This window comes from Oncorhynchus mykiss, chromosome 23 (genome assembly GCF_013265735.2).
Source record: "Oncorhynchus mykiss isolate Arlee chromosome 23, USDA_OmykA_1.1, whole genome shotgun sequence".
NCBI lineage: Eukaryota > Metazoa > Chordata > Actinopteri > Salmoniformes > Salmonidae > Oncorhynchus > Oncorhynchus mykiss.
The window spans coordinates 3785953-3856877 of record NC_048587.1 but is presented as its reverse complement, the minus strand read 5'-3'; the positions used below and the strand labels follow the sequence as shown (position 1 = coordinate 3856877).

The 70925-nt window shown below is 42.9% G+C and overlaps 2 protein-coding genes across 7 annotated transcripts; both read left to right on the top strand.

Annotated features, from left to right (window-relative positions):
• The first annotated feature begins 26660 nt into the window (after positions 1-26660).
• On the top strand, positions 26661-35589 carry LOC118936586 (peroxisomal membrane protein PEX13-like). 2 transcript variants are annotated; one of them, XM_036959995.1, is made up of 4 exons: positions 26661-26803; positions 27616-28379; positions 28657-28779; positions 33895-35589. In XM_036959995.1, the coding sequence occupies exons 2-4, from the start codon at positions 27692-27694 to the stop codon at positions 34299-34301; spliced, it is 1218 nt and encodes a 405-aa protein (XP_036815890.1). In that variant the 5' UTR covers positions 26661-26803; positions 27616-27691; the 3' UTR covers positions 34302-35589. The 2 variants fall into 2 exon arrangements, with proteins under 2 accessions (XP_036815890.1, XP_036815889.1); XM_036959994.1 differs by lacking the exon at positions 26661-26803 and adding an exon at positions 26941-27112.
• Positions 35590-36175: 586 nt separating this feature from the next.
• LOC118943842 (uncharacterized protein KIAA1841-like) lies at positions 36176-65839 on the top strand. Of its 5 annotated transcripts, none has more exons than XM_036959955.1 (21): positions 36176-36708; positions 37616-37767; positions 40010-40187; positions 43888-43978; positions 44622-44863; positions 45105-45163; positions 47296-47456; positions 47534-47620; positions 47818-47928; positions 56374-56497; positions 56597-56749; positions 57486-57640; positions 58903-59011; positions 59678-59710; positions 59978-60077; positions 63493-63581; positions 63663-63691; positions 63768-63841; positions 64024-64112; positions 64737-64828; positions 65000-65839. In XM_036959955.1, exons 2-21 carry the CDS (start codon positions 37618-37620, stop codon positions 65034-65036), a joined length of 2163 nt encoding a protein of 720 aa, XP_036815850.1. In that variant the 5' UTR covers positions 36176-36708; positions 37616-37617; the 3' UTR covers positions 65037-65839. The 5 variants fall into 5 exon arrangements, with proteins under 5 accessions (XP_036815850.1, XP_036815851.1, XP_036815848.1 ...); XM_036959953.1 differs by having other exon boundaries at positions 36183-36483; positions 55663-56497; XM_036959952.1 differs by having other exon boundaries at positions 36183-36708; positions 55663-56497.
• The last annotated feature ends 5086 nt before the right edge of the window (positions 65840-70925 follow it).

The window sequence follows — 70925 nt, the reverse complement described above, 5'->3', positions numbered from 1 at the left end:
AATGACATGGATAGGGGAGCATTATGTAATCAGTCATCAAAAGTAGTGTAATGACATGGATAGGGGAGCATTATGTAATCAGTCATCAAAAGTAGTGTAATGATGTGGATAGGTCAGCATTATGTAATCAGTCATCAAAAGTAGTGTAATGACATGGATAGGGGAGCATTATGTAATCAGTCATCAAAAGTAGTGTAATGACATGGATAGGGGAGCATTATGTAATCAGTCATCAAAAGTAGTGTAATGATGTGGATAGGTCAGCATTATGTTATCAGTCATCAAAAGTAGTGTAATGACATGGATAGGGCAGCATTATGTCATCAGTCATCAACAGTAGTGTAATGACATGGATAGGGGAGCATTATGTAATCAGTCATCAAAAGTAGTGTAATGATGTGGATAGGTCAGCATTATGTTATCAGTCATCAAAAGTAGTGTAATGACATGGATAGGTCAGCATTATGTTATCAGTCATCCAAAGTAGTGTAATGATGTGGATAGGTCAGACATACTGTATATGGCTGACACGGTACAACGTACTGCATTCACGTTACAATATGATGTCATCGGCAGCAGGAAGTTGTACTACAACATGAAAGAATCCTTCTAGTGCGTTCCGTCTGTGATCTCCTTACAGAGAAGGTCAGGGTGTACACAGGGAAACGTTATGAACGTGAGGCATGAATTGTAGCGTCACAATTCTGATGCAAATATTTCACCGTTTATTATGTAACTATGTCATTGGGCCCAGCCCACTCATAGGTGTGTAGGTGTGTGTGTAGGTGTGTTGGTAGGTGCGTTGTTTGTATGTGTGTGTGTGTGTGTGTGTGTGTGTTTGTATGCATGTGCGCGCGCTTTCTTGTGTGTGTGTACGTGTATGCATGCTTGTGTGTGTTTGCCTGTTCGTGTGTTCGTGTGCGTGTGTGTGTGTGTGTGTGAGAGAGAGAGAGAGTGAGTGTCTTCCCCATTTCCTGGAACACAGCCAGAGGGGATGTGATATACCTGACTGACCTGCTCCGCCACCTATTTCCAGTAACACTCCTCCTTTTCTGCTTTCTCTCCTCCCTCTTCCTGTCTTCCTTTTCTCCCCCCCCCCCCCCCCCCCCCCCCCCCAACACATCCCAATCACGTAAGATCAGGAAGTTAACTCTAGCATCTCTCCTGACTGAACATTATAACAGAAGCAGGGCAAAGACTTGTATGATTCGAGCTCTAGTGTCTCTCCAACACAAGTCTCTAGACAATCGGTCCCATTTTCAGGTGGATTTGGAGGTGTTTTCCTCCACTAAACCAGCGCATATGGAAAGCACTTTATCCAGAAAAGTTATTGATTTTCATATATTTGCATGAAACATTTTTTGAAGTACTTATGACTTGAAAACAAGCCAAAATATTCCAATATCAACAAGAATACAGATTTATTTTCAACGAGCACTGCCTGGAAAATATGACAAGAACAAAATAAAAATGAATTTGAAATGGAAAGTGATTATTATACCTTCCTCCCCTAATGTGTGTGTTCCTGCCCTTTCCAGTCTTCTTACAGTACATTTTAAGTATACCTCACGTAACAAGTATCTTTCAGAGCATGGGGGAAATCCCATTCATGTGGCACCAGGTACAGTGTGTAAGTTCCCAATGGAACCCTATTCCCTGTATAGTGCACTACTTTAGACCAAAGCCCTTTAGCATAGGGATCATAGGAGCATCGGGCCCTGGTCAAATCTAGTGCACTATATAGGGAATAGGGTGTCATTTGGGACACGATTTATAACCGTTATGATCTTCTAGATGCTTGTGAGGCCAGGACTGGAGACAGTGGCAAGGGAACAGTTATTGTAGTATGTAGTTTAATGTGTGTAGTTTAATGTGTGTAGTTTACCAGAAACTTTTCTCCCATTGTTTATCGGTCTGACCTGATATAACTTTACTGGTACATTAGCTGGTACATTAGTTATAACATCATAAGAATGCATTGTATTAGAAAACATAGATAAACTAAAAATATATATATTTTTAAATCTATTTAATTCATAATGACAGTTCTGTTTGATTAACACACCCAGACGATCAGAATAATAATTAGTCAGAGAACTGGCCCTTGGTGTGATTTTCCATTGAGAGTTATTATGTGATTTGCAATGCAGTCAAACATTTCACTTCCTCTTCTGATGGGCAGGCATTCAGGTCCATGTCAACAACACGCCTTGAGTCACACACATACGCGTGCTCACACACACACAAACAAACACACATAGCTCTCTCTCTCTCACACACACACACACACACACACACACACACACACACACACAAAAACCACACTCTCTCTAACTCGCACACGTTGAGGGACTGAGATGGAAAGTACCCATAGAAGCCTCAAGCCGCTCAGATGTGCTGCCCGGCAAATAAGTGACGCAACGTCACAGGAACACAATAATTTCTCTGGGCAGGAACTGTATAGGAACTGAGTCCCGTACAACGTTTGAAAAAGGGAGAAATATCTCCTGGATGCAGGAACACTTCCTTTACATTTAAATTGCGTGTTAGTGCAGATCCTCCGCACTCCATTTTGAATCTAGGCCTTCACTGTCATTGAGCAATGGCCACACGGGGACAGAGATGGTCACACGGGGACAGAGATGGCCACACGGGGACAGAGATGGCCACACGGGGACAGAGATGGTCACACGGGGACAGAGATGGTCACACGGGGACAGAGATGGCCACACGGGGACAGAGATGGTCACACGGGGACAGAGATGGTCACACGGGGACAGAGATGGTCACACGGGGACAGAGATGGCCACACGGGGACAGAGATGGTCACACGGGGACAGAGATGGTCACACGGGGACAGAGATGGCCACACGGGGACAGAGATGGCCACACGGGGACAGAGATGGCCACACCGGGACAGAGATGGCCACACCGGGACAGAGATGGTCACACGGGGACAGAGATGGTCACACGGGGACAGAGATGGCCACACAGAGACAGAGATGGTGAATAGAAGGCGAATGTCTAAACTTTCTCTGTCTTCTCAATTTGTCTCAGGTGCCGCTCACGCTTGAAACACTAAGATTATATTTCCTGCTTGTCCCCATTGTTTGGTGTAGCAGTAATGTTAGGATCCCCATTGTTTGGTGTAGCAGTAATGTTAGGATCCCCATTGTTTGGTCTAGCAGTAATGTTAGGATCCCCATTGTTTGGTGTAGCAGTAATATCAGAATCCCCATTGTTTGGTGTAGCAGTAATGTTAGGATCCCCATTGTTTGGTGTCGCAGTAATGTTAGAATCCCCATTGTTTGGTGTAGCAGTAATATTAGGATCCCCATTGTTTGCTGTAGCAGTAATATTAGGATCCCCATTGTTTGGTGTAGCAGTAATATTAGGATCCCCATTGTTTGGTGTAGCAGTAATATTAGGATCCCCATTGTTTGCTGTAGCAGTAATATTAGAATCCCCATTGTTTGGTGTAGCAGTAATATCAGAATCCCCATTGTTTGCTGTAGCAGTAATATTAGGATCCCCATTGTTTGGTGTAGCAGTAATATCAGAATCCCCATTGTTTGGTGTAGCAGTAATATTAGAATCCCCATTGTTTGGTGTAGCAGTAATATTAGGATCCCCATTGTTTGGTATTGCAGTAATGTTAGGATCCCCATTGTTTGCTGTAGCAGTAATGTTAGGATCCCCATTGTTTGGTGTAGCAGTAATGTTAAGATCCCCATTGTTTGGTGTAACAGTAATATCAGGATCCCCATTGTTTGCTGTAGCAGTAATGTTAGGATCCCCATTGTTTGCTGTAGCAGTAATGTTAGGCTTTGTCTTCACCTGCTGAAACTGTGTGGACAAAAGTCTTTAAATTGTATTTGATTTATTTGATCCTTTAAAAACACAATCCCACCACACATGTAGATACAACGTATTTTAAATCATCAAGGATAACCGTTATTCTTTTCTATTTCCATTGTGGTCCTCTTGTTTTGCCCGGTAGCCAGGGACTTTGAACCACTTTGCAGAATGTGAATGTGCAGCTATACCTCTTGGCTGTGGGTGAGAGGAGGAGGGGGAGAGGAGGAAGTGGAGAGGAGGAGGTGGAAAGGGGTGGTGACAAGCCAACAGAGCCCAAAGGTCACATTTCGAACCAAACCCCGAACACCACGACCACCACCAGTATTCTCATACACCCCCACACAGTGACATCACAGTCTAGAATCCTGCCTTACATTTGGGATCCCAATAAGACCGAAATGCATGGCCAGCAGTTACAGTCTGCACCATAGAGGATACAGTCCTGTTAAACCCAGGGACATCACCCAGAACACATCACCAACACACACACCTACCTATCTAACCTCTCTCTCTCTCTCTCTCTCTCTCTCTCTCTCCCTCCCCGTCCCTTTCACACACATATACAGAAACAGTGACATCAGAAATCATTTTCAAGATTCACACCTTTTATCAAATACTCAACAACCCAAAAAAATGGTGAAGGTAGACAACCACACTTACATTATGCTGACCCTCAACACAGGGGCCCCACAAGGGTGTGTGCTCAGCCCCTCCTGTACTCCCTGTTCACCGATGACTACGTGGCTTCGCACGCCTCCAACTCAATCATCAAGTTTGCAGACAACACAACAGTAGTAGGCCTGATTACCAACAACGACGAGACAGTCTACAGGAAGGAGGTGAGGGCACCGGCGGAGTGGTGACAGGAAAATAACCTCTTCCTCAACGTCAACACAATGAAGGAACTGATCTTGGTGGAAAGAGAAGGTGGAAAGTTTCAAGTTCCTCAGGGGACACATCACAGACAACCTGAAATGGTCCATCCACACAGACAATGTGGTGAAGAAGGAGCAACAGCTCCTCTTCAAACTCAGGAGGCTAAAGAAATTTGGATTGGCCCCTAAGACAGATGCACCATTGAGAGCATCCTATCGGGCTGTATCACCGCCTGGTACGGCAATTGCACCATCTACAACCGCAGGGCTCTCCAGAGGGTGGTGTGGTCAGCCCAACACATCACCGGGGTCACACTGCCTGTCCTCCAGGACACCTACAGCACTCGGTGTCACAGGAAGGCCAAGAATATCATCAATGACCTCTGCCACCCGAGCCACGGCCTGTTCACCCCACTACCATCTAGAAGGCAGAGACAGTACAGGTGCATCAAATCTGGGACTGAAAGACTGAGAAACAGCTTCTATCTCCAGGCCATCAGACTGTTAAACAGCCACCACCACTAGCCGGCCTCCACCCAGCACCCTGCCCTGAACTTAGTCAGGTAGCCGGGTGTGCACGACTGGACTTTGGCCAGGATTTAGCGGTCCCAGACAAGTTTTTGAGCTCAGACAAAATCCCCCATGCCGTTGCCTACTCGGGGCGCGCGGCTGTCACTGATGATGTGAGCGGGTCAAAGACACAATCTGAGGGCTGCCGATCCCGTCTTTGAGATTGGAGACTAAATCCGCATGTCGTTGCCTACCCCGGGGCCCGTGGCTGTCACCGACCCTGTTTAATGTGAGCGGGACAGAAACACAATCTGAGGCTATCAATCCCGCCTTTGAGCCGTCCCAGACGTCCTGATAAGTTAAACGTGTTTGATTTTATCGATACAAAATCTGGAACGCTCTTGTGGTGTGAGATGTGTAATGACACGTGTTGAGAACAGCAATCAGCAACAGCCAATGAGATGATGACGTTGTTTCACATCAACCAGAATGTTTAGACTAGAGCAGACTAATGACTACTACTAGTATGAATATATAGACTAGAGCAGGACTAATGAATACTACTAGTATTACTAGTATGAATATATAGACTAGAGCAGACTAATGACTACTACTAGTATGAATATATAGACTAGAGCAGACTAATGACTACTACTAGTATTACTAGTATGAATATATAGACTAGAGCAGGACTAATGACTACTACTAGTATGAATATATAGACTAGAGCAGGACTAATGACTACTACTAGTATGAATATATAGACTAGAGCAGGACTAATGACTACTACTAGTATGAATATATAGACTAGAGCAGGACTAATGACTACTACTAGTATGAATATATAGACTAGAGCAGGACTAATGACTACTACTAGTATGAATATATAGACTAGAGCAGACTAATGACTACTACTAGTATTACTAGTATGAATATATAGACTAGAGCAGGACTAATGACTACTACTAGTATGAATATATAGACTAGAGCAGGACTAATGACTACTACTAGTATGAATATATAGACTAGAGCAGGACTAATGACTACTACTAGTATGAATATATAGACTAGAGCAGGACTAATGACTACTACTAGTATGAATATATAGACTAGAGCAGACTAATGACTACTACTAGTATTACTAGTATGAATATATAGACTAGAGCAGGACTAATGACTACTACTAGTATGAATATATAGACTAGAGCAGACTAATGACTACTACTAGTATGAATATATAGACTAGAGCAGGACTAATGACTACTACTAGTATGAATATATAGACTAGTGCAGGACTAATGACTACTACTGGTATGAATATATAGACTAGAGCAGACTAATGACTACTACTAGTATGAATATATAGACTAGAGCAGACTAATGACTACTACTAGTATGAATATATAGACTAGAGCAGACTAATGACTACTACTAGTATTACTAGTATGAATATATAGACTAGAGCAGGACTAATGACTACTACTAGTATGAATATATAGACTAGAGCAGGACTAATGACTACTACTAGTATGAATATATAGACTAGAGCAGGACTAATGACTACTACTAGTATGAATATATAGACTAGAGCAGGACTAATGACTACTACTAGTATGAATATATAGACTAGAGCAGGACTAATGACTACTACTAGTATGAATATATAGACTAGAGCAGACTAATGACTACTACTAGTATTACTAGTATGAATATATAGACTAGAGCAGGACTAATGACTACTACTAGTATGAATATATAGACTAGAGCAGGACTAATGACTACAACTAGTATGAATATATAGACTAGAGCAGGACTAATGACTACTACTAGTATGAATATATAGACTAGAGCAGACTAATGACTACTACTAGTATTACTAGTATGAATATATAGACTAGAGCAGGACTAATGACTACTACTAGTATGAATATATAGACTAGAGCAGACTAATGACTACTACTAGTATGAATATATAGACTAGAGCAGGACTAATGACTACTACTAGTATGAATATATAGACTAGAGCAGACTAATGACTACTACTAGTATTACTAGTATGAATATATAGACTAGAGCAGGACTAATGACTACTACTAGTATGAATATATAGACTAGAGCAGGACTAATGACTACAACTAGTATGAATATATAGACTAGAGCAGGACTAATGACTACTACTAGTATGAATATATAGACTAGAGCAGACTAATGACTACTACTAGTATTACTAGTATGAATATATAGACTAGAGCAGGACTAATGACTACTACTAGTATGAATATATAGACTAGAGCAGACTAATGACTACTACTAGTATGAATATATAGACTAGAGCAGGACTAATGACTACTACTAGTATGAATATATAGACTAGAGCAGACTAATGACTACTACTAGTATGAATATATAGACTAGAGCAGGACTAATGACTACTACTAGTATGAATATATAGACTAGAGCAGGACTAATGACTACTACTAGTATGAATATATAGACTAGAGCAGGACTAATGACTACTACTAGTATGAATATATAGACTAGAGCAGGACTAATGACTACTACTAGTATGAATATATAGACTAGAGCAGGACTAATGAATACTACTAGTATGAATATATAGACTAGAGCAGGACTAATGAATACTACTAGTATTACTAGTATGAATATATAGACTAGAGCAGACTAATGACTACTACTGGTATTACTAGTATGAATATATAGACTAGAGCAGGACTAATGACTACTACTGGTATGAATATATAGACTAGAGCAGGACTAATGACTACTACTAGTATGAATATATAGACTAGAGCAGGACTAATGACTACTACTAGTATGAATATATAGACTAGAGCAGACTAATGACTACTAGTAGTATGAATATATAGACTAGAGCAGGACTAATGACTACTACTGGTATGAATATATAGACTAGAGCAGGACTAATGACTACTACTAGTATGAATATATAGACTAGAGCAGGACTAATGACTACTAGTAGTATGAATATATAGACTAGAGCAGGACTAATGACTACTACTGGTATGAATATATAGACTAGAGCAGGACTAATGACTACTACTAGTATGAATATATAGACTAGAGCAGGACTAATGACTACTACTAGTATGAATATATAGACTAGAGCAGACTAATGACTACTAGTAGTATGAATATATAGACTAGAGCAGGACTAATGACTACTACTGGTATGAATATATAGACTAGAGCAGGACTAATGACTACTAGTAGTATGAATATATAGACTAGAGCAGGACTAATGACTACTACTGGTATGAATATATAGACTAGAGCAGGACTAATGACTACTACTAGTATGAATATATAGACTAGAGCAGGACTAATGACTACTACTGGTATGAATATATAGACTAGAGCAGGACTAATGACTACTACTAGTATGAATATATAGACTAGAGCAGACTAATGACTACTACTAGTATGCGTTTGTACTTGCCTTTAACCAAAGCTAAAGTGTCAAATCCTTACAGCTCTGAAGTTTACAAGCAACGTTATTCAATTCAACATGTATTGATATTTCAACTCTGTACGGCAGCGTGAATGTCTGACTGAGCGTATACGAGTCTGCTTTGAGCCACAGCTCGTAGCTTCGTTACAATCTAATCACAACATCGCGAGACATCGTGGTATCAAGACTCATCACATCCAAGTGAAGATTCTTGTAGTATGTGCCCGCGGTCTGTGTCACATCGTTTAGTGTGCGCACCACTACGTTGGCAACAACACAGCAAACTACAGGAAAGACGGTAGTTTAAAGTGAGACGCTCAGTAATGTTTAAGATTTTTTAAAGTTATGTCGTGTCCACCCGGTTTTAGAGACTGCTGCCCTTTGTACATAGTTATGGAACACTGGTCATTTTAATAATGTTTACATATTGATTTACCCACTTTATATGTGTATATACTGTATTCTAGTCCAGGTTCATCCTGTACAACTACTGCTGTACACATCTGTTCTATTCATATACTGTTCATACTGTCTATACACCAGCATTTAGTTAGGTATTATTGTACTGTTGGAGCTAGAAACACCAGCATTTAGTTAGGTATTATTGTACTGTTGGAGCTAGAAACACCAGCATTTAGTTAGGTATTATTGTACTGTTGGAGCTAGAAACACCAGCATTTAGTTAGGTATTATTGCACTGTTGGAGCTAGAAACACCAGCATTTAGTTAGGTATTATTGTACTGTTGGAGCTAGAAACACCAGCATTTAGTTAGGTATTATTGTACTGTTGGAGCTAGAAACACCAGCATTTAGTTAGGTATTATTGTACTGTTGGAGCTAGAAACACCAGCATTTAGTTAGGTATTATTGTACTGTTGGAGCTAGAAACACCAGCATTTAGTTAGGTATTATTGTACTGTTGGAGCTAGAAACACCAGCATTTAGTTAGGTATTGTTGCACTGTTGGAGCTAGGACCACCAGCATTTAGTTAGGTATTATTGTACTGTTGGAGCTAGAAACACCAGCATTTAGTTAGGTATTATTGTACTGTTGGAGCTAGAAACACCAGCATTTAGTTAGGTATTGTTGCACTGTTGGAGCTAGAAACACCAGCATTTAGTTAGGTATTACTGTACTGTTGGAGCTAGGACCACCAGCATTTAGTTAGGTATTACTGTACTGTTGGAGCTAGGACCACCAGCATTTAGTTAGGTATTACTGTACTGTTGGAGCTAGAAACACCGGCATTTAGTTAGGTATTACTGTACTGTTGGAGCTAGGACCACCAGCATTTAGTTAGGTATTACTGTACTGTTGGAGCTAGAAACACCGGCATTTAGTTAGGTATTACTGTACTGTTGGAGCTAGAAACACCAGCATTTAGTTAGGTATTGTTGCACTGTTGGAGCTAGAAACACCAGCATTTAGTTAGGTATTATTGTACTGTTGGAGCTAGAAACACCAGCATTTAGTTAGGTATTGTTGGACTGTTGGAGCTAGAAACACCAGCATTTAGTTAGGTATTGTTGCACTGTTGGAGCTAGAAACACAAGCATTTAGTTAGGTATTATTGCACTGTTGGAGCTAGAAACACCAGCATTTAGTTAGGTATTATTGTACTGTTGGAGCTAGAAACACCAGCATTTAGTTAGGTATTGTTGGACTGTTGGAGCTAGAAACACCAGCATTTAGTTAGGTATTGTTGGACTGTTGGAGCTAGGACCACCAGCATTTAGTTAGGTATTATTGTACTGTTGGAGCTAGAAACACCAGCATTTAGTTAGGTATTGTTGCACTGTTGGAGCTAGAAACACCGGCATTTAGTTAGGTATTACTGTACTGTTGGAGCTAGAAACACCAGCATTTAGTTAGGTATTGTTGCACTGTTGGAGCTAGAAACACCGGCATTTAGTTAGGTATTACTGTACTGTTGGAGCTAGAAACACCAGCATTTAGTTAGGTATTGTTGCACTGTTGGAGCTAGAAACACCAGCATTTAGTTAGGTATTATTGTACTGTTGGAGCTAGAAACACCAGCATTTAGTTAGGTATTACTGCACTGTTGGAGCTAGAAACACCAGCATTTAGTTAGGTATTGTTGCACTGTTGGAGCTAGAAACACCAGCATTTAGTTAGGTATTACTGTACTGTTGGAGCTAGAAACACCAGCATTTAGTTAGGTATTACTGTACTGTTGGAGCTAGAAACACCAGCATTTAGTTAGGTATTGTTGGACTGTTGGAGCTAGAAACACCAGCATGTATTTATATGTATATGCTGTATTCTAGTCAAGGTTCATCCTGTACAACTACTGCTGTACACATCTGTTCTATTCATATACTGTTCATACTGTCTATACACCAGCATTTAGTTAGGTATTATTGTACTGTTGGAGCTAGAAACACCAGCATTTAGTTAGGTATTACTGTACTGTTGGAGCTAGAAACACCAGCATTTAGTTAGGTATTATTGTACTGTTGGAGCTAGAAACACCAGCATTTAGTTAGGTATTGTTGCACTGTTGGAGCTAGAAACACAAGCATTTAGTTAGGTATTGTTGTACTGTTGGAGCTAGAAACACCAGCATTTAGTTAGGTATTACTGTACTGTTGGAGCTAGAAACACCAGCATTTAGTTAGGTATTATTGTACTGTTGGAGCTAGAAACACCAGCATTTAGTTAGGTATTACTGTACTGTTGGAGCTAGAAACACCAGCATTTAGTTAGGTATTGTTGCACTGTTGGAGCTAGAAACACCAGCATTTAGTTAGGTATTACTGTACTGTTGGAGCTAGAAACACCAGCATTTAGTTAGGTATTACTGCACTGTTGGAGCTAGAAACACCAGCATTTAGTTAGGTATTACTGTACTGTTGGAGCTAGAAACACCAGCATTTAGTTAGGTATTACTGCACTGTTGGAGCTAGAAACACCAGCATTTAGTTAGGTATTACTGCACTGTTGGAGCTAGAAACACCAGCATTTAGTTAGGTATTTTTATTGACTTGACCAGATATATTGATATGGTGGACCATTCCATTCTTGTGGGCCGGCTCAGGAGTATTGGTGTCTCTGAGGGGTCTTTGGCCTGGTTTGCTAACTACCTCTCACGAAGAGTGTTGTTTATAAAGTCAGAACATCTGCTGTCTCAGCCACTGCCTGTCACCAAGGGAGTACCCCAACTCTCCAACCCTAGGCTCCACGCTCTTCTCAATTTACATCAATAACATAGCTCAAGCAGTAGGAAGCTCTCTCACCCATTTATATGCAGATGATACAGTCTCAGCTGGCCCCACCCCAAATTTTATGTTAAACGCTCTACAACAAAGCTTTCTATGTGTCCAACAAGCTTTCTCTGCCCTTAACCTTGTTCTGAACACCTCCAAAACAAAGGTCATGTGGTTTGGTAGGAAGAATGCCCCTCTCCCCACAGGTGTGATTACCTCTGAGGGTTTAGAGCTTGAGGTCACCTCATACAAGTACTTGGGAGTATGGCTAGACGATACACTGTCCTTCTCTCAGCACATACCAAAGCTGCAGGCTAAGGTTAAATCTAGACTTAGTTTCCTCTATCGTAATCTCTCCCCTTTCATCACAGCTGTCAAACTAACCCTGATTCAGATGACCATCGTACCCATGCTAGTTTACGGGGACATAATTTATGCATAGGCAGGTAAGGGTGCTCTCGAGCGGCTAGATGTTCTTTACCATTCTGCCATCAGATTTGCCACCAATGCTCCTTTAGGAGACACATCACTGCACTCTACTCTATACTCCTCTGTAAACTGCTCATCTCTTTGTACCCGTCGCAAGACTCACTGGTTGATGCTTATTTATAAAACCCTCTTAGGCCTCACTTCCCTCTATCTGGGATATCTACTGCAGCCCTCATCCTCCACATACAACACCCGTTCTGCCAGTCACATTCTGTTAAAGGTCCCTGAAGCACACACATCCCTGGTTCGCTCCTCTTCTCAGTTCACTGCAGCTAGCGACTGGAACGAGCTGCAACAAACACTCAAACTGGACAGTTTTATCTCCATCTCGTCATTTAACGACTCAATCATGGACACTCTTACTGACAGTTGTGGCTGCTTCAGGTGAGGTATTGTTGTCTCTACCTTCTTGCCCTTTGTACTGTTGTCTGTGCCCAATAATGTTTGTACCATGCTGGTAGCTGGTGCTACCATGTTGTGTTGCTACTGTAACGGATGTGAAACGGCTAACTAGTTAGCGGTGGTGCGTGCTAAATAGCGTTTCAATCAGTGACGTCACTTGCTCTGAGACCTTGAAGTAGTGGTTCCCCTTGCTCTGCAAGGGCCGCGGCTTTTGTGGAGCGATGGATAACGATGCTTCGAGGGGTGACTGTTGTTGATGTGTGCGCGCCCGGGTATGGGCGAGGGGACGGTCTAAAGTTATACTGTTACACTACCATGGTGTTGTCATGTGTTGCTGCCATGCTATATTGTTGTCTTAGGTCTCTCTTTATGTAGTGTTGTGGTGTCTCTCTTTATGTAGTGTTGTGGTGTCTCTCTTTATGTAGTGTTGTGGTGTCTCTCTTTATGTAGTGTTGTGGTGTCTCTCTTTATGTAGTGTTGTGGTGTCTCTCTTTATGTAGTGTTGTGGTGTCTCTCTTTATGTAGTGTTGTGGTGTCTCTCTTTATGTAGTGTTGTGGTGTCTCTCTTTATGTAGTGTTGTGGTGTCTCTTTTGTCTTGATATGTATTTTGTCCTATATTTTTTATATATTTTTTTTTATCCCAGCCCCCGCAGGAGGCCTTTTGGTAGGCCGTCATTGTAAATAAGAATTTGTTCTTAACTGACTTGCCTAGTTAAATAAAGGTTAAATAAAAATATCAGCATTTAGCTAGGTATTACTGCACTGCTGGAGCTAGAAACACAAACATTTAGCTAGGTACTATTGGAGCTAGGACCACAAACATTTAGCTAGGTATTACTGCACTGTTGGAGCTAGAAACACAAACATTTAGCTAGGTACTATTGGAGCTAGGACCACAAACATTTAGCTAGGTATTACTGCACTGTTGGAGCTAGGACCACAAACATTTAGCTAGGTATTACTGCACTGTTGGAGCTAGGACCACAAACATTTAGCTAGGTATTACTGCACTGTTGGAGCTAGGACCACAAACATTTAGCTAGGTATTACTGCACTGTTGGAGCTAGAAACACAAACATTTAGCTAGGTATTACTGCACTGTTGGAGCTAGGACCACAAACATTTAGCTAGGTATTACTGCACTGTTGGAGCTAGAAACACAAACATTTAGCTAGGTATTACTGCACTGTTGGAGCTAGGAACACAAACATTTAGCTAGGTATTACTGCACTGTTGGAGCTAGGACCACAAACATTTAGCTAGGTATTACTGCACTGTTGGAGCTAGAAACACAAACATTTAGCTAGGTACTATTGGAGCTAGGACCACAAACATTTAGCTAGGTATTACTGCACTGTTGGAGCTAGAAACACAAACATTTAGCTAGGTATTACTGCACTGTTGGAGCTAGAAACACAAACATTTAGCTAGGTATTACTGCACTGTTGGAGCTAGAAACACAAACATTTAGCTAGGTATTACTGCACTGTTGGAGCTAGGACCACAAACATTTAGCTAGGTATTACTGCACTGTTGGAGCTAGGACCACAAACATTTAGCTAGGTATTACTGCACTGTTGGAGCTAGGACCACAAACATTTAGCTAGGTATTACTGCACTGTTGGAGCTAGAAACACAAACATTTAGCTAGGTATTACTGCACTGTTGGAGCTAGGACCACAAACATCCTGCTGCACCTGCAATAACATCTGCTAATATGTGTACGTGACCAATAAAATGTTATTTGATTTTGACATTACACGGCACCTGCTAAAACCACACATGACACATCATCATACGTCTCGCCAGGCTGTAAAGAAGAGCCGTGCTTCTTTCTTTGAGGTTACAGCGTCAGTCACTCCTCTTCACAATAGTCAAGCAGACCTCATGCACCACACACACACTGCATGGCTCACTTCTGCTTTTACTTCTACGGGAGCACTGTTAAAGGGGAACTACTGTACACACCACCATGGCTCTTCTGCACAACGACTAAAACACTTCTCTGGACAGTATTGTCTTGATTTTGCTTACAGCAAACTAAGTCAAATCGCAGTGTGACATTCAGAATACCATAAATAATACAATGATCTATGTTTTTTTTTATTTTTAAATAGACCTCGTTTTATAGAAACAGGATGGGGATAATTTGACATGAACAATAAATCTGCTAAATGTTGATCAAATGTTTTGAATTGGGTCATCTTAGTATTGATTCTGTCAGTCAAATACACCAATGGTTATTTTTATCTAAATTGTGTATTATCTCTCCCAGTTGAAAAAACTCCCCCACCTTTGATACTTCAGTATAATTTCCATCAGCCTCAGGGCGACCTCTACTGGCTGAAATGGAATAATGCAATGGAACCACATCCTTGATGGAACTGACATCCTCAAGAAAAAAAACAAGTGAATCACTTCAGTGATTTTCAACTGGGAGAGACATTTTCTCAAGTACGTTGTACATTTTCAGAACTCTAAGGGCAAGAATCGAAATAGATTATCAAAATGGCTCACATTTCAAAACTCCCAAGCACATTTTCAATTGACTGAGTAACAACAAACAAATTCACAATATCACTTGTTCACTGCACCAAATCACTCTTTCAATTTGAATACACATTGCACTTTTCAAAATGAAATATTCATTTGACTTTTGATATGATTTTCTTGTCATTTGTTAATAATACATTTAACTGTCACTTAATTGATCTGCTGAAAATGGATACGCTACTGAACCATGACTATGTATTTATTTTATTTAACCTTTATTTAACTAGTCAAGTCAGTTAACAAGTTCTTATTTACAATGACGACCTACCAAAAGGCCTCCTGCGGGGACGGGGGCCTGAGATTAAAAATTACAAATAAATACAATTAAAATATAGGACAAAACACACATCACAACAAGAGAGACAACACACATCACAACAAGAGAGACAACACAACATCACAACAAGAGAGACAACACACATCACGACAAGAGAGACAACACAACACAACAAGAGAGACAACACAACATCACAACAAGAGAGACAACACACATCACAACAAGAGAGACAACACACATCACAACAAGAGAGACAACACACATCACAACAAGAGAGACAACACAACATCACAACAAGAGAGACAACACACATCACAACAAGAGAGACAACACAACATCACAACAAGAGAGACAACACACATCACAACAAGAGAGACAACACACATCACAACAAGAGAGACAACACACATCACAACAAGAGAGACAACACAACACAACAAGAGAGACAACACAACATCACAACAAGAGAGACAACACACATCACAACAAGAGAGACAACACACATCACAACAAGAGAGACAACACAACACAACAAGAGAGACAACACAACATCACAACAAGAGAGACAACACACATCACAACAAGAGAGACAACACACATCACAACAAGAGAGACAACACAACAAGAGAGACAACACATCACAACAAGAGAGACAACACAACATCACAACAAGAGAGACAACACACATCACAACAAGAGAGACAACACACATCACAACAAGAGAGACAACACACATCACAACAAGAGAGACAACACAACACAACAAGAGAGACAACACAACATCACAACAAGAGAGACAACACACATCACAACAAGAGAGACAACACACATCACAACAAGAGAGACAACACAACACAACAAGAGAGACAACACATCACAACAAGAGAGACAACACAACACCGCATAAAGAGAGACCTAAAGGCAACAACATAGCAAGGCAGCAACACAACATAACAACAACATGGTAGCAACACAATATGGTAGGCAGCACAACATGGTAGCAGCACAAAACATGTTACAAACATTATTGGGTACAGACAACAACACAAAGGGCACAAAGGGCAACACAACGAGACAACAATACATCACACAAAGCAGGTAATTAACAAGGTTAAGGGCAGAGAAAGCTTGTTGGACACATAGAAAGCTTTGTTGTAGAACGTTTAACATAAAATCCTGGGAGGGGCCAGCTGAGTATAAAACTGTGTAATCTGCATATTCATGGCTGAGAGTGTGTAATCTGCATATTCATGGTTGAGAGTGTGTAATCTGCATATTCATGGATGAGAGTGCCTAGTTAACGTATATAGTTTGATAACTGCTGAACACTGTAACGTTCAATATTTTTATATTTACATCCATTTATGTTAGAAGTTTTCAAACTAAATCATATATATTCCACACATTATCTGAATGTCATTGATACACTGTGAGGTGATTCATGTTGCCAAGCAGAGAGACAGCTGATACTGTATATTCCACACATGATCTGAATGTCATTGATACTCTATAAGCTGATTGATGTTGCCAAGCAGAGAGACAGCTGATACTCTATAAGCTGATTGATGTTGCCAAGCAGAGAGACAGCTGATACTCTATAAGCTGATTCATGTTGCCAAGCAGAGAGACAGCTGATACTCTATAAGCTGATTGATGTTGCCAAGCAGAGACACAGCTGATACTCTATAAGCTGATTCATGTTGCCAAGCAGAGAGACAGCTGATACTCTATAAGCTGATTCATGTTACCAAGCAGAGAGACAGCTGATACTCTATAAGCTGATTAATGTTGCCAAGCAGAGAGACAGCTGATACTCTATAAGCTGATTAATGTTGCCAAGCAGAGAGACAGCTGATACACTGTAAGCTGATTCATGTTGCCAAGCAGAGAGACAGCTGATACTCTATAAGCTGATTGATGTTGCCAAGCAGAGAGACAGCTGATACTCTATAAGCTGATTCATGTTGCCAAGCAGAGAGACAGCTGATACTGTATTAGCTGTCAAGTCACATAGGAAAGATGATCTTGAACGATGGAATAGACACACCGTGCTACTCCAATGCTACACCAATACGTTAACCAACTGCTTTACAATACCCCCACAAACCCCCTTTATCTGACGGTTCTATGTATGTCCGTTATCATCATAATGAAACTGGAAGACTGACATACAACATGCTCATTATCTGCCATCAGATACAACAAATATGGTTTGTAAAAAACAATTCTACGTGTCAAGTTATAGCTAAATACTAAATGATGCTCTCATGGTATTTCACAGACAACTCTTCATGAATGACTCAGGGGTGAAATATGTGTTTAACTCTTCATGAATGACTCAGGGGTGAAATATGTGTTCAACTCTTCATGAATGACTCAGGGGTGAAATATGTGTTCAACTCGAATGAATGACTCAGGGGTGAAATATGTGTTCAACTCGAATGAATGACTCAGGGGTGAAATATGTGTTCAACTCTTCATGAATGACTCAGGGGTGAAATATGTGTTCAACTCTTCATGAATGACTCAGGGGTGAAATATGTGTTCAACTCTTCATGAATGACTCAGGGGTGAAATATGTGTTCAACTCGAATGAATGACTCAGGGGTGAAATATGTGTTCAACTCTTCATGAATGACTCAGGGGTGAAATATGTGTTCAACTCGAATGAATGACTCAGGGGTGAAATATGTGTTCAACTCTTCATGAATGACTCAGGGGTGAAATATGTGTTCAACTCGAATGAATGACTCAGGGGTGAAATATGTGTTCAACTCTTCATGAATGACTCAGGGGTGAAATATGTGTTCAACTCTTCATGAATGACTCAGGGGTGAAATATGTGTTCAACTCGAATGAATGACTCAGGGGTGAAATATGTGTTCAACTCTTCATGAATGACTCAGGGGTGAAATATGTGTTCAACTCGAATGAATGACTCAGGGGTGAAATATGTGTTCAACTCGAATGAATGACTCAGGGGTGAAATATGTGTTCAACTCGAATGAATGACTCAGGGGTGAAATATGTGTTCAACTCTTCATGAATGACTCAGGGGTGAAATATGTGTTCAACTCGAATGAATGACTCAGGGGTGAAATATGTGTTCAACTCGAATGAATGACTCAGGGGTGAAATATGTGTTCAACTCTTCATGAATGACTCAGGGGTAAAATATGTGTTCAACTCGAATGAATGACTCAGGGGTGAAATATGTGTTCAACTCTTCATGAATGACTCAGGGGTAAAATATGTGTTCAACTCGAATGAATGACTCAGGGGTGAAATATGTGTTCAACTCGAATGAATGACTCAGGGGTAAAATATGTGTTCAACTCTTCATGAATGACTCAGGGGTGAAATATGTGTTCAACTCGAATGAATGACTCAGGGGTGAAATATGTGTTCAACTCGAATGAATGACTCAGGGGTGAAATATGTGTTCAACTCTTCATGAATGACTCAGGGGTAAAATATGTGTTCAACTCTTCATGAATGACTCAGGGGTGAAATATGTGTTCAACTCGAATGAATGACTCAGGGGTAAAATATGTGTTCAACTCGAATGAATGACTCAGGGGTGAAATATGTGTTCAACTCTTCATGAATGACTCAGGGAAGAAATATGTGTTCAACTCTTCATGAATGACTCAGGGGTGAAATATGTGTTCAACTCTTCATGAATGACTCAGGGGTGAAATATGTGTTCAACTCTTCATGAATGACTCAGGGGTGAAATATGTGTTCAACTCGAATGAATGACTCAGGGGTGAAATATGTGTTCAACTCTTCATGAATGACTCAGGGGTGAAATATGTGTTCAACTCTTCATGAATGACTCAGGGGTGAAATATGTGTTCAACTCGAATGAATGACTCAGGGGTGAAATATGTGTTCAACTCGAATGAATGACTCAGGGGTGAAATATGTGTTCAACTCTTCATGAATGACTCAGGGGTGAAATATGTGTTCAACTCGAATGAATGACTCAGGGGTGAAATATGTGTTCAACTCTTCATGAATGACTCAGGGGTGAAATATGTGTTCAACTCGAATGAATGACTCAGGGGTGAAATATGTGTTCAACTCGAATGATTGACTCAGGGGTGAAATATGTGTTCAACTCGAATGAATGACTCAGGGGTGAAATATGAGTTCAACTCGAATGAATGACTCAGGGAGGAAATATGTGTTCAACTCTTCATGAATGACTCAGGGGTGAAATATGTGTTCAACTCTTCATGAATGACTCAGGGGTGAAATATGTGTTCAACTCTTCATGAATGACTCAGGGGTGAAATATGTGTTCAACTCAAATGAATGACTCAGGGGTGAAATATGTGTTCAACTCGAATGAATGACTCAGGGGTGAAATATGTGTTCAACTCTTCATGAATGACTCAGGGGTAAAATATGTGTTCAACTCTTCATGAATGACTCAGGGGTGAAATATGTGTTCAACTCGAATGAATGACTCAGGGGTGAAATATGTGTTCAACTCTTCATGAATGACTCAGGGGTAAAATATGTGTTCAACTCGAATGAATGACTCAGGGGTGAAATATGTGTTCAACTCTTCATGAATGACTCAGGGAAGAAATATGTGTTCAACTCTTCATGAATGACTCAGGGGTGAAATATGTGTTCAACTCTTCATGAATGACTCAGGGGTGAAATATGTGTTCAACTCTTCATGAATGACTCAGGGGTGAAATATGTGTTCAACTCGAATGAATGACTCAGGGGTGAAATATGTGTTCAACTCTTCATGAATGACTCAGGGGTGAAATATGTGTTCAACTCTTCATGAATGACTCAGGGGTGAAATATGTGTTCAACTCGAATGAATGACTCAGGGGTGAAATATGTGTTCAACTCGAATGAATGACTCAGGGGTGAAATATGTGTTCAACTCTTCATGAATGACTCAGGGGTGAAATATGTGTTCAACTCGAATGAATGACTCAGGGGTGAAATATGTGTTCAACTCGAATGATTGACTCAGGGGTGAAATATGTGTTCAACTCGAATGAATGACTCAGGGGTGAAATATGAGTTCAACTCGAATGAATGACTCAGGGAGGAAATATGTGTTCAACTCTTCATGAATGACTCAGGGGTGAAATATGTGTTCAACTCTTCATGAATGACTCAGGGGTGAAATATGTGTTCAACTCTTCATGAATGACTCAGGGGTGAAATATGTGTTCAACTCTTCATGAACGACTCAGGGGTGAAATATGTGTTCAACTCGAATGAATGACTCAGGGGTGAAATATGTGTTCAACTCTTCATGAATGACTCAGGGGTGAAATATGTGTTCAACTCTTCATGAATGACTCAGGGGTGAAATATGTGTTCAACTCTTCATGAATGACTCAGGGGTGAAATATGTGTTCAACTCTTCATGAATGACTCAGGGGTGAAATATGTGTTCAACTCTTCATGAACGACTCAGGGGTGAAATATGTGTTCAACTCGAATGAATGACTCAGGGGTGAAATATGTGTTCAACTCTTCATGAATGACTCAGGGGTGAAATATGTGTTCAACTCTTCATGAATGACTCAGGGGTGAAATATGTGTTCAACTCTTCATGAACGACTCAGGGGTGAAATATGTGTTCAACTCTTCATGAATGACTCAGGGGTGAAATATGTGTTCAACTCTTCATGAATGACTCAGGGGTGAAATATGTGTTCAACTCTTCATGAATGACTCAGGGGTGAAATATGTGTTCAACTCTTCATGAATGACTCAGGGGTGAAATATGTGTTCAACTCTTCATGAATGACTCAGGGGTGAAATATGTGTTCAACTCTTCATGAATGACTCAGGGGTGAAATATGTGTTCAACTCTTCATGAATGACTCAGGGGTGAAATATGTGTTCAACTCTTCATGAATGACTCAGGGGGGAAATATGTGTTCAACTCTTCATGAATGCACAATCAAAGATTCTGAACATAAGACAAGGGGCTTTACAAGTGTTCTCAGTTTAGAGTTTTGTACTTACAGTTTTGAAAATATACTACTATACATCTGAAAAACGCCCTGAAGCGATTTAAATAAAACTGTTATTGACACCAAAATGCTACAGCCAATGTTAATGTCAGAGAAGTGAAGCTTGCTCAGATGGATTACAAATACAGTATCAGTGCTTTATTAAAGAATCCCTCCATGGCTTTGAGTAGGGAGATGGATCAACTGAAGTTGAGGATCCCTGGTGTCTGATACACGCCGTTTGGTGAGAAGCAGATCCTGTGGTGAGCACGAGACTGAGGAGACCATGTCTACTCTTTTGAATTTTGATTGAGTGTTTGCCTAATAAAGTCATGCTAGGAGATATTAGTTATCTCATGAGACCGTTTGTTCCGTACCCCATATTGTGTTTCAGGTGCCAATGGTTATGGCCACTCATGTTGCAGCAGTGTGTAGGAGGGAGATTCCTAGATGTGAGAAGTGTGCCAGAGGGCATGGGACAAATGAGTGTGTAATTTCTGAGGAGAAAGTAGTTTGTTGCAATTGTGGTGGCAGACCATTTTGCTGGGTTTCAGAAATGTCCTGTGCGAGTGAGACAGGTATTGGCTGCCTAGGCTATGAGACAGGTTGAGGTTGCCTAGGCTATGAGACAGGTTGAGGTTGCCAGGGTTTGAGCAGAGCAGAACGTGACATGGGTGACGGGCCAAGGGTGAGGGATCATGAGAGGATACCAGTAAGTAGTAGGCCAGGACTGAGTGACCCAGACAGTTTGTGTTTTAGCAAGGTTGGTTTAATTTGTATGATAAATAACTGTAGCCTACTGCATAGATGCAGGAAGTCACAGAAGATAAAAGTAGCAGCAGTAAAAAAGGTTACTGTGAGTGAAAGATTTTACGCAGGGCAGGCTACAGGCATAAGCGACATAAGCTGTCGCATAGCCCCCCCCCCCCCCCCCCCCCCCGAAAAGATATACACTGAGTGTACAAAACATTAAGAACACCCCCCCCCCCTTTTTGCCCTCAGAACAGCCTCAATTCATTGGTATTGAAAGCATTCCACAATGTTGCTAGCTCATGTTGACTCCAGTGCTTCCCACAGTTGTGTCCAGATGGCTGGATGTCCTTTGGGTGGTGGACCATTCTTGATACACACAGGAAACTGTTGCGTGTGAAAAACCCAGCAGAGTAGCAGTTCTTGACACAAACTGGTGTGCCTGGTACCTATGACCATACAATGGCACTTAAATCTTTTGTCTTGCCCATTCACCCTCGATATGGCACACATACACAATCCATGTCTCAATTGACTCAACACTTAGGAAGTCCTTATTTAATCTGTTTGTGCATCAGCAGTTTTGATCTTGTTTCGTCAGTCACTGACAGTCACTGACAATTTTTCGTTAGTCTAGCTAGTTATGGACCGTGCACACAGGGCACGTGCCCAGGGGCCCTGATATTCAGGGGGCCCCCACTGATTTTGTTAGATACTCTCACTCAGATATCATAGCATAAGTAATGGCAAATTGCAGGAAATTAGCTTTAAAACTGCAAAAAACTTTCTCTGCCCTATTGCAAAATAAGTTCAATTGGATGTTTTAAATAATATTGCTACATTTTCTCTCCACCCATTGGCAAAAACGTGTAGAATTGTAATAAATTAGCTTTAAAATGAAAAATGTTCTCTCCACAGTCAAGAGGGGGGCCACTAAAATGTTTTTTCCCGTTTGGTGGGGGAGAGGGGGGGTCCCCCAACCAAATGATGGTATAATGCCAATAATGAAACACGGGTTTACAACCCTTATACCTAAACCTGGTAAAGATGATTTATAAAGACAATCTGCTCCCTGTGACTTTAATGTAGATGACTTAATGTAGATGACAAGGTGTTCACCCACGTGATAGATAACAGACTGAAAGAGGGCATGACATTATTACTGATACTCAATCTGACCTATTAGATTACAGACATATGGTTGATGATGGATTTATTTTTAATTTAATCTATTTTTATAAAGCTTTTGATACGATTGAACACCCATGTATGTTACAAACACTGGAATATGTAGATTTAGGTGAAAACATTGCAAAGGTGATTGGAATGTTATATGATGGTAATAATAGTTCAGCATCTCTTCAACATGGAACATCTAAATGATTTGAGTGAAGAGAGGAACTCGTCAAGGATGTCCCAGCACACCATTACTGTTCATTCTTGCTGCTGAGTTATTAGCTATCCTTATAAATGTTAGTCTGAAGAACAAATCTTACTGCAGAGCGTTTCCCTTCACCTTTGAAAATGAAATATCTTACAAGACTTCACTAGTTCTATGATCAGAATAAGAACTAGATCAGTTTCCTTTTTCACCTAAAGCGAAAGAACTTGATCTCAAAACAATTAATAACATTTACCCATGTAATGATTTCATAAGACAGAGATTCAACTTTGATTTTAACCATTGTGTGTTTTGTAAATCAGATATTGAAACGGCAGAATTATTTCCCCCCCCCCGTGTCAACCTTCAATCAGCCTTTTTGGGATGCATTTCAGTACTAAATCACATAATGATCAATTCATACGCACTTTAACGTTTATCCGTTTGGTCTTCTAATGGTGGACAGGAAAGGTGAATGTACAGTATGTATAACTTGATCATCATTGGTTTTCTAATGGAGGACAGGAAAGGTGAATGTACAGTATGTATAACTTGATCATCATTGGTTTTCTAATGGAGGATAGGAAAGGTGAATGTACAGTATGTATAACTGGGATCATAATTGGTTTTCTAATGGAGGACAGGGAAGGTGAATGTACAGTATGTATAACTGGGATCATAATTGGTTTTCTAATGGAGGACAGGGAAGGTGAATGTACAGTATGTATAACTGGGATCATAATTGGTTTTCTAATGGTGGACAGGAAAGGTGAATGTACAGTATGTATAACTTGATCATAATTGGTTTTCTAATGGAGGACAGGGAAGGTGAATGTACAGTATGTATAACTGGGATCATAATTGGTTTTCTAATGGTGGACAGGAAAGGTGAATGTACAGTATGTATAACTTGATCATAATTGGTTTTCTAATGGAGGACAGGGAAGGTGAATGTACAGTATGTATAACTTGATCATCATTGGGTTTTTTAACTACCCCATTTATTGTTTTCTTAAACAAGGTAAAGTGAAATAAACAATCTTTGAAATTGGTTCAATCCAAACAAGCCCTTATTCTTTATCTCTGTAATTTGATTCCTGAATAGATTCCTGAATGTTTGTACAAGTTTGCTCAGTCTGTTTATTGTAATAAATGTTCTTTCTACATGTGAATTATGTCTGTTTGAATTTTAAAATGTCTAGGAAAACAAAACACTTCTCTGGACAGTATTAGTATTGTCTCAATTTTTTTCATCGTTAACAGCAAAGTAAAATAGCAGTCTGACATTCAGAATATCATAAATAATACAATGATCTAAGTTTAAAAAAATAGACCTTGTTTTATATTTTTTTTAAATTAACGATTGAGATAATTTGACATGGACAATAAAATACATATTTAGGCATAACCATTACATAGGATCAAACGTCTAGAGGCTTACTAAATTTTAACCCTCTTGTAAAAAATACCCAGAAGAAGCTAAATCAATGGCTACAGAGAGACTTATCTTTAAAAGGTAGAGTCCTAATAACCAAGGCTGAAGGTATCTCTAGACTAACATATGGTGCTCTATCTTTATATCTTGACAGTAAAATAAGCAAGGAGATAGACCAGATGCTTTTCAACTTTCTGTGGAGAAACCGTACCAATTACATTAGGACAACTGTTGTAATGAACACTTATGAGAATGGTGGGCTGAATTTTCTGGACTTAACTACTTTAAATAATACTTTTATTAAGATCAATTGGATAAAACAATTCCTAAGAAGACCCACTTCTATCTGGAATGTTATTCCTCATCATGTCTTCTCTACTTTTGGTGGCCTTAACTTCATGTTGTTTTGCAATTATAACATTGACAAAGTTCCAGTGAAACTTTCTGCTTTTCATCGGCAGGTTCTCTTGTCATGGTCCTTAATTTATAAACACAATTTTTCTCCACACAGATATTATACATGGAATAATCGGGATATATTGTATAAAAATACTTCTTTGTTTTTAGAATATTGGTTCCGAAATAATATCCTATTGGTGAGCCAACTGGTAAATGCAGAGGGTCTTCTACTCAGTTATAAGGAATTCTTATTTGTTAACAAAAATTTCCTTTAAAATTATTCATGAATATTATCCTGCTAACCACTATATGAAGAAGTTTAAGGAAAACATCAACTCAAATTGCTCCTTTGGTAATGACCACCCAGAAACAGTGTTGCATCTTTTTTGGCATTGTGTTCATGTAAGAAAACTGTGGCAAGACATCAGTAGATTTATAATTGAACACATTTATGAAGATTTTACACTATTGTGGAGAGATGCCCCGCTTGGATTCTTTACATACAATATAAATAAGCTGAAACATTTTTATGTAATTCATTTCATTATTCTTTTGGACAAATTTCATTACACAAATGTAAATGTACAAACAAAAAAACACTTCCTTACCCTGCAAAAATTATTTGAACTGTATTTTAAGACAGTTAAATACTCTACTAACAAAAAAACACTTCCTTACCCTGCAAAAATAAATTGAACTGTATTTTATGACAGTTAAATACTCTACTAACAAAAAAACTGTTAGAATTGTAAGTATATGCATGTCCCTTAAGGTTCTTGTGTAATTGTAATGTGATATTGTACCCCCTAGCTCGATTGTCCATTGTTTATAATCTATATATACTTATGTTCCCTCATGTACTTTCTGAATTGATTTGTTTAAAAAAAGACATGGACAATAAATGTGGTAAATATTGTATTAGTATTGGTTCTGTCAGTCAAATACACCAATGGTGTTGCGTATTTTCGCTCCCAGTTCTCTCGGTTGAAAAAACTGTCCCACCCCATCTTTGATACTTTAGTTTTATCTCCATCAGCCTCGGGACGACTTGGAACGGAATAATGCAATGGAGACGAAGCCTTCTAGGCTCTACTAATCAACGCCGAAAAGATACAACAAAGTTGCTGACTTCAGAGACGTTAAACTTGCCCAGTAAGAATGCAAATACAATATAAAATGCGTTATAAAAGAAATCCTCTCTGGCTTTATGCTTTTAAACCAATTATGTATTGTTTCAAACGTTTTCCGTATCGTCTTATTGATTATTTTGGTCTGGCACACAGGAGCCAGCCATGGAGCTAGATATGTAGCAATTTGCTAGTTACTACGTGGGGAAGTGAAGGGAAAACGGTTAAAAACGGTGTAACTTCAGACAATTTGTACGATGGCATCGCAGCCTCCTCCTAAACCGTGGGAAAGGCGGATTCCAGGAGCAGCCATGAGTGCACCAGTTAACTATCGGTAAACAAGTTATTGCTTACTTGACGAGTTGTCTATGGACTAACTATGTATGAGTTAGCTAGCTAGCGTTAGCCTCTAATATAGGCCCAGGCCCTAACTAGGTCGGAGCTTGTTGTTTTGCGTTTGCCTAGCGGACAGAACTAGCTAGATTTCAATATTTGACAATAGTTTAGTATTGGACTGTTATTGGATAATAACTCAACCAAAAGTGCTCACCGAGTTCCAATGTAGTTAACGTTGTAACGTTAGTAGCTAGCTAACGTCGTTACCTTTGACTGGCATGTCGTTTGTTTTGTTATCTAGCTAAGGTTAGCTAATAGAGACGTAACCCATTGCAACACTCCTAGATTGCTTAGACTTCTCTTTAACTACGAAACCAAAGGAAACTAGTTTTGAGGCGTTTAAAAAAAATTAAATACAAATTACGTTTTGACAACACGAACACGTGATTGAATTGAATGTTCACTGTTTTATAAGTTATGCCCCTCTTTCCAATCCACCAGGTCGACTGACTTTGCCCCACCAGGTCCCTCCACCCCGGGCCTCTCTGGTCCCGCCGGTCCTCCCGTCTTGACCCGCATGGTGCCCCCCGTCCCCCCTCGCCCTGTCCAGTCCATCCAGTCCTACCGTCCCTCCTACAGCTCCTTCCCTGGCTCCTCCTACAACCCCTATGGTAGCTCCAGCCTCTACGGTGGAGCATACAGCCCCTACAGTCCCTACAGTGGTGGCTATGGCATGGGAGGGGGGCTCGGTGGGAGCCTGGGCTACAGCCGCTTCGGCCAAACCGGTGGTGAAGACGTGGCGCCCAGTCGGTTTGTCCAACAGGCAGAGGAGAGCAGCCGCGGCGCCTTCCAGTCCATCGAGAGCATCGTCCAGGCCTTCACCTCGGTCAGCATGATGATGGACGCCACCTTCTCGGCCGTCTACAACAGCTTCCGAGCCGTGCTGGATGTAGCCAACCACCTGACACGGTTACGGATGCACTTTACCAAGGTTCTGTCGGCCTTTGCCCTGGTGCGCACCCTGCGCTACCTGTACCGCCGCATACAGAGGATGCTGGGGCTGAGGCGGGACGGTGAGGTGGAGGACCTGTGGGCAGACAGTGAAGGGGCTGTTCTGGCGACCAGAGGTGCTGGAGCCGCAATGGAAGACCCCAGAGCCGGAGCGGTCAAGTCGTGGCCCATCTTCCTTTTTCTGGCCGTGGTCCTAGGAGGGCCCTATCTCATCTGGAAGCTGCTGAGCTCTGCCCAGGGGCCCGAGGAGAGCGGTGAGGCTCCTTACTGTCTGTGTGTGGGCTCTCCTGAATGTCCTTTGTCTCTCTGACTGCCTGTCTGTTAACCACAGTTTCGCAACCTCAAACAGATGGGTCATGGTTTATCTGAACATACACTGCTAATCTGGCTCTGTGTATGCTCATAACAAAGATGAGTGTGCTACATACATTTTTTGTTTGTTACGTTAATCAGCACCTTACATTTTTACTTAATTAATATTCCCTACAAGGACTATATAATTACATTCTGATTGATTAAATCCCTATGCAGCCACCAACTGGGCTAGTGGGGAGGATGACCATGTGGTTGCCAGGGCGGAGTATGACTTCACAGCTGTGTCGGAGGAGGAGCTCTCACTGAATGCTGGAGACATGCTCAACCTGGCTCCTAAAGGTAAGAAACTAGGAGGAGAGAGGGGGGAATCCAACCAGCACCCTGCTCTAACCTAGTGTTTCTCAACTCCAGGCCTCCACTACTCCCAACAGTTCACCTGTTTTATTGTAGCCCCGGACACCTCATTCAACTAGTTAGCTAGTCGTCAAGCCTTCGATGAGTTGAATCGGCTATGTTTGTCCGTAACCTCACATCGACGTAGTTGAGCGGAGACGAGAGTGGGCGGAGTGTACCCCTTGACTACATCTAGTCGCTGTCAGTCGATACGAGGAAACGGTCGGTGGTTGTATTAGATTAACATTTTATTATAAAGGTAAGGGTTTTAAGAATTTTCATTTTTGCAGGTATCAACTGTCAGCAACTCAATGTAGTCGAGTACAGTGGTGATGAGACTTGTCTTGTTTGTGCCTGTGAGGTGGAGGGCTGCAGTCCAAACCCACTCAGTCCTCGCGCTAGCCACTTTCCTCAGGGGAATCGCTGTCGAAAACAGATGCAGTTTGATTGCCATCTTAAGTGGAGGTCCAATTCACAAACGTTACCCCCTCGGCCATTGATTTTTAGCTTGAGGGAGCGAGTGAACTACTTTGATCACTTTTGGGGTGTTATGATATGATATGACCCACAATTCAATGCAAACTGTAGTCACGTGTCAAATTCTGGTGGCCTCGTAGTGTCATTTTAGGCAACATAGTTGAGGTACACTCGGCTGTGACGATGTAAAATGTCATTCAAAGGCTGAGGGTTTAGGGCTGAGGGTTTAGGGCTGAGGGTTTAGGGCTGAGGGTTTAGGGCTGAGGGTTTAGGGCTGAGGGTTTAGGGCTGAGGGTTTAGGGCTGAGGGCTGTCTACTTTGTGTTTGGACTCCAACCATAGTCTGACTAGTATCCCTAGCAGTTGAAACTCCAACATAGCATAACAACCTAGCTTGTGAACAAAACAATGTAAATAGCCAAGAAAACACAAGGACAAAGTCTCACTTCAGTAGACTTTAGTTTTGAGTAAATGAAACTTTTATGCCCGTGTGCAACGCTTCTAAAAAACGAACCTGTCATTCACCTCTTCACTTGCAACACCCAGACAGGAAGTGTTGCAGCGCGAGGCAGAAATGCGTTGCACATTTTACAGTGTGCATTCGGTTCAGGTGAGAGAGAGAGAGAGACATATTCTCTAGAATATCATAGGTGACCCCGTTTCAGGAAACTAGATGTATGTCGCGGGTCACTACTTCACAGGAGAGCCGTTTGATCATAAACTTTTTTTTTTAAATAAAGAAAAAACATTTTTTTTTTGGTGGGGGAGGCAGAAATGCTGTCTCAAACGTGAACTTTCATGTACCTTTAATAACGAAGTTGTATGCCATCTGTAAATACGAATACGACTATTAAATTAGTCAAGGTAAACGACACAGGACGTCTTATTTAATGAGGGGTTGCAGTCTGCCGTGAAGCGTTCATCCACGTATACGGATCGAGTCCAGCTATAGTTTCAGATATAAGTTTCTAATTTTGTCAAAGTTGTTTTCATTGCAAGTTAAAGCTTACTGTTAGCTAGCTAGCTGACGTTAGACGGTTGGCTCGCCAGTTAACATTACGTTTATGATCTGTGTGTAGTTATGTTGCAACCATGCTCTCGACGGTGCAGCTGTCGAGGACCGATGCTAAAGGTCTTACACACACCGGCTACAGAGAGCCTGATCACACAGTTGTCCGGAACAGCTGGTGCTCTCATACATGCCTCAGTGTTGCTTGCCTCAAAGCAAGCACAAAAGGAATTTAGCCTGTCTGGTAGGCTCACGTCACTGGGCTACTTGTGGCTGGGTTTCTCTTTGTAGTCCGTGGCAAGCCGTGCCACATCAGATGCGCGTCAGAGCCGGTGTAGTAGGATTCAATCTCAGTCCTGTATTGACGCTTTGCCTGTTTGTTCATCTGAGGGCGTACCGGAGTTTGTTTTTAAGTGTACGAATTAGTGTCCTGCTCCTTGAGAGCGGCAGCTCTAGCCTTTAGCTCGGTGTGGAAGTTGCCTGTAATCCATGGCTTCTGGTTGGGATATATACGTACGGTCACTGTGGAGACTGTCATCGATGCACTTATTGATGAAGCCGGTGACTGATGTGGTATACTCCTCAATGCCATTGGCTGAATCCCGGGAACATATTCCAGTCTGTGCTAGCAAAACAGTCCTGTAGCTTAGCATCTGCGTCATCTGACCATTTCCATATTGAGCGAGCCACTGTTCCTCCCTGCTTTAGTTTTCGCTTGTAAGCAGGATCAGGAGGATATAATTATGGTCAGATTTGCCAAATGGAGGGCGAGTAAAGGTTTAAAAAAAAAAAAAAAAAAAATGTTTTGTCTGGTTGCACATTTGACATGCTGGTAGAAATGAGGTAGAATGGATTTAAGTTTGCCTGCGTTAAGGTCCCCGGCCAAGGTAGCGAAGTGCAAGAAGTATAAATGCCCTGACTTCTGCAGAGGCCATTTCACCGTAAATGCAGCACGGCCAATGCAGATGTCGGTTTGACCATTATGGTGGAATATTATGGTGGAATATTATGGTGGAATATTATGGTGGAATATTGCAAGATTCTTGTAATACTTTTTATTGCATCAAATGGTTGTTTTATACAACACAATCGAGGATTCTTATAACTATTGTGTGTGTGTTCTACTGAGGATGGGCCTCTGGGAGATAACACTGACAGGAGATTTACAATGTATTTTGGGTGATAAAACCTAAAGAGCATTCCAGAGCATGAGTTAATGTTTCTGCTCTATATGGTACCAGGAAGAGGTGGTTCCAGACACTCGTCTCTACACAATACTGTTTTCACAGCAGATACTGTCTGCTGTGAATTATAGGTTTCTTTCATACAAATCTTAACCTTGTGACCCATTCTATATATCTGCTCGTCATGTAGGTTGAAAGGGTTGTAATCTTAGCTAATGAAGACCTTTGTACTTTTCTCTCGGGGGGGGGCTCAACAAATCACCTAAGGGTGATTCGTCGACCAGCCATCGCTATTGCAAAGTTGTCACTAATAAAGATTTAGTTTGTGTAACTCTGTGTTTGTCTCCTCATTTGATAATCCAGAAATGAACCACCACACCATGCAGCATCTTTAAATGTTCATTCTAAAGGGTCTATTTGCCCAACGTTGGAATGACATTCTATTATTTCCATAACCTAAATAATTGGTATATGTGATGCCTAGCGAACCATATCATTGTTTGAAACCTGGATGTTTTCCATAGCCCTTCCCTTTTTAATAGCCAACAGAAACAATCTAAGATTTCCTGATATGTCAGTGAAACGAGCATTTCTTCTTCTACTGCCCAAATGCATTGAGACACAATCCTACCCTCTAGGTTTCTTCCTAGGTTCTGGCCTTTTCCAGGGAGTTTTTCCTAGCCACCGTGCTTCTACACCTGCATTGCTTGCTGTTTGGGGTTTTAGGCTGGGTTTCTGTACAGCACTTTGAGATATCAGCTGATGTACGAAGGGCTATATAAATACATTTGATTTGATTATTGTTGCACCTTCAGATATTCCCTCTTTTCTAAGTTTCTACCATTAGGCTGAATATCTATGTCTGTCGCTTTATTAGAAACCGTATCAGGTGCCCGTTTTGAGAACGGTGTTCTCCTGTAATAGAATTTAGGAACATTTGACGTAAATTGGTGAGACGAGTGAATACATTGCTGTGTTTGTAATATAAATGTGTTCGTGGAGCTACATGTGATGTTTCATCAGCCTCGTCTTTGTGTTTTAAACATTTTAATATGGAAACACTGAATGCATTTGATCTTTTTCTGGTCTTATCGTCCCGGCAACTGTCCCAACATACTTTTTTTTTATCGTTCTGGAGACTACAGGATGCCTTAATTTCAATCCCTGACTGCAGAAACAGGATCCGGCACCTCATTTTGGATGCCTACATTCTGGAACCTACTTGCCAGGTACTTCTCATGGCATGAGAAGGGGGGGGATGCGCGCAGTAGTGCGTTGGAGCGTATCTTGCAAGACAGCTACCCTTAACACCTTCTCTGTAGTCCATAGTAGCAGAGTGTTTGGGCTCTGACATGGGGCACGTGGGAGGTTCCCCCAGCCTCACACACAGGTAGTGCTTAGATAGGGTGGTTAGAAACGTCACAGATACAACCCACAGACTCTTAGACCTACTCATCCACACACAGAGATATAGGTCTCCCCCCACACACACACACACACATACATATACACATGCATTAACGGTTTTGACAGCCCAAAAGTGTGACACCCCCACACACGTACGGTGACCATGTTTCATATCAGCCCACGCTTTCTCTCTCTCTCTCTCTGTTCTCTCTCTGTCTCTCTGTCTCTCTGTCTCTATTCAAGGGGCTTTATTGGCATTGGAAACATGTTTACATTGGCTAAGCAAGTGAAATAGATAATAAACAAAAGTCAAATGAACAGTAAACATTATACTCTCTGGGTTCTCTCTCTCTGGATTCTCTCTGAGGCCATCCCTCCTACAGTGTCACCATTGTGATGTCACCACAGGTGGAAATATCTGTGTGTGTGTGTGTGACGCAGACTTGAGAAACGAGATTGTCAGGGTTCTGACTCAAAGGGGGGGGGGGGGGGAGAATTGACGTAGACTGCAGCCCTGGTAAAACCACAATGACGAGATAACAAGGAGGTAGGGTCCACACTTAGAGACGATTTACTAGAGTTTGTTTAATTTTGCAGTAGGCCTAGATCAATTAGTTACCAAAGACATCTTAAATCGCTGAGTTTTTGATTTTCTACTGTGCGTATACCGGTATGATTTATCTACTACATTGTTGGCCACTTTTTTTTTTCTCATGTGCTCTGGTAGCTCAGAGCCCCCTCCTTGTCTCTGCACTCACTTTTGTTCCGGAATCTTCTGATTTAGAAATGAAGTATTGCGGTTACCACAATATATGTTATCAGGGGGAAAGAGAGCTGGAGGCCTTGGGAGGAAGAAAGCTAACACTGTAGCAGGCAGGTCAACAGAATGCCATTCAGAATGGGTTACATATTGAATGTGTTCCTGTTAACTAAGTCTGCTAAATGACCATGTTATATCCTCTCTCTCTCTCTCCCCTGTGTGCAGAGCATCAACCCAGGGTGCGTGGGTGGCTGCTGGGCAGTGTAGACGGCCAGACCACAGGCCTCATACCTGCCAACTACGTCAAGGTCCTGGGGAAGAGGAGAGGCAGGAAGCACGCTGAGCTGGAGAGGCTGGCCCAGGTTCAGGCCCAGCCAGGGAACCCACTGGGCACCACCCTTCAAGCCCCACAGCCTAACCTGGCTACGGGCCCAGTGCCAACTGTATCCCCAGGCTTGGTTTCAGGCCTCGGCCCATTAGAAGCCGTCCCAGTAACTATCCCAGAGGAGCTGCTGGAGAGCGTGTACAGGGAAACGCCAGCCGGTTACAGCAGCCTGGGTCTGGGTGTATTGCCCAGCACCACGACAGCTTCGAGCACAGTGCTCACCATACCAGAGAAGATTGACCTGTGATGTCTGACTTTGTGTTTTCCCACACGTCCGTTGAGGCTGTACGTGGTTTGTTGATGAGCTGTTCTGTAGAGCTCGGTCACGTCCAGCAGTGGGGAAACACATGATTTACATCCAGAAGGTGATTCATGTTCACAATTCAGGGGCTTTGGTTTGACATTTAATCTGCCTGGAATCAATTAGTGAGGTTGGTACATGAGGTATTGAGTACCTGGATAAAAGAGAAGTGGGTATCTGTCAGACATCTGGATATGAGTGTTTCCAGAACATTATCTAGATATGAGTGTTTCCAGGACACTGTCTTGGTTTGGCTGTCTTGTCAGTGGTTATCTAGACCAACCTATACCTATCCTGTACCAGCCTTGTCAGTACGGTTACACTACATTTTAGCTCAATAATGATGCATATTTAAATGTTTTTGATATAGATTTATTTAATTAACAGTGAATGAGTACATTAAGATCAAATGAAGCACGCTAAGAGATTGTGAAAATATTGCATCGTTTGATGCTGACGGGACAAAGCCATAATATTATGTTTAACCTTTTTGTTCCAAGTTAATGTCGATGGTTTGATATTTAAAGATAAATTCATAGGAATAGAAGCTCTAACCCTGGCAAGTTGACTGGTACACTCACAATGGCTGCCTGATTGTGACTCAATCGTTTCCATGGTATTTTGGAATGTTCTATCAACTGCTGGGTTGCCACGGTAATGTGAAACATTTATTCAAATGATGCTAACTGATGTGGCTCATACAATGGCATGTGTTGAGTTGACATCACAGCCCCAATTGAATGGTACACTTCCTACTTGTACTTCCTGGCATGGGTCTAGGTTGAAGATGGGAATATTTTAAAACCTAGACATGGGTACACTCGATGTCTACCAGTCCACGTATTATGTCATCATTGACTTGGAGACTATTTCTATGGATAAATTACTATCAAGGTTCAGATTTGGTTCTAATGGAAGGATGGGACTTGGTTTTTAAATCGGTGTTAATATGGTTGTAAAATGTTGTTTGAAATTCGGGAATGGTCCAACTATATCTTGAATGTTCTGTAAAATGTCCTAAATAATTCAAAGTGAAGTTTTGAACTTGGAAAATTGAACTATCCAATATCAAGATATATTAACTCAAGAAGTTTTGTTGAATGCATCTGTAAGATCTGAAATAGCCAGTCCTCATCTTGGTGTTTCAGTGGCATTTTAAGTCCTCACTCACCTGAAAAACTGTAATTATGTAAATACAATTATTTTGGAAATAAACATTTTCAAAACCTGAAAAGTGTCCTTTGGCTTTTTCTTACTAAGAAATTAAAAACGTATTATACACATTACATGGCAAATGAATTGGTAACTTAAATAAAACTAAACCGGTTAAATCATTGGATGTTAATTGTTTTGAAAATGTAATGCATCCATTATAACAACGTTAAACACGTGGTTACACACCAAGGCTTGTTGCAGAGGAGGAGGGTGATGATGGGGAGGAAGAGGACAACTAAGATGTGGAATGAGAATTTCCCTACATTATCTGGACAAAGATGTTAGTTAAAATGCAATGATAGCCTAAAGATCTATATGTTATTACATTCTACATCTTATAAATCAGTTGAGAAGCTCGACAGACGCCTAATGAAATGCATGATGTCTCCAAGAGGGAGATATCTCAACGTGTGTAATATGTCAATTTAACAATATGTCTATTCAGTTTGCTTTTAATAAATTTGTGGAAAGTTGTGGGGGAAAAAAAAACAAAAAAACACGTGGTGACCCACCTGCTGGATACAAAATAATTTCCCTTCATTTGATTTATCCGAAAAGGGCCCTTCTGTCGCTAAGCAACCCCGGGACGCGGGACCACTGCACCAGCTGCTGCACTGCGGCACCGGAAAAAGCGGAATCAACGCAACAATATTTTTTTTGGGGGGGGGGACGTTACAACGACCGGCGGTTCGTTATCTAAACGTCATTACCGAGCGTTTTAGGGTGTTTCCATCCCGTATGCCATGCTGATTGAATGTCTTGTCTGTCCATCAACTCGTCCCCGGGATGATACTGCAGAGAGAGTGCCGCTAGCTCGGTAGTAGCATTAGCGTTAAACGTGGATGACGGCTACTGTACACCGGAACGTCCTATCATCCGGACCACAGAAGAATCAGCTGTCATCATTGAATCAGTAAGATGCAAGATAACCGTACAGCCAACTAGATACTATAATACAAACTTATTGTATTTAGCTTCTTGTACAGTGATGTGCACTATAGGTAGCTAGCTTGCTAGAATAAGCTGTTGACAAAAAATGCCATTACATTTGCGTTGGACATTTCGACTACAGCCAAAAGGGCCTTCCAAGGGACGACAAGCCATCCTCGTTACAAGAAGATAATCGACGTTGCCAAAAGTATGTGTGCGCTGTTCACCGCGTATGCTATTTACAGTCAGCTTTTCAATGACAACGGTGGGACAAAGTAGGAGAAGCCTATTCCAGAATTTGGCTTAGAGATGCTGTTGGATTGTCAAGGCTTTCTATACATGCTCGTGTTATTCTTCTGTATCTATGTCAAGTAGACCGTCCCATTTACTATTGTCGATTGAAGAAACCGCAGCTTTCTGTGCGCATAAAGTCGCCTCCACCCTTGTATGATGGTGTCATATCATTGAGTCTACCTTTAACAGAATAATGCTCTGATCTCTCACCCTTCAGACGTAATAATGTATGATGGTGTCATATCATTGAGTCTACCTTTAACAGAATAATGCTCTGATCTCTCACCCTTCAGACGTAATAATGTATGATGGTGTCATATCACTGAGTCTACCTTTAACAGAATAATGCTCTGATCTCTCACCCTTCAGACGTAATAATGTATGATGGTGTCATATCACTGAGTCTACCTTTAACAGAATAATGCTCTGATCTCTCACCCTTCAGACGTAATAATGTATGATGGTGTCATATCACTGAGTCTACCTTTAACAGAATAATGCTCTGATCTCTCACCCTTCAGACGTAATAATGTATGATGGTGTCATATCACTGAGTCTACCTTTAACAGAATAATGCTCTGATCTCTCACCCTTAAGACGTAATAATGTATGATGGTGTCATATCACTGAGTCTACCTTTAACAGAATAATGCTCTGATCTCTCACCCTTCAGACGTAATAATGTATGATAATGTCATATCACTGAGTCTACCTTTAACAGAATAATGCTCGGATCTCTCTCTCACCCTTCAGACGTAATAATGTGTGATAATGTCATATCGCTGAGTCAACCTTGATCTCTCACCCTTACCTGCTGACAGACATGAGTCGTTACTGCACCCTGAACAACAACTTTCCCAATGACAACAACCTCCTGGCCCTGGACATGGTGCTGAGCTCTCTCTGGAGCATTCCACAGCCCATCAACTGGGACAACGTGGCCATGCTGGTCCCTGGCTTCACACCCAAGGAGGTAAGCTCTACATGCACTGCACATTGGGACAATAAACATAGTGATTGATTGAAGCTATAGTAGCTAACGGCTACAGTGCGAACCTGGGTCTCCCAGTCTGTAGGCAAGCTTGCTAACCACTGCGCCCACTAAGGAGAGATCGTAAAAGGCTATTAGCCTGGTCTGAGATCTGTCTGCGTTGTCTTACCAACTCCCTATGGTCACTGTTTGGCGTGACTGGTAGCCTCGAGGTAAGAGTTTTGAGCCAGTAATCTAAATTTAGAATCCTAGAGCCGACAAGGTGAAAAATCTGCCGCTGTGCTCTTCAGCAAGGCACTTAACCGCAATTGTTCCAGGGGCGCTGGAAAATGGTGACCCTAGACTTGACCCCACGGTCCACGTCTGTTTCAGGGGGAGTTGGGATATACAGTGCCTTGCGAAAGTATTCTGCCCCCTTGAACTTTGCGACCTTTTGCCACATTTCAGGCTTCAAACATAAAGATATAAAACTGTATTTTTTTGTGAAGAATCAACAACAAGTGGGACACAATCATGAAGTGGAACGACATTTATTGGATATTTCAAACTTTTTTAACAAATCAAAAACTGAAAAATTGGGCGTGCAAAATTATTCAGCCCCTTTACTTTCAGTGCAGCAAACTCTCTCCAGAAGTTCAGTGAGGATCTCTGAATGATCCAATGTTGACCTAAATGACTAATGATGATAAATACAATCCACCTGTGTGTAATCAAGTCTCCGTATAAATGCACCTGCACTGTGATAGTCTCAGAGGTCCGTTAAAAGTGCAGAGAGCATCATGAAGAACAAGGAACACACCAGGCAGGTCCGAGATACTGTTGTGAAGAAGTTTAAAGCCGGATTTGGATACAAAAAGATTTCCCAAGCTTTAAACATCCCAAGGAGCACTGTGCAAGCGATAATATTGAAATGGAAGGAGTATCAGACCACTGCAAATCTACCAAGACCTGGCCGTCCCTCTAAACTTTCAGCTCATACAAGGAGAAGACTGATCAGAGATGCAGCCAAGAGGCCCATGATCACTCTGGATGAAATGCAGAGATCTACAGCTGATCTACAGCTGATCCATAGGACAACAATCAGTCGTATATTGCACAAATCTGGCCTTTATGGAAGAGTGGCAAGAAAGCCATTTCTTAAAGATATCCATAAAAAGTGTCGTTTAAAGTTTGCCACAAGCCACCTGGGAGACACACCAAACGTGGAAGAAGGTGCTCTGGTCAGATGAAACCAAAATTGAACTTTTTGGCAACAATGCAAAACGTTATGTTTGGCGTAAAATCAACACAGCTGAACACACCATCCCCACTGTCAAACATGGTGGTGGCAGCATCATGGTTTGGGCCTGCTTTTCTTCAGCAGGGACAGGGAAGATGGTTCAAATTGATGGGAAGATGGATGTTGCCAAATACAGGACCATTCTGGAAGAAAACCTGATGGAGTCTGCAAAAGACCTGAGACTGGGATGGAGATTTGTCTTCCAACAAGACAATGATCCAAAACATAAAGCAAAATCTACAATGGAATGGTTCAAAAATAAACATATCCAGGTGTTAGAATGGCCAAGTCAAAGTCCAGACCTGAATCCAATCGAGAATCTGTGGAAAGAACTGAAAACTGCTGTTCACAAATGCTCTCCATCCAACCTCACTGAGCTCGAGCTGTTTTGCAAGGAGGAATGGGAAAAAATGTCAGTCTCTCGATGTGCAAAACTGATAGAGACATACCCCAAGCGACTTACAGCTGTAATCGCAGAAAAAGGTGGCGCTACAAAGTATTAACTTAAGGGGGCTGAATAATTTTCCACGCCCAATTTTTCAGTTTTTGATTTGTTAAAAAAGTTTGAAATATCCAATAAATGTCGTTCCACTTCATGATTGTGTCCCACTTGTTGTTGATTCTTCACAAAAAAATACATTTTTATATCTTTATGTTTGAAGCCTGAAATGTGGCAAAAGGTCGCAAAGTTTAAGGGGGCCGAATACTTTCGCAAGGCACTGTACCAGAAACACATTTCCATTGGACTTGTACACGTGTGTCACATGATAAATAGAAACGCCCACCAATCTCTGTCAGCTGTACTATAGCTTAGTTTAGTTTGGACTGCTGTTGAATGTTGTGCCGGGGTTACCGGAACCCAGATGATGTGGTCTGAGGGTTGTTGTTGTTATCATGGTATAGTAGTGACATGGTTGCCATGGTGATTGTCGTGCCTACCTTCAGTGTGCGCAGAGGTTCGAGGAGCTGAAGAGCACCGGAGGGTTCCATCACGTGGACGACCAATGCAACGCGCTGACGGCAGGAGGCTCCTCCCCTGTGGACTACATCAAATCCACACTATTGGACACCACGGGAGACGTGGGGGAGACGCGGACCAATCAGAGCTCCATCTCAGTGACGGGTGAGGCTGACTGGTGTTGATGTGCTAGTGCATATGTAGTGGTTTGGGGAACTATGTCTGTGATGATGAGCCTGCCTAGAGTAGTAGCTGCTGAGGGTCAGCCTGCCTAGCGTAGTAGCTGCTGGAGGTCAGCCTGAAAATTTGAAAATAGTAACACAATAAATAACAGAAAAAAAGGCTAAATACAAGGAGTACCAGTACCCCTATAGTATTATAATAATGAGACTATATACAAGGAGTACCAGTACCCCTATAGTATTATAATAATGAGACTATATACAAGGAGTACCAGTACCCCTGTAGTATTATAATAATGAGACTATATACAAGGAGTACCAGTACCCCTGTAGTATTATAATAATGAGACTATATACAAGGAGTACCAGTACCCCTATAGTATTATAATAATGAGACTATATACAAGGAGTACCAGTACCCCTATAGTATTATAATAATGAGACTATATACAAGGAGTACCAGTACCCCTATAGTATTATAATAATGAGACTATATACAAGGAGTACCAGTACCCCTGTAGTATTATAATAATGAGACTATATACAAGGAGTACCAGTACCCCTGTAGTATTATAATAATGAGACTATATACAAGGAGTACCAGTACCCCTGTAGTATTATAATAATGAGACTATATACAAGGAGTACCAGTACCCCTGTAGTATTATAATAATGAGACTATATACAAGGAGTACCAGTACCCCTGTAGTATTATAATAATGAGACTATATACAAGGAGTACCAGTACCCCTGTAGTATTATAATAATGAGACTATATACAAGGAGTACCAGTACCCCTATAGTATTATAATAATGAGACTATATACAAGGAGTACCAGTACCCCTATAGTATTATAATAATGAGACTATATACAAGGAGTACCAGTACCCCTATAGTATTATAATAATGAGACTATATACAAGGAGTACCAGTACCCCTGTAGTATTATAATAATGAGACTATATACAAGGAGTACCAGTACCCCTGTAGTATTATAATAATGAGACTATATACAAGGAGTACCAGTACCCCTGTAGTATTATAATAATGAGACTATATACAAGGAGTACCAGTACCCCTGTAGTATTATAATAATGAGACTATATACAAGGAGTACCAGTACCCCTGTAGTATTATAATAATGAGACTATATACAAGGAGTACCAGTACCCCTGTAGTATTATAATAATGAGACTATATACAAGGAGTACCAGTACCCCTGTAGTATTATAATAATGAGACTATATACGGTGGGGAGAACAAGTATTTGACACACTGCCGATTTTGCAGGTTTTCCTACTCACAAAGCATGTAGAGGTCCAGAAAATCACATTGTATGATTTTTAAGTAATTCATTTGTATTTTATTGCATGACATAAGTATTTGATACATCAGAAAAGCAGAACTTAATATTTGGTACAGAAACCTTTGTTTGCAATTACAGAGATCATACGTTTCCTGTAGTTCTTGACCAGGTTTGCACACACTGCAGCAGGGATTTTGGCCCAATCCTCCATACAGACCTTCTCCAGATCCTTCAGGTTTCTGGGCTGTCGCTGGGCAATACGGACTTTCAGCTCCCTCCAAAGATTTTCTATTGGGTTCAGGTCTGGAGACTGGCTACGCCACTCCAGGACCTTGAGATGCTTCTTACGGAGCCACTCCTTAGTTGCCCTGGCTGTGTGTTTCGGGTCGTTGCCATGCTGGAAGACCCAGCCACGACCCATCTTCAATGCTCTTACTGAGGGAAGGAGGTTGTTGGCCAAGATCTCGCGATACATGGCCCCATCCATCCTCCCCTCAATACGGTGCAGTCGTCCTGTCCCCTTTGCAGAAAAACATCCCCAAAGAAGGATGTTTCCACCTCCATGCTTCACGGTTGGGATGGTGTTCTTGGGGTTGTACTTATCCTTCTTCTTCCTCCAAACACGGAGAGTGGAGTTTAGACCAAAAAGCTCTATTTTTGTCTCATCAGACCACATAACATTCTCCCATTCCTCTGGATCATCCAGATGGTCATTGGCAAACTTCAGACGGGCCTGGACATGCGCTGGCTTCAGCAGGGGGACCTTGCGTGCGCTGCAGGATTTTAATCCATGATGGCGTAGTGTGTTACTAATGGTTTTCTTTGAGACTGTGGTCCCAGCTCTCTTCTTCTCTTCTTTTATACAGGTAACGAGTTCAAACAGGTGCAGTTAATATAGGTAATGATTGGAGAACAGGAGGGCTTCTTAAAGAAAAACTAACAGGTCTGTGAGAGCCGGAATTCTTACTGGTTGGTAGGTGAACAAATACTTATGTCATGCAATAAATTGCAAATGAATTACTTAAAAATCATAAAATGTGATTTTCTGGATTTGTGTTTTAGATTCTGTCTCTCACAGTTGAAGTGTACCTATGATAAAAATTACAGACCTCTACATGCTTTGTAAGTAGGAAAACCTGCAAAATCGGCAGTGTATCAGATACTTGTTCTCCCCACTGAACAAGGAGTACCAGTACCCCTGTAGTATTATAATAATGAGACTATATACAAGGAGTACCAGTACCCCTGTAGTATTATAATAATGAGACTATATACAAGGAGTACCAGTACCCCTGTAGTATTATAATAATGAGACTATATACAAGGAGTACTGGTACTGAGTCAATGTGCAGGGATACGAGGTAGTTGAGGTAATATGTACATGTAGTTAGGGGTAAAAGTGACTAGACAATCAGGATAGATAAGTGTGTGTGTGTGTGTGTGTGTGTGTGTGTGTGTGTGTGTGTGTGTGTGTGTGTGTGTAGGTAGGTAGGTAGTCCAGTGAGTGTGCATAAAGCCAGTGTAAAAGGGTCAATGCAAATAGTCCAGGTAACCTTTTGATTACCTGTTCAGCAGTCTAATGGTTTTGGGGGTCGAAGCTGTTCAGGTACCTCAGGTTTTCAGATGCTCCGGTAATGAGATAACAGTCTATGGGCTGGGGTATATAGGTCCTGGATGGCAGCACCACCCTCTGTAGCAGAGAGAACAGTCTATGGGCTGGGGTATAGAGGTCCTGGATGGCAGCACCACCCTCTGTAGCAGAGAGAACAGTCTATGGGCTGGGGTATATAGGTCCTGGATGGCAGCACCACCCTCTGTAGCAGAGAGAACAGTCTATGGGCTGGGGTATAGAGGTCCTGGATGGCAGCACCACCCTCTGTAGCAGACAGAACAGTCTATGGGCTGGGGTATATAGGTCCTGGATGGCAGCACCACCCTCTGTAGCAGACAGAACAGTCTATGGGCTGGGGTATAGAGGTCCTGGATGGCAGCACCACCCTCTGTAGCAGAGAGAACAGTCTATGGGCTGGGGTATATAGGTCCTGGATGGCAGCACCACCCTCTGTAGCAGAGAGAACAGTCTATGGGCTGGGGTATACAGGTCCTGGATGACAGCACCACCCTCTGTAGCAGAGAGAACAGTCTATGGGCTGGGGTATAGAGGTCCTGGATGGCAGCACCACCCTCTGTAGCGTCGTTGTGATCGAGGGCGGTGCAGTTGCCATACCAAGAGGTGATGCAGCCAGTCAAGATGCTAAAGTTCTGTGTCCTATGTAGCAGGCAGTAAGACGTGAAGACTCTTCATGTCTGAATATCTAGGCTTTAGTTCAGGGTCAGGGTTAGTACACAGTCTTGTTTGGTGCCTCCACTCTCCAGGCCTGGCGGTGAACCCTTTAAGAGGAAGCTCGGTGGAGAAGGAGAGCAGGGAGTCTGCAGAGGAGGGCGAGAAGCCCCAGGAGGGGAAAGGGTGAGTGCCTGGTCTAACTACCGTCAAACAGAAATGCACTGTTAACCATTCCAGCTCGTGTCAAGGTGATCAAAGAGTTTCATAGAGCAGGATCAAGAACTTAGTCTGCTAACAAATACTCAAATGTACTCTAAATACAAAAATCAAGAGTTATTCCTCTCTGTGTCTCTGTGTGTGTCTGCCTGCCTGTCTGCCTGCCTGTATCTCTCTCCCCACGCAGGCCCAATATGGTGATCCACGTGTGTGTCTGTCTGCCTGCCTGTATCTCTCTCCCCACGCAGGCCCAATATGGTGATCCACGTGTGTGACGAGGCTGCCTGCCTGTATCTCTCTCCCCACGCAGGCCCAATATGGTGATCCACGTGTGTGACGAGGCTGCCTGCCTGTATCTCTCTCCCCACGCAGGCCCAATATGGTGATCCACGTGTGTGACGAGGCTGCCTGCCTGTATCTCTCTCCCCACGCAGGCCCAATATGGTGATCCACGTGTGTGACTGCCTGCCTGTATCTCTCTCCCCACGCAGGCCCAATATGGTGATCCACGTGTGTGACGAGGCTGCCTGCCTGTATCTCTCTCCCCACGCAGGCCCAATATGGTGATCCACGTGTGTGACTGCCTGCCTGTATCTCTCTCCCCACGCAGGCCCAATATGGTGATCCACGTGTGTGACGAGGCTAAGAACCTGAAGCAGGACTTCATGTGTCCCCGTGACCTTCTGATCAACGAGATGCGTTACTTTGCCGAGTACCTCTCTGTTGACACCCAGCGCTGGGAGGAGGTGGACATCTCTGTGCACTGTGACGTGCAGATCTTCGACTGGCTCATGAACTACGTCAAGAGGCACAAAATGGCCGCCGATGGCAGCCATGACAAACCCAAGCTCGGTAAAGAGTTGAATATCTGCTCTCGCATCATAGCTACATACACTGATGCCTGTACAGTACCATACCATCACTTACCTGGGCGTGGCAAATGATAACCATGGAGACCACAGTGATGTGTCCTCACTAATAGCGGTGTGCTTGTTTGGTTGGCCTGGCAGTGTGTTTGGTCAGTATGTGTTGTTTGTTGGTTGTGTGTTAACATTGGTGTGTTACGTGGTGTTTGTTGGTTGTGTGGTTACAGAGCCCAGCAATGTGATCTCAATCCTCATCTCCTCCGAGTTCTTGAAGATGGACACGTTAGTAAGTGTTGTAATGGCGGGAGCTGGGGTTGCTATGGCAGTTCCAATGTACCGTACGTTTCGGGGGCCCCTGGTTTTCTGTTGTAGTTGAAGAACGAACGCAAAGTGGTTGAACTGAGGTTGGGGAAAAGGCTATTGGGAACCTTTTACAACAAAATAAAATATGTTGGACTGATTTTTGGCGAGGAGTGAAACCTCTGGCTTCGCCTCTTCCTCTCTGCTACAGTAAATGAACCAGCAAGCTCTTGTTGGTCGTTGAATAAAATGGCACTCGCGAACAAAACAGAAAACCAATCAGCTAATTATGCAAATAGGCTTCTCTCTTCACTTTAGTCTGAAACGAAGGGCCTTTGGAATGCTTCACTTCCTGTTGCATAGTTACAGCAAACGAAGGGCCTTTGGAATGCTTCACTTCCTGTTGCATGGTTACAGAAAATGAAGGGCCTTTGGAACGCTTCACTTCCTGTTGCATGGTTACAGAAAACGAAGGGCCTTTGGAACGCTTCACTTCCTGTTGCATGGTTACAGAAAACGAAGGGCCTTTGGAACGCTTCACTTCCTGTTGCATGGTTACAGAAAACGAAGGGCCTTTGGAACGCTTCACTTCCTGTTGCATGGTTACAGAAAATGAAGGGCCTTTGGAACGCTTCACTTCCTGTTGCATGGTTACAGAAAATGAAGGGCATTTGGAACGCTTCACTTCCTGTTGCATGGTTACAGAAAACGAAGGGCCTTTGGAACGCTTCACTTCCTGTTGCATGGTTACAGAAAACGAAGGGCCTTTGGAACGCTTCACTTCCTGTTGCATGGTTACAGAAAACGAAGGGCCTTTGGAACGCTTCACTTCCTGTTGCATGGTTACAGAAAACGAAGGGCCTTTGGAACGCTTCACTTCCTGTTGCATGGTTACAGAAAACGAAGGGCCTTTGGAACGCTTCACTTCCTGTTGCATGGTTACAGAAAACGAAGGGCCTTTGGAACGCTTCACTTCCTGTTGCATGGTTACAGAAAACGAAGGGCCTTTGGAACGCTTCACTTCCTGTTGCATGGTTACCGTTACAATTGTTTTTAGAAGTGTAACATGTTACTTTTATTGCAAGTGACACAGGACTTCCAAGGCATTGAACAAACTCAATGACCTATTTATGTCAACCTGTCTTTCAGCTGTATACTGTACTGTCACATGTTGACCTCTCATAGGTAGAGTGCATTCAGCCACATGTTGACCTCTCATAGGTGGAGGAGTGTATTCAGTCACATGTTGACCTCTCATAGGTAGAGGAGTGCATTCAGTCACATGTTGACCTCTCATAGGTGGAGGAGTGCGTTCAGTCACATGTTGACCTCTCATAGATGGAGGAGTGTATTCAGTCACATGTTGACCTCTCATAGATGGAGGAGTGTATTCAGTCACATGTTGACCTCTCATAGGTGGAGGAGTGTATTCAGTCACATGTTGACCTCTCATAGGTGGAGGAGTGTATTCAGTCACATGTTGACCTCTCATAGGTGGAGGAGTGTATTCAGTCACATGTTGACCTCTCATAGGTGGAGGAGTGTATTCAGTCACATGTTGACCTCTCATAGATGGAGGAGTGTATTCAGTCACATGTTGACCTCTCATAGGTGGAGGAGTGCATTCAGTCACATGTTGACCTCTCATAGGTGGAGGAGTGTATTCAGTCACATGTTGACCTCTCATAGGTGGAGGAGTGCATTCAGTCACATGTTGACCTCTCATAGGTGGAGGAGTGCATTCAGTCACATGTTAACCTCTCATAGGTAGAGGAGTGCATTCAGTCACATGTTGACCTCTCATAGGTGGAGGAGTGCATTCAGTCACATGTTGACCTCTCATAGGTAGAGGAGTGCATTCAGTCACATGTTGACCTCTCATAGGTGGAGGAGTGCATTCAGTCACATGTTGACCTCTCATAGGTGGAGGAGTGCATTCAGTCACATGTTGACCTCTCATAGGTAGAGGAGTGCATTCAGTCACATGTTGACCTCTCATAGGTGGAGGAGTGCATTCAGCCACATGTTGACCTCTCATAGGTGGAGGAGTGCATTCAGTCACATGTTGACCTCTCATAGGTAGAGGAGTGCATTCAGTCACATGTTGACCTCTCATAGGTGGAGGAGTGCATCCAGTACTGTCACAAGCACATGAGTGCCATCGTGGCCACACCCTGCAACATGAACTGCATCAACAGTAACCTGGCAGCGGACATGTCTGACCTGTTCAGCCACAACGAGGCAGACGACATCACGGACAGAAAAGACAAGTTCAAAAGGTAAGACCTAGTGATGTTGTCCTGGGAGACGGATCATTCTGCTTCAGCCAACACCTTTCTTTTCTCCCTTTCCTCAGTAAGTTATTCCAGAAGAAAATTGAGAGTCTCTTCGATCCTGACTATAAGAACCGGGACTCCCCAGGCAACGCATCAACTCTGTACAGGTGTGTGGCAGCTCTGGGATGCGCATCGGTCTGTCTGTCATTGGTCTTATTTCATTTGGACACACAACAGAAAACATTTTGCATCACAAAACGAAAAATGAGCGCTTCTTACTGGCCTAGTGTAGGTAGAGCCTTACCTGTTTCATGACCTCATGTTAACCTCGCCTGACCACCGAACTGCAACTTGTCTTTCCCAGGTGTGGTCTGTGCCTGAAACTGCTGACCAAGGACACAGAGCGGAAGATCTCCTGCATCCCAGGGAAGATCAACATCAACCCTCGAGGAGACATCACCTACACTCACAGCAGGTCCTGTACCACCCAGTTTACACCTTGGTTGTGGGTTCGATTCCCTCTGTGACCACCCATAGGTCAAATGTAAGCGTGCATGACTGTAAAGGGTCTATCAGAGTACCACAGTAACACAGCAGTGTTCTAGAATATTGGACCGTTGTCTTTCATGCTTTTTGAGTTCTCAGCGCAGCTCAAGCAATTTCTCCAACTGTCAACACATTCCATTGAATAGAGGACGTGTACTGGAAAGTTGTTGGTTGAGATTTTTGGGGAGGTGCGTGTCCCCGCGGATGATGGTCTCCTCGCTGCGTAGCCATGTCACCATGGGACCAACACCTCTCAGCGTCTGTGGACTGTGATTTACGGTTGTCGCTTTGGATAAAAACTGATGCTGTATTTATTTTTTTACCTTTATTTAACTAGGCAAGTCAGTTAAGAACAAATTCTTATTTTCAATGACAGCCTAGGAACAGTGGGTTAACTGCCTTGTTCAGGGGCAGAACGACAGATTTGTACCTTGTCAGCTCGGGGGATTTGAACTTGCAACCTTCCGGTTACTAGTCCAACGGCAGGCCACCCTGCCGTCCCTACATTCTAACCACTAGGCCACCCTGCCGTCCCTACACTCTAACCGCTAGGCCACCCTGCCGTCCCTACACTCTAACCGCTAGGCCACCCTGCCGTCCCTACACTCTAACCGCTAGGCCACCCTGCCGTCCCTACACTCTAACCGCTAGGCCACCCTGCCGTCCCTACACTCTAACCGCTAGGCCACCCTGCCGTCCCTACACTCTAACCGCTAGGCCACCCTGCCGTCCCTACACTCTAACCGCTAGGCCACCCTGCCGTCCCTACACTCTAACCGCTAGGCTACCCTGCCGTCCCTACACTCTAACCACTAGGCCACCCTGCCGTCCCTACACTCTAACCACTAGGCCACCCTGCCACTCTATGGCATATAATAATTATTTATTCTCTATCAAGAGACATCTTCACTGTTATCCTACAGATGTTTATAGTGATAAATGCTAAAGAAACCATGTCATTATTTGGTAAATGTATTATAGCTACAATTTACCATATCATTTCAAAGTATATCCCAGGTAGTGTATTTAGCAACGAAGCACAGTAAACCAGAATACCCGTCTCCAAGACCCAGTAAGACCAGTAATCTCCTGTTTCTGTAGCGAGACAGCGTGGTGTAAAATCACATCTTATTGGTCACATACACACGATTAGCAGATGTTATTGGTCACATACACAGGGTTAGCAGATGTTATTGGTCACATACACACGATTAGCAGATGTTATTGGTCACATACACAGGATTAGCAGATGTTATTGGTCACATACACACGATTAGTAGATGTTATTGGTCACATACACAGGGTTAGCAGATGTTATTGGTCACATACACAGGGTTAGCAGATGTTATTGGTCACATACACACGATTAGCAGATGTTATTGGTCACATACACAGGGTTAGCAGATGTTATTGGTCACATACACAGGGTTAGCAGATGTTATTGGTCACATACACAGGGTTAGCAGATGTTATTGGTCACATACACACGATTAGCAGATGTTATTGGTCACATACACAGGGTTAGCAGATGTTATTGGTCACATACACAGGGTTAGTAGATGTTATTGGTCACATATACAGGGTTAGCAGATGTTATTGGTCACATACACAGGGTTAGCAGATGTTATTGGTCACATACACACGATTAGCAGATGTTATTGGTCACATACAGAGGGTTAGCAGATGTTATTGGTCACATACACAGGGTTAGTAGATGTTATTGGTTACATACACATGGTTAGCAGATGTTATTGGTCACATACAGAGGGTTAGCAGATGTTATTGGTCACATACACAGGGTTAGTAGATGTTATTGGTCACATACACACGATTAGCAGATGTTATTGGTCACATACACACGATTAGCAGATGTTATTGGTCACATACAGAGGGTTAGCAGATGTTATTGGTCACATACACAGGGTTAGTAGATGTTATTGGTCACATACACAGGGTTAGTAGATGTTATTGGTCACATACACAGGGTTAGTAGATGTTATTGGTCACAGACACATGGTTAGCAGATGTTATTGGTCACATACACAGGGTTAGCAGATGTTATTGGTCACATACACATGGTTAGCAGATGTTATTGGTCACATACACATGGTTAACAGATGTTATTGGTCACATACACATGGTTAGCAGATGTTATTGGTCACATACACATGGTTAGCAGATGTTATTGGTCACATACACAGGGTTAGCAGATGTTATTGGTCACATACACAGGGTTAGCAGATGTTATTGGTCACATACACAGGGTTAGCAGATGTTATTGGTCACATACACATGGTTAACAGATGTTATTGGTCACATACACATGGTTAGCAGATGTTATTGGTCACATACACAGGGTTAGCAGATGTTATTGGTCACATACACATGGTTAACAGATGTTATTGGTCACATACACATGGTTAGCAGATGTTATTGGTCACATACACATGGTTAGCAGATGTTATTGGTCACATACACATGGTTAGCAGATGTTATTGGTCACATACACAGGGTTAGCAGATGTTATTGGTCACATACACAGGGTTAGCAGATGTTATTGGTCACATACACAGGGTTAGCAGATGTTATTGGTCACATACACATGGTTAACAGATGTTATTGGTCACATACACATGGTTAGCAGATGTTATTGGTCACATACACAGGGTTAGCAGATGTTATTGGTCACATACACATGGTTAACAGATGTTATTGGTCACATACACATGGTTAGCAGATGTTATTGGTCACATACACATGGTTAGCAGATGTTATTGGTCACATACACATGGTTAGCAGATGTTATTGGTCACATACACATGGTTAGCAGATGTTATTGGTCACATACACATGGTTAGCAGATGTTATTGGTCACATACACAGGGTTAGCAGATGTTATTGGTCACATACACAGGGTTAGCAGATGTTATTGGTCACATACACATGGTTAGCAGATGTTATTGGTCACATACACAGGGTTAGCAGATGTTATTGGTCACATACACAGGGTTAGCAGATGTTATTGGTCACATACACAGGGTTAGCAGATGTTATTTGTCACATACACACGATTAGCAGATGTTATTGGTCACATACACAGGGTTAGCAGATGTTATTGGTCACATACACAGGGTTAGCAGATGTTATTGGTCACATACACAGGGTTAGCAGATGTTATTGGTCACATACACAGGGTTAGCAGATGTTATTGGTCACATACACAGGGTTAGCAGATGTTATTGGTCACATACACAGGGTTAGCAGATGTTATTGGTCACATACACACGATTAGCAGATGTTATTGGTCACATACACAGGGTTAGCAGATGTTATTGGTCACATACACAGGGTTAGTAGATGTTATTGGTCACATATACAGGGTTAGCAGATGTTATTGGTCACATACACAGGGTTAGCAGATGTTATTGGTCACATACACACGATTAGCAGATGTTATTGGTCACATACAGAGGGTTAGCAGATGTTATTGGTCACATACACAGGGTTAGTAGATGTTATTGGTTACATACACATGGTTAGCAGATGTTATTGGTCACATACAGAGGGTTAGCAGATGTTATTGGTCACATACACAGGGTTAGTAGATGTTATTGGTCACATACACACGATTAGCAGATGTTATTGGTCACATACACACGATTAGCAGATGTTATTGGTCACATACACAGGGTTAGCAGATGTTATTGGTCACATACACAGGGTTAGCAGATGTTATTGGTCACATACACAGGGTTAGCAGATGTTATTGGTCACATACACAGGGTTAGCAGATGTTATTGGTCACATACACAGGGTTAGCAGATGTTATTGGTCACATACACACGATTAGCAGATGTTATTGGTCACATACACAGGGTTAGCAGATGTTATTGGTCACATACACAGGGTTAGTAGATGTTATTGGTCACATATACAGGGTTAGCAGATGTTATTGGTCACATACACATGGTTAGCAGATGTTATTGGTCACATACACAGGGTTAGCAGATGTTATTGGTCACATACACAGGGTTAGCAGATGTTATTGGTCACATACACAGGGTTAGCAGATGTTATTGGTCACATACACATGGTTAACAGATGTTATTGGTCACATACACATGGTTAGCAGATGTTATTGGTCACATACACAGGGTTAGCAGATGTTATTGGTCACATACACATGGTTAACAGATGTTATTGGTCACATACACATGGTTAGCAGATGTTATTGGTCACATACACATGGTTAGCAGATGTTATTGGTCACATACACATGGTTAGCAGATGTTATTGGTCACATACACAGGGTTAGCAGATGTTATTGGTCACATACACAGGGTTAGCAGATGTTATTGGTCACATACACAGGGTTAGCAGATGTTATTGGTCACATACACATGGTTAACAGATGTTATTGGTCACATACACATGGTTAGCAGATGTTATTGGTCACATACACAGGGTTAGCAGATGTTATTGGTCACATACACATGGTTAACAGATGTTATTGGTCACATACACATGGTTAGCAGATGTTATTGGTCACATACACATGGTTAGCAGATGTTATTGGTCACATACACATGGTTAGCAGATGTTATTGGTCACATACACATGGTTAGCAGATGTTATTGGTCACATACACATGGTTAGCAGATGTTATTGGTCACATACACAGGGTTAGCAGATGTTATTGGTCACATACACAGGGTTAGCAGATGTTATTGGTCACATACACATGGTTAGCAGATGTTATTGGTCACATACACAGGGTTAGCAGATGTTATTGGTCACATACACAGGGTTAGCAGATGTTATTGGTCACATACACAGGGTTAGCAGATGTTATTTGTCACATACACACGATTAGCAGATGTTATTGGTCACATACACAGGGTTAGCAGATGTTATTGGTCACATACACAGGGTTAGCAGATGTTATTGGTCACATACACAGGGTTAGCAGATGTTATTGGTCACATACACAGGGTTAGCAGATGTTATTGGTCACATACACAGGGTTAGCAGATGTTATTGGTCACATACACAGGGTTAGCAGATGTTATTGGTCACATACACACGATTAGCAGATGTTATTGGTCACATACACAGGGTTAGCAGATGTTATTGGTCACATACACAGGGTTAGTAGATGTTATTGGTCACATATACAGGGTTAGCAGATGTTATTGGTCACATACACAGGGTTAGCAGATGTTATTGGTCACATACACACGATTAGCAGATGTTATTGGTCACATACAGAGGGTTAGCAGATGTTATTGGTCACATACACAGGGTTAGTAGATGTTATTGGTTACATACACATGGTTAGCAGATGTTATTGGTCACATACAGAGGGTTAGCAGATGTTATTGGTCACATACACAGGGTTAGTAGATGTTATTGGTCACATACACACGATTAGCAGATGTTATTGGTCACATACACACGATTAGCAGATGTTATTGGTCACATACAGAGGGTTAGCAGATGTTATTGGTCACATACACAGGGTTAGTAGATGTTATTGGTCACATACACAGGGTTAGTAGATGTTATTGGTCACATACACAGGGTTAGTAGATGTTATTGGTCACAGACACATGGTTAGCAGATGTTATTGGTCACATACACAGGGTTAGCAGATGTTATTGGTCACATACACATGGTTAGCAGATGTTATTGGTCACATACACATGGTTAACAGATGTTATTGGTCACATACACATGGTTAGCAGATGTTATTGGTCACATACACATGGTTAGCAGATGTTATTGGTCACATACACAGGGTTAGCAGATGTTATTGGTCACATACACAGGGTTAGCAGATGTTATTGGTCACATACACAGGGTTAGCAGATGTTATTGGTCACATACACATGGTTAACAGATGTTATTGGTCACATACACATGGTTAGCAGATGTTATTGGTCACATACACAGGGTTAGCAGATGTTATTGGTCACATACACATGGTTAACAGATGTTATTGGTCACATACACATGGTTAGCAGATGTTAATGCAAATGTGCTTCTAGTTCCGACTGTGCAGTAATATCTAACAAGTAATCTAACAATTCCACAACAACTACCTAATACACACAAATCTAACAAGTAATCTAACAATTCCACAACAACTACCTAATAAACACAAATCTAACAAGTAATCTAACAATTCCACAACAACTACCTAATAAACACAAATCTAACAAGTAATCTAACAATTCCACAACAACTACCTAATACACACAAATCTAACAAGTAATCTAACAATTCCACAACAACTACCTAATAAACACAAATCCAACAAGTAATCTAACAATTCCACAACAACTACCTAATAAACACAAATCTAACAAGTAAACTAACAATTCCCCACCAACTACCTAATACACACATCTATGACAGAGCGTCATAGAATAGATAGTATAAAATACAGTATATACATATGAGATCAGTAATGCAAGATATGTAAACATTACAAAAGTGGCATTATTCAAGTGACTAGTGATCTATTTATTAAAGTGGCCAATGATTTAAAGTCTGTATGTAGGTAGCAGCCTCTCTGTGTTAGTGATGGCTGTTTAACAGTCTGATGGCCTTGAGATAGAAGCTGTTTTTCAGTCTCTCGGTCCCAGCTTTGATGCACCTGTACTGACCTCGCCTTCTGGATGATAGCGGGGTGAACAGGCAGTGGCTCGGGTGGTTGTTGTCCTTGATGATCTTTATGGCCTTCCTGTAACATCGGGTGCTGTAGGTGTCCTGGAGGGCAGGTAGTTTTCCCCCGGTGATGCGTTGTGCAGACCTCACCACCCTCTGGAGAGCCCTGTGGTTGTGGGAACCCTCTGGAGAGCCCTGTGGTTGTGGGAACCCTCTGGAGAGCCCTGTGGTTGTGGGCGAGGCAGTTGCCGTACCAGGCGGTGATACAGCCCAACAGGATGCTCTCAAGGGTTTTAGGTGACAAACCTAATTTCTTCAGCCTCACTGCACTGTCTGTGTGGGTGGACCATTTTAAGTTTGTCTGTGATGTGTACGCCGAGGAACTTGAACCGTTCCACCTCCTCCACTGCTGTCCCGTCGATGTGGATCGGGGGGTGCTCCCTCTGCTGTTACACCCCCTGGACAGGACACTGGTCTATCACCTTAGTACACCCCCTGGACAGGACACTAGTCTATCACCTCAGAACACCCCCTGGACAGGACACTAGTCTATCACCTCAGTACACCCCCTGGACAGGACACTAGTCTATCACCTCAGTACACCCCCTGGACAGGACACTAGTCTATCACCTCAGTACACCCCCTGGACAGGACACTAGTCTATCACCTCAGTACACCCCCTGGACAGGACACTAGTCTATCACCTCAGAACACCCCCTGGACAGGACACTAGTCTATCACCTCAGTACACCCCTGGACAGGACACTGGTCTATCACAGGGCCTTACCCCCAATTTATCTCCTTAATGCAGAGTGACAAGCAGAACTCCTGACCTTCCAGTCTCAGGGTGGACACTGAGTTGGTTCCAAGGACCAGGCTGGACAACATTGTTTTGTGGTTCCAGAAACATGTACAGAATAAAGGAGTCATTTCTATCACTACCTCTGGTCTGTATGCAGAAGAGATGGGATCTATCACTACCTCTGGTCTGTAGGCAGAAGAGATGGGAGGTCCATGATCTATCACTACCTCTGGTCTGTAGGCAGAAGAGATGGGAGGTCCATGATCTATCACTACCTCTGGTCTGTAGGCAGAAGAGATGGGAGGTCCATGATCTATCACTACCTCTGGTCTGTAGGCAGAAGAGATGGGAGGTCCATGATCTATCACTACCTCTGGTCTGTAGGCAGAAGAGATGGGAGGTCCATGATCTATCACTACCTCTGGTCTGTAGGCAGAAGAGATGGGAGGTCCATGATCTATCACTACCTCTGGTCTGTAGGCAGAAGAGATGGGAGGTCCATGATCTATCACTACCTCTGGTCTGTAGGCAGAAGAGATGGGAGGTCCATGATCTATCACTACCTCTGGTCTGTAGGCAGAAGAGATGGGAGGTCCATGATCTATCACTACCTCTGGTCTGTAGGCAGAAGAGATGGGAGGTCCATGATCTATCACTACCTCTGGTCTGTAGGCAGAAGAGATGGGAGGTCCATGATCTATCACTACCTCTGGTCTGTAGGCAGAAGAGATGGGAGGTCCATGATCTATCACTACCTCTGGTCTGTAGGCAGAAGAGATGGCAGGTCCATGATCTATCACTACCTCTGGTCTGTAGGCAGAAGAGATGGGATCTATCACTACCTCTGGTCTGTAGGCAGAAGAGATGGGAGGTCCATGATCTATCACTACCTCTGGTCTGTAGGCAGAAGAGATGGGAGGTCCATGATTACATGACAGGACTGTATGAGGAGCTGAAGTCCTGGGTGCTGGTCTACTGGAGGATCTGGGGAACCATCAACCACCTCACCTGCTCCCACTGCCAACAGGTAGGGGGAGGGGGAGGGGCTGTTTGAGTGTATGCATGCATACTCCAGGCATTGTGTAATGCATCCAGAACAAGACCGTGTGTGTGTGTGTGTCTCCAGGTGTTTGTGTGTGTGGAGCTGTCCCACTGTCGGTATCACCCAGAGGTTGTGTTGTACCCAGGCATGGGGACAGAGCAGGGCTGGCACGGGACGGGCATCTACCCCTGCTGCAACCAGAGGACGCTACGCTTTGACCCCACCGGCATGCCCAAGGTAGGACCACACTGACCCCACCGGCATGCCCAAGGTAGGACCACACTGACCCCACCGGCATTCCCAAGGTAGGACCACACACACACACACTGACCCCACAACATACCCAAGGTAGGAACACACTCACACACTGACCCCACCGGCATTCCCAAGGTAGGACCACACACACACCCACTGACCCCACAACATACCCAAGGTAGGAACACACTCACACACTGACCCCACCGGCATTCCCAAGGTAGGAACACACTCACACACTGACCCCACAGCATGCCCAAGGTAGGAATACACTGACCCCACCAGCATGCCCAAGGTAGGAATACACTGACCCCACCGGCATTCCCAAGGTAGGAATACACTGACCCCACCAGCATGCCCAAGGTAGGAACACACTCACACACTGACCCCACCAGCATGCCCAAGGTAGGAATACACTGACCCCACCGGCATTCCCAAGGTAGGAACACACTCACACACTGACCCCACCAGCATGCCCAAGGTAGGAACACACTCACACACTGACCCCACCAGCATGCCCAAGGTAGGAATACACTCACACACTGACCCCACGACATACCCAAGGTAGGAACACACTCACTTGGAGTTGTGAGGTGACCATGCTTTGAATAGTTTGCATTTCACACAATACATATTTTACACATTTCACACTTGAATCTTGTCAAAACGGTGTCTGTCTGTCTGTCTGTCTGTCTGTCTGTCTGTCTGTCTGTCTCAGGGCTGTAAGATGCGGGACCACATAGTGAATGTGTCAGACAGTGGAGACTGTACTGGTGACCACCAGGTAAACTCAGCCCAGACCAGACTGCTCAACGACCTGCTACTACACAGAGAGACAGTGTGTGTACCCAACACGCCCCTACCAGAGACAGGGTAAGAGACAGTGTGTGTACCCAACACACCCCTACCAGAGACAGGGTAAGAGACAGTGTGTGTACCCAACACGCCCCTACCAGAGACAGGGTAAGAGACAGTGTGTGTACCCAACACACCCCTACCAGAGACAGGGTAAGAGACAGTGTGTGTACCCAACACGCCCCTACCAGAGACAGGGTAAGAGACAGTGTGTGTACCCAACACACCCCTACCAGAGACAGGGTAAGAGACAGTGTGTGTACCCAACACGCCCCTACCAGAGACAGGGTAAGAGACAGTGTGTGTACCCAACACACCCCTACCAGAGACAGGGTAAGAGACAGTGTGTGTACCCAACACACCCCTACCAGAGACAGGGTAAGAGACAGTGTGTGTACCCAACACACCCCTACCAGAGACAGGGTAAGAGACAGTGTGTGTACCCAACACACCCCTACCAGAGACAGGGTAAGAGATAGTGTGTGTACCCAACACGCCCCTACCAGAGACAGGGTAAGAGACGGTGTGTGTACCCAACACGCCCCTACCAGAGACAGGGTAAGAGACGGTGTGTGTACCCAACACGCCCCTACCAGAGACAGGGTAAGAGACAGTGTGTGTACCCAACACGCCCCTACCAGAGACAGGGTAAGAGACGGTGTGTGTACCCAACACGCCCCTACCAGAGACAGGGTAAGAGACAGTGTGTGTACCCAACACGCCCCTACCAGAGACAGGGTAAGAGACAGTGTGTGTACCCAACACACCCCTACCAGAGACAGGGTAAGAGACAGTGTGTGTACCCAACACACCCCTACCAGAGACAGGGTAAGAGACAGTGTGTGTACCCAACACGCCCCTACCAGAGACAGGGTAAGAGACGGTGTGTGTACCCAACACACCCCTACCAGAGACAGGGTAAGAGACAGTGTGTGTACCCAACACACCCCTACCAGAGACAGGGTAAGAGACAGTGTGTGTACCCAACACACCCCTACCAGAGACAGGGTAAGAGACGGTGTGTGTACCCGACACGCCCCTACCAGAGACCGGGTAAGAGACAGTGTGTGTACCCAACACACCCCTACCAGAGACAGGGTAAGAGACAGTGTGTGTACCCAACACACCCCTACCAGAGACAGGGTAAGAGACAGTGTGTGTACCCAACACACCCCTACCAGAGACAGGGTAAGAGACAGTGTGTGTATTTTTGTATCTTATGGTAGGTTTTGCGTTTTAGTGATACTCCCCGGTTCTCTCTCTGTGTATCTGTGTGCCAGGCCTGTAGACTCCCCCTCCAGTGGGTCAGAGAGAGGGGAGCGGGTACTGGACTGTGACATCCTGGTAGAGCCGGGGCTTCTGGGACTTCAGAGAGTAGAGGGCACCACCGTGAGTTTACAACTAGTTATCTATTTATCCAGGCAAGTCAATTGAGATCAAATTCATACTTGCAACTAGAATGATATGTTTTAAGAAACTTTAGTGTGTTTGCTCAAACTTGTTTATTTACAATGACAACCAGACCTCATTGATAGTCCTATCTGGCTACACATCTGTCTACTAGCTACATTACTACAGAACATCTGATTTTTAAACCTAACCACACTGCTAACCCTAATGCATATAATCAAACAAACTTTAAATGAAGACCAAAAAGCAAATTTTTTGTTTTAAAGAATTTTTACGATATAGCCAATTTTGACTTTACAGCTGGCCCATCTTCAGAAATCACTCAGTTCTGCCTCCAGGGCAAGATTGATGACAATAAACGTCGACCTGCGCTTGATTTGTGGAGTCATAGATATGCCTATAGTCTAACTCATCCTATATCAAATAGACTATAGTCTAACTCATCCTATATCAAATAGACTATAGTCTAACTCAACCTATATCAAATAGACTATAGTCTAACTCAACCTATTTCAAATAGACTATAGTCTAACTCAACCTATATCAAATAGACTATAGTCTAACTCAACCTATTTCAAATAGACTATAGTCTAACTCAACCTATTTCAAATAGACTATAGTCTAACTCAACCTATTGCTTTGCAGTTTTCCCTGTTGAAAAACTGGAGCCGGCAACTGGTAAGATCAACGTTTACTGTTTCCAAATGTAACTGTGCTGCAGTGCCCGTGTCTGTTTACTTGTGTTTGTGTGTATATATGACGTAACATATCACAGTAGTGACATAGTATACCTTTGTACCACCAGAAGCCTGAGGGTCAGTCTGTTTGTGCTGTCATGCCAACTCCTCATGCTTAGTTAATGATCAATGGTGTTAGTCTAGACACCAAACAGATCTGGGACCAGGCTATCTAAACCCTGATATGCCCTCCTTTGCCCTGTGTCAGAGGCAGCAGACGCTGCTGTCTGAGGATGAGGAGTATACCACGGGGTCAGAGGTCACTGAGGATGAGGTGGGGGATGAAGAGGAGGCCAGCAAGAAACAAGGTAGAGTAATTAGGCTCTCTAATTGGTTTATACTCTAATTGGAAAAACTGTAATGGCTGAGAGGGATGAGGCAAAGGAAATAGCAAATACGTCTGACAACACAGCAGATTGGTAAACATAGAAATCACATAACTAAACAAAAAGAAGAAACTATACTATGAAAAAATAAACAAGTACATTTAATGAAATTCTTGGCAAAAAAAAGTAAACTCATCTGTCATTGAGGCAGAGGACTTGTTCATAACAAAACCCTTTAATATTACCAACCACTTTAATATTACCAACCACTTTAATATTACCAACCACTTTAATATTACCAACCACTTTAATATTACCAACCACTTTAATATTACCAACCACTTTAATATGACCAACCACTTTAATATTACCAACCACTTTAATATTACCAACCACTTTAATATTACCAACCACTTTAATATTACCAGCCACTTTAATATTACCAACCACTTTAATATTACCAACCACTTTAATATTACCAACCACTTTAATATTACCAACCACTTTAATATTACCAACCACTTTAATATTACCAACCACTTTAATATTACCAACCACTTTAATATGACCAACCACTTTAATATTACCAACCACTTTAATATTACCAACCACTTTAATATTACCAACCACTTTAATATTACCAGCCACTTTAATATTACCAGCCACTTTAATATTACCAACCACTTTAATATTACCAACCACTTTAATATGACCAACCACTTTAATATTACCAACCACTTTAATATTACCAACCACTTTAATATTACCAACCACTTTAATATTACCAACCACTTTAATATTACCAACCACTTTAATATTACCAACCACTTTAATATTACCAACCACTTTAATATGACCAACCACTTTAATATTACCAACCACTTTAGTATTACCAACCACTTTAGTATTACCAACCACTTTAATATTACCAACCACTTTAATATTACCAACCACTTTAATATGACCAACCACTTTAATATTACCAACCACTTTAATATTACCAACCACTTTAATATTACCAACCACTTTAATATTACCAACCACTTTAATATTACCAACCACTTTAATATGACCAACCACTTTAATATTACCAACCACTTTAATATTACCAACCACTTTAATATTACCAACCACTTTAATATTACCAACCACTTTAATCACTTTGTTGTTGACGAGATTAGCAAACTTAGACATGACTTGCAAATAACAAATGCTGAGCCTTCATATTCACGCATAACGGACCAAAGACAAGCACTGTAGTTTTCAGTTCCACAAAGTGGGTGTGGAAAAGGTGAACAAAATGGTTGCTAATCTATAAATAAGGACAAACGACCTGGTACCGACTACCTGGATGGTAAATTGCTAAGATTTGTAGTGGAATACATTGTGACTCCTGTTGGCCACATCTTCAATTTAAGTCTAGAAGACGGTGTGCCCTCAGACATGGAGAGGGGGGCAAAGGTCATTCAGCTACCCAAGAATAGCAGTACCCTTTTAATGGTTCAACCAGCCGATCAATCAGTCTGTTTAGAAGTGCTTAGCAAACTTTTGGAAAAAATTGTCTGACCAAATACAAAGAAATTTTACAGAAAATGAATTAACAACAGACTTTCAGCATGCTTATAGGGAAGGGTACTCAACATGCTTGGCACTGACACAAATGACTGATGCTTGGCTGAAATAAATTGATAGTAAGAAGATTGTGGGAGCTGCTCTGTTCGACTTCAGTGCAGCTTTTGATGTCATTGATCGTAACCTATTGCTGAAAAAAAAACGTAGGTGTAATGGATTTGCATCCTCTGCCTTATTATGGATTGAGAGTTGCCTATCGAATAGAACAGAGTTTTCGTTAATGGAAGCCTCTCTCATGCAAATTCAGTTGACCGTGGTGTTCCGCAGGGCAGCCGACTAGGGACATTATTGTTTTCCATTTTTACTAATGACCTTCCACTGATTTTGAATAAAGCCTGTGTGTCTATGTACGCTGACGACTCAACCGTATACCCGTCGGCTGCAACGGTAAAATAAATAACTGACACCATTAACATAGAGCTACAGTTAGTTTTAGAACGGGTAACTAGCAATAGGCTGGTGATAAAAAATCAAAACATATGTAAAGCAGTGTTTTTGGGACAAATCACTCTCTCAACGCTAAACCTCATTTAGATTTATTAATGAATAATGTGTCGATTTAGCAAGTTAAGGAGACTAAACTGCTGGGTGCCACTCTACATAGCAAGCTGTCATCAAAACAATAGACTCACTGGTTGCTAAAATGGGAAGAGGTCTGTCCGTGATAGGGCGTTGCTCTGCCTTCTTGACATCTCAGTCGACCAGACAGGCCCCAGTTTTGTGGCACCTGGACTACTGCCCAGCTGTGTGGTCATGTGTGGTGAAGGACATAGGTCAATTACAGTTGGTCCAGAACAAAACAGCAAGTATAGCACATCAATGTTCACGGAGGGCAATTGGCATGCATGTTACTGACAATCTCTCCTGGCTCAAAGTAGAGGAGAGTTTGACTGCATCGCTATTGGTCTTTGTGCGAGGTGTTGAAGGTACAACAGAACTGTCTGTTCAAGCAGTTGGCAGAGATCTCTTCACAGTACCCAGGTCCAGGACAGAGGCTGGGAAACACACAGTATTAAATAGAGCCATGACTACATGGAACTCTCTGGTAACCCAGGTAACTCTAGCTAGCAATAAAACCAGATAAAGAACACCTTACATCACAAAGGGGCCTGTGAAGAGACACAGACATTTCATATATCTTGTATTGTAATTGCACAGTACTATGTATTAGACCTAGATATGGTGTGTATCTACTGATATGTAGGCTATGTGTGATGTTTTAAATGTAGTTCAGTCCTCTAATAATGATCTGTATTATGTCATGTCTCGTGGACCCCAGGAAGAGTAGCTGATACTGTGGCAGCGCCTAATGGGGATCCTATTAAATGCCAATTAGCAAAGAGGCTTTGAAACGGGGGATATATATAAATTGTGTCCTCTCTCCTCACCTTCTGAAATCCAATTGGATGAGAAGGTCAGAGGGGAGGGACCTCTGACCTCATCTAATGGGTTTTTGAGAAGGAGGCAAGGATGCAAGGACACAAATCGAGATTCTCCCGATGTCATAAGACCACACTGTGTGTCATGATGAATCCCCACTGTGTTTATTGAAATAAATCAATCTAAATGAAGGTGGGAGTACCCCACTATAGCCAGCAGGTGGCAGTGTCGTATTGGTACATGGGGCTGCTCATTTTGAAAGTGCATTGGGTTTGTGGACATCTGTCTGCAGCTGTGAACTATCAGTTGTAAGTGAATCATGAATGTATGTGTACACTGCTTATGGTTCTAACCACATATGGGTTTTCTATGTGTTCATCGTTAGCTGCTAAGAAGGCCAAGAAGTTGAGCAAACCTTTGAAGAGGCAGATGTCCTCACCCAATTTCCATCGCAAAGAGAAAGCAGTGGAGAAAGTGAGTGTACTTCACTCGTTTATCTGAGACTTAAATAATTGCAATTTTCTTACTTTTCCAAAATCTGTTGGTTGTTTACAGACTCCTTCGAGGGACAACACTCCATTCAGGTGAGCTCAACTTCATCAACTACATGCTTCTTCATCCATTTCACCACTGTATCTCTGAAATGGTTTGTGTTTCCAGAGTGAGTGCCCAGAAGAGTAAATGGGACAGCTCTCGCTCCATTCGCTACAACCAAGACGCCCAAAGAGAGGAAGGTAACACAGGCCTCAGTGAACTTTGTGTGTGTTCCGATAGTTGTGTGCATTCTAATTGTTCTCTCCCCCCCCTTCTCTCTCTCTCCCTCCCCCCTCTCTCTCTCTCTCTCCCTCCCTCTCTCTCTCTCTCTCTCTCTCTCTCTCCCTCCCTCCCTCCCTCCCTCTCTCCCCCCTCCCCCCAGACCAGCGGCGTATGGTGGAGATCATTGGTCATCTGACTAAGATTAGGTTCGGAGATCAGGAACAGAGGAAGTCCAAGGACACTAAAGACGTGTGTTTTACTGAGTCGATTACAACTTTATTTTTAGTAGGGGATAAAACACTAGAAAGTTGAAACTTCATTTACATGTGTATAGTGTGGTTGTCACTGGTGTACCCCCCCCCCCCCCCCTGTTGTGGTTGTATAATGTGTGGTTGTGGTTGTATAATGTGTGGTTGTATAATGTGTGGTTGTGGTTGTATAATGTGTGGTTGTGGTTGTATAATGTGTGGTTGTGTAATGTGTGGTTGTATATGTGTGGTTGTATAATGTGTGGTTGTATAATGTGTGGTTGTGGTTGTATAATGTGTGGTTGTATAATGTGTGGTTGTGGTTGTATAATGTGTGGTTGTGTAATGTGTGGTTGTATATGTGTGGTTGTATAATGTGTGGTTGTATAATGTGTGGTTGTGGTTGTATAATGTGTGGTTGTATAATGTGTGGTTGTGGTTGTATAATGTGTGGTTGTATAATGTGTGGTTGTATAATGTGTGGTTGTGGTTGTATAATGTGTGGTTGTATAATGTGTGGTTGTATAATGTGTGGTTGTGTAATGTGTGGTTGTATAATGTGTGGTTGTATAATGTGTGGTTGTGGTTGTATAATGTGTGGTTGTATAATGTGTGGTTGTTCCAGCGTGCAGCAGGGATCTACTCCAGGCTAGAGGCCCAGTTCAAGTCCTCCTCCCAGGCCAGGGGACGACAGAGTGGCCCTGAGAAAACCCTCAGGTACGTACTTACACACACAGTGTCTCCCCCTACCCTCCTCTGTCTCCCCCTACCCTCCTCTGTCTCCCCCTACCCTCCTCTGTCTCCCCCTACCCTCCTCTGTCTCCCCCTACCCTCCTCTGTCTCCCCCTTTTCTGAATTAGTTGTCCCCCCTTTCTTGTCTTCTTTTAGAGTGAAGCCACGTTTCAGCCAAGCTCGAACCACATAGATATTGGAAAGAGGAAGACAAGAGGAGGAGGGAAGGAGGAAGACAAGAGGGAGAAGAGGAGGAGGGAAGGAGGACGACAAGAGGGAGAAGAGGAGGAGGGAAGGAGGATGACAAGAGGAGGAAGGAAAAGGGAGAGGAGGAGGAAGAGAGCAGAGGAGGAAGAGGGAGGAAATCAGTGGAGCAAACTGACCCAAATGGGTACTGGCAACCTGGCAGCAGCTAACCCTCTCAACCCCATCTTGCTCCAATGTGCCCCTGTTAAATATTTGTGCCTGTATTCATAAAGAGCCTAAGAGTAGGAGTGCTGATCTAGGATCAGTTTGTCCTCTTAGAATATACTGAATGGACAGGGGAGACCTGATCCTAAATCAGCCCTCCTCCTCTGAGACACTTGATAAATACAGGCCCTGGTCCTGCATTGGTCGTCTTTAGTTCAGGAGGCCTGGTTTTGCCGTAGGCCTTTCTAGCCCACTTAGAACCCAGTCTAGAACCCAGCCCAGTCCGTCAGCCTGACTCAGGTGACTTTGTATCGATCACATCTCCTCCTACCTCCCATTAACTCTATATTACAATGCAATAGGTCACCTAGGTCTAAACCTGTACGCCATAGAATATAATATACTTTAACATAGAAGCTACCTTGTGGTGAGTAATAGGAGTGGTGAGCAGTAGGTAGATGATGGTTTAATGAAATGCCCGTTGTTTCTATATCTGTCTGTGTTGGCCGTATCGCACACTACTGGGACTAAGAGGACATGGGTGGACGAGGCAGTCAGAAATTAAAGTTACATTCCCACCATTTATCTGCCCGAGCAACTTTGTGTCTTGCATGAGTGTCATCTCTCTCCATTAGATGTCATTATATCACAGAAGAAAATCAATCAGTTATTCTTTGTTCGTGGTAAGTTCTGTCCACAGGGCATTATAGTGGGTTCCCAGAGTGATGCAGCGGTCTGAAGAACTGCATCTTAGTGCTAGCGGCGTCACTACAGACCCTGGTTCCATTTCCAAGCTGTATCACAACCGACCGTGATTTGGGAGTCCCATAGGGCAGCGCACAATTGACCCAGCGTCGTCTGGGTTTGGCCGCGGTAGGCCGTCAGTTAATTGTTCGTGGTAATAAGTTCTGTACACTGGTTATTATTAAAATGCCATTATTGTCCATTAGATGGCAGCATTGTCTTTCACATTGACAACAGAACAGTTTCTGCCTCCTGTCGAATCCACTTTACCCCACTGACCCCACCAAGGACACCTACCTCACCTAGATTGCATGGCATTTTTTTTGACTATTGTTTGTGCTGTTCATTCGGTCCGTCTTGCCCTCAGAGAAAGAAAATTAGAGACAAAGGGAGAATATGGGCTGTTGATAAGAAGGGTAACGCATATTATTAAAACCTCTCTTTTATTTAACTAGTCTAGTCAAGGTCTAAGCCCTTAAATCTCAATATCTACTAAAGGAACATATGGAATTGTTTTAAGGTGGATCATTTAGCCATTTTGATTTGGAATTTTAGGATGAATATATTTTTAAAATCATTTTATGAAACATTGCTATAGCCAATAGAAACGCAATGAATAGCACATTTGTACATGGGCAAAACAGACAAGTCATAAAATGTATAATCAGGTTGAAGTGTCTGTCCTATATCTCTGAGAGAGAAGAAAACTCTGGGAAATAAAACCAGTAGAACCATGTTGGGTCACGTTGTTCATATTAGTTTGTTACGGAAACGGTTGGGGTTTTATAGATCATTTCGTGAAGATTTTATTTTCCGGATCCTCTCGTGTGTAGAAAAAGACTGCGCTCACAAAGCCCCGTGTTATGGAATAGGCGCAAACTTTATATCGGACGAAAGAGGGGATCGAGCTGCAGCCACTACAAGAAACGGCAAGTCTAGTTTCAACACAAAAGTTGTTCTTGGAAAGACGAGACAGGGTGAGTAAAAATAGGAACACTGGGGCATGAGTTTGTGTGGGGGTTCATTCTCTCCTTCCCATACAGCATGGGTACTGGGGTCTCTCTTACGCTCCTTCTCGCCATGTGGCTGGCCAGCTGGTTGGTTTACGTAGGTAACAGGCTTCCTCCACAACTCTGAGAAGTCTATATTTATAACCTCAGCATGGAGCCATGTGCAAGGGGGGGGGGGGGGGGGGGGGGGGGGGGGGCTAGGATTTTGTACCAAATGGCGCCCTATTCTCTATATAGTGATAGTGCACTATATAGGGATTAGGATGCCATTTGGAGTGTATCTGGGCACCTTCCCAGCGGTGCTGTGAGCTCTTCAAAAGGGATGCCATACCAGGGCTGTGGCTCACTGGAAGCAGACCTGGGTTCAAACACTACTCAACATCTTTCAAATGTGAAATGTTTGCTCTCGTCTTCCTGGAGTGGCAGGTGGGAAGGGTTTGCACTTCTAAAACTAATTAATTGGTTCCATTCAGCCAGGCAAGCTCAACCAAGCACCTACACAGTATTTCAAATAATTTTGATTAGTATTTGAACCCAGGTTTGTTCCCTGGAAGTGGGTCATAGGGGAGAGGGTCTCTGGTTACCCCCAGAGAACTGCCCCCTGTGTGAGATGGGTTTAATGATCATTTCAGCACAAGCTCTGCGTTCGTGAATTATTACCAAAAAAGTTGTATGGCTGACTTAATCACTAAAAACAAAACATGGCTGAACCCTGTCAGCAGCATGGGGCTGTAGTACTTCTAATGGAGATGAGGTCAGCAGAATGGGGCTGTGGTACTTCTAATGGAGATGAGGTCAGCAGCATGGGGCTGTGGTACTTCTAATGGAGATGAGGTCAGCAGAATGGGGCTGTGGTACTTCTAATGGAGATGAGGTCAGCAGAATGGGGCTGTGGTACTTCTAATGGAGATGAGGTCAGCAGAATGGGGCTGTAGTACTTCTAATGGAGATGAGGTCGGCAGAATGGGGCTGTGGTACTTCTAATGGAGATGAGGTCAGCAGAATGGGGCAGTAGTACTTCTAATGGAGATGAGGTCGGCAGAATGGGGCTGTGGTACTTCTAATGGAGATGAGGTCGGCAGAATGGGGCTGTGGTACTTCTAATGGAGATTCTCTATCTAAACGGTTCTGTGTATAGCTGGAGCTTGTGCTTGTCACAGGCATCCATGATATAGAGGACTGGACCTCCCTCCATAAACAGAGTATTTTGTTTCAGTGTGAGACAGTCAGCGTAACCTTTAGTGGAATACCACTAGGTTATCAGTGATTAGTTGGGGGGGGGGGGGGGGGTCGTTTTACTGCAGCCCAACCTTGGCCAAAGACGTTAAAATGGAAATTGACACGCCACAGGAATATCTAGTGTGTGTTGTGAGAGAGCTGAGGGCAGAGTGACGCAGTGACACATCATCAGCCTCATGTTTCACTAGAAATCAGTTGGTGTGTTCACCTCAGCCAGAGAGAGGGGAAGTGGGCAAGATTCTGCCAGCCTGTCAGTATAGAGAACAGGAGACGGGGCCTGTAGCCAGTGATGGTTCCTAGAACAGTCGTATATCAGAGCAGTTACCACCATCCCTCAGTTCTCTATCAGAGCAGTTACCACCATCCCTCAGTTCTCTATCAGAGCAGTTACCACCATCCCTCAGTTACCACCATCCCTCAGTTCTCTATCAGAGCAGTTACCACCATCCCTCAGTTCTCTATCAGAGCAGTTACCACCATCTCTCAGTTCTCTATCAGAGCAGTTACCACCATCCCTCAGTTCTCTCTCAGAGCAGTTACCACCATCCCTCAGTTCTCTATCAGAGCAGTTACCACCATCCCTCAGTTCTCTCTCAGAGCAGTTACCACCATCTCTCAGTTCTCTATCAGAGCAGTTACCACCATCCCTCAGTTCTCTATCAGAGCAGTTACCACCATCTCTCAGAGCAGTTACCACCATCCCTCAGTTCTCTATCAGAGCAGTTACCACCATCCCTCAGTTCTCTCTCAGAGCAGTTACCACCATCTCTCAGTTCTCTATCAGAGCAGTTACCACCATCTCTCAGAGCAGTTACCACCATCCCTCAGTTCTCTATCAGAGCAGTTACCACCATCTCTCAGTTCTCTATCAGAGCAGTTACCACCATCCCTCAGTTCTCTATCAGAGCAGTTACCACCATCCCTCAGTTCTCTATCAGAGCAGTTACCATCATCCCTCAGTTCTCTATCAGAGCAGTTACCACCATCTATCAGAGCAGTTACCACCATCCCTCAGTTCTCTATCAGAGCAGTTACCATCATCCCTCAGTTCTCTATCAGAGCAGTTACCACCATCTCTCAGAGCAGTTACCACCATCCCTCAGTTCTCTATCAGAGCAGTTACCACCATCCCTCAGTTCTCTATCAGAGCAGTTACCATCATCCCTCAGTTCTCTCTCAGAGCAGTTACCACCATCCCTCAGTTCTCTCTCAGAGCAGTTACCACCATCTCTCAGTTCTCTATCAGAGCAGTTACCACCATCCCTCAGTTCTCTCTCAGAGCAGTTACCACCATCCCTCAGTTCTCTATCAGAGCAGTTACCACCATCCCTCAGTTCTCTCTCAGAGCAGTTACCACCATCTCTCAGTTCTCTATCAGAGCAGTTACCACCATCCCTCAGTTCTCTATCAGAGCAGTTACCACCATCCCTCAGTTCTCTATCAGAGCAGTTACCACCATCCCTCAGTTCTCTATCAGAGCAGGTACCACCATCTCTCAGAGCAGTTACCACCATCTCTCAGTTCTCTATCAGAGCAGTTACCACCATCCCTCAGTTCTCTATCAGAGCAGTTACCACCATCTCTCAGAGCAGTTACCATCATCTCTCAGTTCTCTATCAGAGCAGTTACCACCATCCCTCAGTTCTCTATCAGAGCAGTTACCACCATCTCTCAGAGCAGTTACCACCATCCCTCAGTTCTCTATCAGAGCAGTTACCACCATCCCTCAGTTCTCTCTCAGAGCAGTTACCACCATCTCTCAGTTCTCTATCAGAGCAGTTACCACCATCTCTCAGAGCAGTTACCACCATCCCTCAGTTCTCTATCAGAGCAGGTACCACCATCCCTCAGTTCTCTATCAGAGCAGTTACCACCATCTCTCAGTTCTCTATCAGAGCAGTTACCACCATCCCTCAGTTCTCTATCAGAGCAGTTACCACCATCCCTCAGTTCTCTCTCAGAGCAGTTACCACCATCCCTCAGTTCTCTATCAGAGCAGTTACCATCATCCCTCAGTTCTCTATCAGAGCAGTTACAAACATCTCTCAGAGCAGTTACCACCATCCCTCAGTTCTCTATCAGAGCAGTTACCACCATCTCTCAGAGCAGTTACCACCATCCCTCAGTTCTCTATCAGAGCAGTTACCACCATCCCTCAGTTCTCTATCAGAGCAGTTACCACCATCCCTCAGTTCTCTCTCAGAGCAGTTACCACCATCCCTCAGTTCTCTCTCAGAGCAGTTACCACCATCTCTCAGTTCTCTATCAGAGCAGTTACCACCATCCCTCAGTTCTCTCTCAGAGCAGTTACCACCATCCCTCAGTTCTCTATCAGAGCAGTTACCACCATCCCTCAGTTCTCTCTCAGAGCAGTTACCACCATCTCTCAGTTCTCTATCAGAGCAGTTACCACCATCCCTCAGTTCTCTATCAGAGCAGTTACCACCATCTCTCAGAGCAGTTACCACCATCCCTCAGTTCTCTATCAGAGCAGTTACCACCATCCCTCAGTTCTCTCTCAGAGCAGTTACCACCATCTCTCAGAGCAGTTACCACCATCCCTCAGTTCTCTATCAGAGCAGTTACCACCATCTCTCAGTTCTCTATCAGAGCAGTTACCACCATCCCTCAGTTCTCTATCGGAGCAGTTACCACCATCCATCAGTTCTCTCTCAGAG

Bases quoted from the DNA above. Each gene is read 5' to 3' on its own strand.
- LOC118936586 (XM_036959994.1), top strand. From the start codon at position 27,036: ATGGCATCGCAGCCTCCTCCTAAACCGTGGGAAAGGCGGATTCCAGGA. The intron at 28,380-28,656 runs GTGAGGCTCCTT...ATCCCTATGCAG, and splicing joins CCAGGGGCCCGAGGAGAGCG to CCACCAACTGGGCTAGTGGG. The intron at 28,780-33,894 runs GTAAGAAACTAG...CCCTGTGTGCAG, and splicing joins GCTCAACCTGGCTCCTAAAG to AGCATCAACCCAGGGTGCGT.
- LOC118943842 (XM_036959953.1), top strand. From the start codon at position 37,618: ATGAGTCGTTACTGCACCCTGAACAACAACTTTCCCAATGACAACAAC. The intron at 44,864-45,104 runs GTAAAGAGTTGA...GTGTGGTTACAG, and splicing joins CCATGACAAACCCAAGCTCG to AGCCCAGCAATGTGATCTCA. The intron at 47,621-47,817 runs GTGTGTGGCAGC...TGTCTTTCCCAG, and splicing joins AACGCATCAACTCTGTACAG to GTGTGGTCTGTGCCTGAAAC.